This window comes from Oncorhynchus tshawytscha, linkage group LG03, assembly GCF_018296145.1.
Source record: "Oncorhynchus tshawytscha isolate Ot180627B linkage group LG03, Otsh_v2.0, whole genome shotgun sequence".
NCBI classification, from domain to species: Eukaryota; Metazoa; Chordata; class Actinopteri; order Salmoniformes; family Salmonidae; genus Oncorhynchus; species Oncorhynchus tshawytscha.
This window is the reverse complement of record NC_056431.1, coordinates 53,611,873-53,683,961: the sequence shown is the minus strand read 5'-3', so window position 1 is coordinate 53,683,961 and position 72,089 is coordinate 53,611,873. Positions and strand designations below refer to the sequence as shown.

Here is a 72,089-nt window from a genome sequence, read left to right as displayed (position 1 = left end):
AAGCCATGGATTACAGGCAACATCCACACCGAGCTAAAGGCTAGAGCTACCGCTTTCAAGACGCTTATAAGAAATCCTGCTATGCCCTCAGACAAACCATCAATCAAGCAAAGTGTCAATACAGGACTTAGATTGAATCCTGCTACACCGGCTCTGACGCTCGTCGAGCGTGGCAGGGCTTGAAAAATGTTACGGACTACAAAGGGAAACCCAGCCACGAGCTGCCCAGTGACGTGAGCCTACAGACAAGCAAAATGCCTTTTGTGCTCGCTTCGAGGCAAGCAACACTGAAGCATGCATAAGAGTACCAGCTGTTCTGGACGGCTGTGTGATCATGCTCTCGGTAGCCGATGTGAGCAAGACCTTTAAACAGGTCAACATTCACAAAGCCGCAGGTCCAAACGGATTACCAGAACGTGTACTCAAAGCATGCGTGGACCAACTGGCAAGTGTTTTCACTGACATTTTCAACCTCTCCCTGACTGAGTCTGTAACACCTACAAACAACCATAGTCCCTGTGCCCAAGAGAGCGAAGGTAACCTGTCTAAATGATTACCACCCCGTAGCACTCACGTTGGTAGCCATGAAGTGCTTTGAAATGCTGGTCATGGCTCACCTCAACACCATCATGCCTGGATCCCTAGACACAATCCAATTCGCATACCGGCCCAACAGATCCACAGATGACGTCATCTTAATTGCGCTCCACACTGCCCTTTCCCACCTGGACAAAAGGAACACCCATGTTAGAATGCTGTTCATTGACTACAGCTCAACACCATAGTGCCAACAAAGCTCATCACTAAGCTAAGGACCATGGGACTAAACACCTCTCTCTGCAACTGGATCCTGGACATCCTGACGGGCCGCCCCCAGGTGGTAAGGGTAGGCAACAACACATCTGCCATAGCAATGTGAGCAAGACAAAGGAGCTGATCGTGGACTATAGGAAAAGGAGGGCCGAACAGGCCCCCATTAACATCGACAGGGCTGAAGTAGAGAGTGTCGAGAGTTTCAAATTCCTTGGTGTCTACATCCCCAACACATTATCATGGTCCAAACACACCAAGACAGTTGTGAAGAGGGCATAACAACACCTTTTCCCCCTCAGGAGACAAATTACATCGACTAACCTGTACCCCCTGCACACTGACTCGATACCATGTATATAGCCTCGTTATTGTTATGTAATTTTCTTGTGTTACTTTGAGATTTGTTTTATACATTTTTTGGCTTTAGTTTGGTTAGTAAATATTCTCTTAACTCTATTTCTTGAAGTGCATTGTTGGTTAAGAGCTTGTAAGTAAGCATTTCTGTAATTTACATGCTGGGAGTCAGGAAGCATGTTCAGGGAGTGTATTAATAACAAAATGAACATAGAACAAAACAAGAAACACAGATAGCATATAGACATGAACATGAACAGAAATAATAACACCTAGGGAAGAACCAAAGGGACTGACATATATAGGGAAGGTAATCAGGCAGGTCATGGAGTCCAGGTGAGTCTGATGAGGCGCTGGTGCATGTAACGATGGTGACAGGTATGCCTAATAATGAGCAGCCTGGTGACCTCGAGCACCGGAGAAAGAGTATACGTGACAGTACCTGCTCCAGTCACAAGACGCAGAGCGGCGAGAAGGTCCTGGAGACCAGGAGCGGGCCGGTCACTTCTGCTGAGCCTGTCGAGCTAGTTGAAGCATCCTCGGTAGACTCGACCACGGACACTTGACGTGCCAACCGGGTCTTGTAAACCTAATGTGCCGGCTGAGGCATGGAAGCCTGATGAGCCAGCTGAGGCCCTTCCGGTTGCTCCAGTAGCGACACCCGCACCCGACGTCACCTACACTAAAAATATATATTTAAAAACCACTTCCTGATGCCTCCCTTTGGTGAGGCGTTATTCTGTAACGTGTAGGCTGGGAGTCAGGGAGCAAGTACAGGGAGTGTGTTAATAATGAAATGAACATAGAACAAAACAAGAAACACGGATAGCATTTAGACATGAACACTGGAGCAGAAACAATAACGCCTAGGGAAGAACCAAAGGGACTGACATATATAGGGAAAGTAATCAGGCAGGTGATGGAGTCCAGGTGAGTCTGATGAGGCGCTGGTGTGCGTATCGATTGTGACAGGTGTGCGTAATAATGAGAAGCCTGGTGACCTCGAGCGCCCTAAAGGGATTATTATACGTGACAATTTCACGGTTGTAATACCTGTTGTATTCGGTGCACATGACAAATACAATTTGATTTGATTTAAAAAGTAGTCTAATATCATATTTTGCCCCTCTCCCATCCCTGGAATGATTTATCAGAAGCCCTGGTGTTTGTTGATAAGCCAGAATTGAGTGATATCAGAGCTGGGAAGAGGGAAAGAGGATTTGAATGGCATTTATACTCTTCTGATGGGCATTCCTTAGGGAGCATAGATATAAACTGTTGTTGATTTCAAGGCAACATTTAAAACACATTTGAATCTGCAGTCGAATGCAGTTTACTCCGTAATTCATGGATGTGGTCCTACTTTAGAGAGTTGGACTAGACTTGCAAGGAGCACTGATTATATCCTTTTACAATCTTACGAGAGTTAGAAGTCAAGCATATCTAAATCACTTAGTTAGAAAGCTGTCCAGCTCCTTTGAAGTAGGCAACATCCCCATAATGTAAACTACTGGATGTACTGCACAAATAAAAATACAAATAAAATACAAAAACTTTTCTGTGTTTGGTTTTTACACTTGTTTTTGAATAGTCCAAATTACAATTTTATTTGTCTTTGTTAGTTTCACTGGTTTCAAACTTATTAAGGATCGGACCCTTTTTCAATTTTCGCCTAAAATGACATACCCAAATCAAACTGCTTGTAGCTCAGGACCTGAAGCAAGGATATGCATATTCTTGATACCATTTGAAAGGAAACACTTTGACGTTTGTGGAAATGTAAAAGTAATGTAGGAGAATATGGCACATTAGATCTGATAAAAGATAATACAAATAATTATCTGTTCCATCATCTTCAAAATGCAATTGAAAGGTCAGAATGTATTATTGCAGTTTAGGAGCATAGCAGCAGTGTATGTGCAAAATTTTAGACTGATCCAATGAACCATTTCATATCTGTCCAAAATGTAGTATCAAGTCTAGTGTTGTAAATGTAGTATCAAGTCAATAGCATGGTATTATTTTACTGTATAGCTACTCTAAATTGGACAGTGCAGCTAACTTAAATTCTTGTTAATCTTTCTGCCCATATCAGATATGTATATGGGCGATCCCAAATATGGGTGATCCCATAGAGGTCCTGTGGCAGTTTGTTTCATTGTCAAGAATAGGTTGCCATGCATTTCCCTGTGACTTTATGAGACTTCATTGCACAAGGTTAGTGTACCTTTTCATATCCAGGAAAAAAGCGTGCAGTAAATTGTGACTATTGAAAAAAAATAGTTCAATAGCTTTTGGTGGCAGGGCACAATTAACTTTTATTCAATCTGTTTAATCAACCTTTTAAATCTAAGACAGGGCATTCTGCTCTCCTGTAAGCAGATGATAGTTCAGATGCAACTGCAAAGAATAACGCAGAAGGAAAAACTGGTTAATATTCTAATGGTGACTAATCCAAAAACATCTGCCTTTTCTTCTATCATAAATCAACAAGCAAACGAGTGCTACCACACCTGTTGTGTATCTAGACTTGAGCTATGTGATTATGGCAAAAATAATTATGAAATCCGGCAATCTGGACATTTAAATATCAATATTTGCACAATGTTTAACTCTCCGTTGGTCTCAGTAAACGGCCCATGATGCTAACAGTATGCTGCAGATGATATTACCCAGAGGCTTGTATCAGTCCCCACTCTGTTGTTCATAAATCCCAGCTTTAGTGTGATTTATAAAACATCCCCATGGTGTTAGCGGTGCTTATCTCTATGGGAATACAGATGGTAATTAAGCAACAGTGTGCAGATGGCTGCAAATGGCCACAGCCATGGGGGAGACGGATCAGAATGACATTAAGCAAAACAGCTACACAAAATGTGCTTTTATGAGTGGGTGGGAGGATGTCTTAGGCTTGAGTCCCATTGCTGTCTCTAGTAACCCAAAGTCTCAATCAACTGAGCATTGGATCTGGCCGTATAGATCTACCAAGTAAGCCAATCACAATCTACAATGGATCTGTAGAGACAGCCTCCTAACCTTCTCAGTGGTTTCTCTAGTTGACTGTATCTAGTAGTTGGCAATACACAAGTACGGCTTTTCACTTTGGTTCTTTTGATTTTGTGTCAAATCCGATATAGACTAAGTTGTTTATGAGATAGATATCTTGAACACTTAACTAAATTATTAAGTCACACATTTAGAGGACTATTTAGGGACACAAAAGCTGGGTTAAGTGAAAAAGAAATCTAACATTTCACTCTGAGATTAAAATATTTGTGATGAAAAGGCATGATTAATCATGGTTTATAAATTCTGTGTCAGAAAAAATGTATAACGTAACTTTCCCTCAATTATGTTCTGGAACTTTCATGTTCTGGAACTTTCATCTTCTTCTTCAAAGCTGTTCCATGCCTTACAGCAAGTATTGTACTGTATTTCCCCATCCTTTTTTGCTTGTATTTTTCAACAACATAAAATAACTTTCCCTGAATGGACAACACTGGAGAAAATGAATATGTTTGAGGCCATGTCAGAATAGTCTTTCATAATTCTGACACTTAGGGGATAACAATTAGTTTTCTTTTACGGGTCCAGAGTGAATTTAAAGAGTTTAGCATAAATGGGAACAACCTTAAATTATTTAAATGAAAGGAGATAAATTCAAGGAGAGATTCAAAATGATGTTTTTTTTATGAATCCTTATCCATTCATTAGCCAAAGGGGGTTGTTGAATTATTTCCAATTGCTGACAGTTAAGTAGTTGATTTTTACGGTTGAGAAAGCATCTCTTTTCATGTTGCACTTCCAAAGAAGAGGAGCCCTTGGCTTCGAAAGTCCAGTTCAGATAAAACAGCCTAGACGAGATGGTTTTATGCAGTTTTCGAACAGAGTTTTCTTGATCTAAACGTTCCAATTCCCTCTCGGTACAACACATCACTATGGTAAGTCACACTCTTGAAACTTCAACTATAGAACTACAATCATGCCTGACAAGGCCAATGAAAATCATGCCTCGCTGGAAGTCCCGCCTTCCACAAGGAATAACATTGAGGCTCTGATTAATTCCTTCAATTTTTCTGCTCTTTTGTTTTCGTAGTTTCCTACCTACAAGCCAATTAGTTATTCATCGGGTTGCTTAGCCTGGCTGTAGCAATGTGTAAAATGGCTAACATGACCAAAACAATGAAGGCTAACAATCTAACAAATGTGCTGTCTTGAATGTTTTGGCTTGGTGCATGCTCAAGCTGCCCTTACTCAAACTAGTTTGTGTGTGTTTTGTCAATGGCTGCTTGGCGTTTCCAATAGTGACTATTTTCTCCCGAAGGCCTATGTCTCCGCTGAGTCTGAGTTGCAGGACGCGGGATGGATTTGGTCAGATCAAATGTCTAATTTAACCTGGGCTTGGTGCATGCGGAAGCTTCCCTCACCCAACCCAGGTCCTGTGCGTATTGTCGCCGGTCGCGGGGGGCTATTCTCGGAGGGAGAGGTCGGCCAGGTTTGACGGAGACTCCCTGCCTAATGTGTCTGACTCAGTAAAGCGTTGCTTGCCTCTCTTCCCAGATGTGGTCAACGAAGGGTCCGGCCTGCCTCGGTGATCTGGTCCTACGAGAGTGTCAAGACCAGGCCAACTAAACACTGCAAAGTATGCTAACCAGGTTAGCTGACTCTCCAAGGTGGGCTAGCTACTGTTACTGGCAACCCCACCCATGTTTCCAACTCCTGGAGTTATAGGAAGTGGATGAAACAAGGTGTGTGTGTGCACCTCCAATAAGGAAACAGCCCCCGGCCATCTAGCTCAAGTAACCCCTGGAGTGAGTGGCTTCTGCCACGGGTCTAGCTCACTGAGTTGCTTGTGTTCCCCTCCACCAAAACATTAATGTGACAACAGTGCTCCGTGTTGGTTATGGCCAAATGGAGTACTTCAGCCGTTGCGTTAGCCCCCTGTACCCAAAAAGGGGCTGGTTTCAGGAAAGCACAACTTATGTTTGAAGCTTATCCAAGCTATTAATGCCCCCTCTGTTCCCCTCTATTCACAGGTTTCTAGTGGTATTTCTTCTGAGGGGGAATGATAAGACGAGCAATTCTGTCACTGTACACAAGAGGGCTCATTATGGGATTCATTGCTTATGCTGTCTCTGTGGTTCATAAGGAACCCCAAAATTAGCTGTCTGTTTCCAGAAAATGTATTTCTTTCCTGGGAATAAGATTCAATTGCGTATCGCCAGTCTGTTTTTTTGTCAGGGATTTCATAGCCAAGCCTGGCCTGTGGCATGCATGTGCACTAGTCCCTACTGGGTCTGATGATACAAGTTATGGTCTTTTAAAGGCAATCGAATTTTGGTAGCAGAGTTAATCTAACTGCACTGTCCATTTTGCAGTAGCTATTACAGTGACAGAATACAATGCTATTGTTTGAGGAGAGTGCACAATTTTGAACATGAAAAGTTATTAATAAACAAATTAGGCACATTTGGGCAGTCTTGATACAACATTTTGAACAGAAATGTAATGGTTTATTGGATCAGTCTAAAACTTTGCAAATGTAAATTGCGCCTGGGCTGGAATAATACATTTTGGCCTTTCTCTTGCATTTCAAAGATGATGGTAAAGAAAAATACAAAAGAATGGTTGGTTTCTTCTTTGTATTATCTTTTACCAGATCTATTGTGTTATATTATCCTACATTCCTTTCACATTTCCACAAACTTCAAAGTGATTCCTTTCAAATGGTACCAAGAATATGTATATCCTTTCTTCAGTGCATGAGCTAAAGGCAGTTAGATTTGGGTATGTCATTTTAGGCGAAAATTGAAAAATAGGGGCAGATCCTTAAGAGGTTTTAACAGAACAAGCAGTTCTGGAGCAACCTTGCTGTTTTCCGCACACAGTCTCAGAGGTATGAATTTCCAGATGACACTGCTTCAGTGTCAAAGCATTCCCCTCCAGTGGGGTGCGTTGTACGAGGGCAGTTCAGTAGCGGGGTGCGCAGTGCTCACTCCATATCTAATACATGGAACGACGGGTGGTGTACATGGAAATCAGACGACAAGGAGGGACTATTGGAGGGCAGGGCGCGCTCAACAGCCTTGTACTCTATTTTACTCTGACTCAGCCTGCACTGGGGAGGGTATGTCTGGAGAGTTTGTCTTTGTGTCTTGTGGCCCCCCGATGGCTCAAGAAAACGGGACTCACAGTTGCCATTCCCCTGTTGGGCTAAGATCTGTGGCCACTCCCTGGGCACAGGGACTTGTTGTCTCGAGCACAGGGAGTGTGGTAAATGGTGGTTGCAGATCAAGGAAGCAAGCAGTGTTGAACACATGCTGGTGTCCCACACACAGTCCCCTAGGTTGTCTAAACACATTTCATTTCTGGGTGGAATTGTATTCAATGATGAATCACACCTGTCTGTTAGCACAGAGGGTTTCCGTATTACAAAACTGTCTGTACCTTTACCAGCTACGTTACAAAGTACATTTTCACCTGTAGCTATGTCTGTTCGGTATGATAATCTCCATGCTAAAAGTGTGCATTCCAGCGCTGGTGGCTAGTCAGTCACCTGGACGTGGCTTACCACCTAAACCAAATTCTTTCACCTTCATGTCCATGGGCCCTGACTCCATGGTGAGACTATTTGCTTTGGAGCAGGTTGCTCCCAGGGGCCGGATTCATCCCGCGGTATGGGTAAGATGGGGGATGTGCACAGTGACGCAGAACACACTCCATATCTAACAACTGGAAATGCCTGAGGGTGTTTCTGGCACACACAAGACAAGGCTCTCCCTCCTATTGTGGCTCACTCCCTCTTGTTGTGGAGTATGAATCTTTTGGTTGGAGTACAGATCGTTTGGCTAGGGAGGGCCCTCTCCTTCAGGAGTAGTGTCTACATTGTTGTCTGTTCTTCTCAATGGGGGACTTGAGTGCTCCGTTGGGAACGGAGGTGCTGGCCTACAAGTGGCCACAACATTTTCTTTATGCATTTCCTCCAGTGGGGCTGATTCAGCCCACTCTGGAGGGAGTGCATCTGGAGGGCTTGTCATTGACTCTTGTGGCTGCCTGATGACTGAAGAAACCATGGTTTGCCATTTCTGTTGCTCAGGGATTTACTGTCTCAGGCAAAGGAGTTATTCCTTTTCAAAGTTTTATTGTAAAGAATTCTGATATTTCTACAGGAGCTTTTGAGCAGGGTCGTTCATTCTCCATTCTGAAAGTGGGCATGGCTGCTATATCTGCATATGGTGTTGACGGAGTCACGCCGGGAACTCACACCCGCCTCTCGCTTCCTAAAGGGTGTCCTATGGCTTAGATCGGTTTTTGAGTTGGAGTTGGAGTTGGTGGATTCGTAAATCCTCTCCAATAAATCTTTCCTGCTCCTGGCTTTAGCTTTGGCTAAGCACGTGGGTGATCTCCGCGCATTATCTTTGCACCCTTCCTGTACTCAGTTCTCCCCTAGCAAATCTAAGATGACGTTACGTCCTAATGAGTCCTATTTCCTGCAAATCTTTAGCTTTTGAGCTATTCCCCTTTTCGCCTCCTCTGTTTGTATCTAAGGAGCAACGGCGGTTACGTGCCTTGTGTCCAGTACGAGCTTTATGCATGAACATTGAGCGGACCCAAGATTTCCGTGTGGGTAACTAGGTTTTGTCTGTTTTGCTAATCTGGCTCAAGGTAGGTCCCTAAGTGCCTCCCACACTGGATTGTGGAGGCTATCTCCCTGGCATGTAGCAGCAAAGGGGCAGGGGTTACCTAATGGTGTACGCAGCCACACCACCAGGGATCTGTTGGTGTCTTGGGCAATATTTAAAGGGGAGTAGGGGAGTTGGTTGTCACAACACATGTTTGTGAGGTTTTAATGCTTGGATGTCACTGCTCCAAGTGTGGCCCACAGTGTGCTTACAGATGGGACAGGAGAGGGTCATTAGGCAGTGTGCAGTTTGTACGATACCCAGACTACAACTTTTTGAGGGCTGGAGGTCTGGGTGGTCTGCCATGGGCCATTTCAATTGGTATCTGTTGGGGGTGGCTTAGGGCTGCATTGCAGTTCCCATAGTGATGTGTTGTACTGAGCGTACAGACTGAATGGGAACGTAAAGTTATGACTATAACTACTGTTCCCTGACAGAGGGAAATGAGGGACAACACCTGTTTGGCCCCAGTCCACCAGGTTCTGGGCTCGGTGAAGAGCGTTACTGAATTGAAGGAATGAATCCGAGCGTTAGCATTATCACCTGTGGAATGCAAGGCCTCCAGAGAGGCACGATTTTAATTGGCCTTGTCAGGCGTGATTGTAGTTCTTCAGTTAATGTGGTAAGAATGCAACTCCCCATAGTGATGTGTTGTACCTGGTTTTCCTCCTTCAGGGAGCAGTAGTTATAGTCATAATGTTACGTCACTCTGCTAAACACCACTTTTCCCAGCGTATGCTTAAGCATTTTCAACACCTCAAATCCTTATGGGCTATACTCTGCCTTGTCTCAGGATGGTAAGTTGGTGGTTGAAGATATCCCTCTAGTGGTGTGGGGGCTGTGCTTTGTCAAAGTGGGTGGGGTTATATCCTTCCTGTTTGGCCCTGTCCGGGGGTATCATCGGATGGGGCCACAGTGTCTCCTGACCCCTCCTGTCTCAGCCTCCAGGATTTTTGCTGCAGTAGTTTATGTGTCGGGGGGGTTGAGGTCAGTTTGTTATATCTAGAGTACTTCTCCTGTCTTATCCGGTGTCCTGTGTGAATTTAAGTATGCTCTCTCTAATTCTCTCTTTCTCTCTTTCTTTCTGAGCCGTTGGACCATACCTCAGGACTACCTGGCATGATGACTCCTTGCTGTCCCCAGTTCACCTGGCCGTGCTGCTGCTCCAGTTTCAACTGTTCTGCCTGCGGCTATGGAATACTGACCTGTCCCAGACCTATTATTTGACCATGCTGGTCATTTATGAACATTTTAACATCTTGGCCATATTCTGTTATAATCTCCACCCGGCACAGCCAGAAGAGGACTGGCCACTCCTCATAGCCTGGTTCCTCTCTAGGTTTCAGCCTTTCTAGGGAGTTTTTCCTAGCCAACGTGCTTCAACACCTGCATTGCTTGCTATTTGGGGTTTTAGGCTGGGTTTCTGTACAGCACTTTGAGATATCAGCTGATGTACGAAGGGCTATATAAATACATTTGATTTGATTTGATTCAACATAAAAACAAATCGTTATCTGACATACAGGCATCCTCCACTCCATTTTTAGACAATTTAATTTTTGTTCCATTCTTTGACAATACTGTTGTCCATTCATCTCCACCAATTTTGCTTGACGCCCTGCTTGATTAAAATTCGGCATCTTCCGCCATCTCTTGCTGATTGGCTAGTTGTATTTGGAGAGGTAATTTAGCATCACATTGACATATATATTTACTGTTGCTTAAAACAAATGTACAGCTCATATTCTGCTTTCCTGATGACTGGAACAGCCTAACCCCTTCATTTTCGCTATGCTTCTTACAGTACTGGGAGTCACTGGTCATTTATTTTGCTGTAACGGCTTTCTTCCTGGGAAGGAGAGGACCAAAGCGCAGCGTGGTGAGTGTTTAATAAAGAGGAATACCGAGAACACTACAAATATACAAAACAATGAATGTGAAAACCGAAACAGTCCTGTGTGGTGAAACAAACACAGACAATGATATAATCACCCACAAACCCCAACACAAAACAAGCTACCTAAATATGGTTCCCAATCAGAGACAATGACTAACACCTGCCTCTGATTGAGAACCATATCAGGCCAAACACAGAAACAGACAAACACACAACATAGAATGCCCACCCAGCTCACGTCCTGACCAACACTAAAACAAGGAAAACACACAAGAACTATGGTCAGAACGTGACATTTGCCTCAGACCTCCTTTGTATTATCGCCGCTGATTCCAGTTATGATGTGATGACTTGAGTCTGTGAGGAATCCTTTCACACATTGGAACTGTGTTAAATGTCCTTCTTCATTATGGATGAAAATGACCTTCTTATTGCCAGTGAATAGGAGAGCCACAGAGTTATAACCCTACTCGGCACCACTACGCTATCATGGTTTGACATGGGGAAAACGTATCACCCATCATCCTATTGCTTTTAATATTTTGACACATAATTATTGAGATTGAGTGAACCATGATGAATTAATTTTTACATGTTGCACTCGGTCGGGAATGCAAAATTCAATAACAATGCACACCTCAAAATCACAATATATTGAATTTAAACATGTAAAGACAATGTTGATTATAATGTCATTATCAAAAGTACAGGTGTGCTGCATATGCATTTACATGAATTGGTGAGAAGGCAGAGCAATAAATGGAATATCGGCTGAAAGGAACTAGTTGTGTTCTTTGACGAAGATGTAAGTGAAGAATGCTAAATTAAAACATATGTTGAGATGTTGACCATGCATATTTGTCAGGGATTTCTAAAGTGAGTAGAAATGGATTAACATCACATCATTACTTTATGTATAAATTACCCACGCCATGCAGCATTTGCTCTTTGCTAAACTGTACAATCTGCATCCCAACTGTCACCCTGTTCCCTACATAGTGCACTACTTTTTAAATTAATTAGGCATTCATTCTGAGGGGTTACGTTAAGGGTTAAGGTTTGAGAAAGGCTTGGGGTTTGAAAACGTGACCCCTGGAGCCGGACTCGGTGGCTTAAACAAGATCCCGGAAATGTTCTATTTGCACAAAAAGCTTATTCCTCTCTGTTTACATCCCTGTTAGTGAGCATTTCTCCTTTGCCAAGATTATCCATTCACCGGACAGTTGTGGCATATCAAGAAGCTGATTTAAACCTCTTAGGGATCCCTTAACGCTCCAATCCCGTTAGGGGGATAGATCTGACAACTTCCGGTAAAATTGCAGAGCGCCAAATTCAAACTACAGAAATATACAATTTTCTAGCTCTGAGTCTCTAATTTTATCCAATGTAAAAAACACAAATTCAAATTTTGCTACATAAGACCGAATCGAGTCGGTCGGTCACATTCAATCTCATAACCTATTACAAGGAAGGACATAGAAATCCAATAATCTATTAACTATAATCTATACACTATTGTTTGTCACCATAAAAAGCAAATGGGGGCGTTTTCCAGTGGAGAATTAATGCTTGTTCATGCGCACAGATTTACGACAGGTCGGATTTATAACGGGAAACATGCGTATGTACTGTGTGACGTGTGCCAAGGTTATAAATCTCTATATAATCTCTATAATCTCTGTATCCTGAGCAGACTTTTCAGAAATGGCGCTTTAAGAAATGTATACAATGATAATAAATGAGGCCCCTGCTGGGCTATAACTTTTCACATTTCGACACTATGAATTATTAATATATATCATCCCAAGGCTATTCCATCAGTCTTCTGGTTGTATACAAATGATTACATCTGCCTTCCTGCCAGTAAATTGAACTTTTGAGACTGACAAAAGTTGCCCTGTTGGACATAGTCAAGTTATTTGCTTTCAACCATGCAAGTACTGTTGACACCTCTGACTAATTTCAACAATCACTGTAGAGTAAATCATACTGTACATTCTGGTCAGGTCTGGTCCTACCCAAAAAGCAACACAAGCGAACCAAAACCTGCTAAGGGCCCCCAAAAGGACGGTGTTAACCCTGATTCTGAATGTATATATAAAATGTCAAATACAAAATAGAAATGTGTAACTTGCAGGTGTAAAAAACAAATGTTCCAGGGTTATGGATATGTTATTGAATTTGATGTTAAAAACTCTATAGAAAGAGAAAGTTGGCAGTGGATGTCAGTTCTCTGAATCCCAATGACTAGTTTATCAATGGCTAAATTAGCAGTAGGGTGAAAAAAGGCCAAAATTGTGCTAAAACTGAGGTTAAAACTTCTTAGTGATCCCTTCGCGCGGCAATCCCGTTCACGGGATTGATTTGACAACACCCAGTGAAATAGCATCGTGCCAAATTCAAAAACAGAAATACTAATAATAATAATTCATAAATCATAGAAGTGTTATACTTCGGTTTAAAGATGAACTTCTTGTTAATCCAGCCACAGTGTCAGATTTCAAAAAGGCTTTACAGTGAAAGCAAACCATGCTATCATCTGAGGATAGCACCTCATCAAACAAACACATGAAAATCATATTTCAAACCGCCAGGCGCAACACAAAAGTCAGAAATAACGATATAATTCATGTCTTACCATTGAAGATCTTCTTCTGTTGGCACTCCAATATGTCCATTAAACATCCCAAATGGTCCTTTTGTTCGGCAAATTCCGTCGTTATATCCCCAAAATGTCAATTTATTTGGCGCTTTTGATTCAGAAAATACACCGGTTCCAACTCATGCAACATGACTACAAAGTATCTAATAAGTTACCTGTAAACTTGATCCAAACATTTCAACCAACTTTCGTAAACCACCTTTAGGTATTTTTAAACATAAATAATCGATCAAATTTAAGACGGAATAAACTGTGTTCAATACCGTACGAAAACAAAGTGGAGCGAGCTTTCAGGTCGTGCACCCCAACCACAACAGTACTCTTGGCTATCCACCGAGATAGGAAATGGCTACTTCTTCATTTCTCAAAGCAAAAACATCAACCAATTTCTAAAGACTGTTGACATCTAGTGGGAGCGATAGGAACTGTAATCAAGCGCCTTAGAAATCTACATCCACATAGAAACCTCATTGAAAAGAGAGTGACATAAAAAACACTGGATGGTTTGTCCTCTGGGTTTCCCCTGCCAAATAAGTTCTGTTATACTCACAGACATAATTTAAACAGTTTTAGAAACTTTAGAGTGTGTTCTATCCAAATGTATATGCATAATCTATATTATATGCATATCCTAGCTTCTGGGCCTGAGTAGCAGGCAGTCTTTGGGCACACTTTTCATCCGGATGTGAAAATAGTGCCCCCTAGCCTTAAGAAGTTAATTAAGGTTGCCACTTAATAGGCTGAAGGCCCCTGGCCCCACAAAAAAACTAATTATTTTGGTAAACAGGCTGACTTTGCATGTCTAATACCAGTGCATGCCTTAGCTTATTTTCCTGGAGGATAGCAGCCACTCCAGGGCATCAGCAAACCTCTGCATATTGTTATGATTGCACTCAGAAGTAAAGTCCATCTCCATCCAACACTAGGGCTACGTCCCAAATGGCACCCAATTACCTACATCTCCTATACTCAACTGGCGGGCCGCAGTCCGGATCCAGACCCAAAACCAGGTCAATGCGAACCACGGACCTCTGGTGTCATATAAACACACATAAGACATTATTTAATTTTTTTTTTTGTAAGAAATTAGCTTTAAAACTGTAAAATAATTCTCTGCCCCATACGAAATATGTACAATTGCGGGAAAAGAGCTTTAAAAATGCCACACAAACAAAATGCCAAAAAGGGGTGTGAACATGCAAAGGCTATCAAACTGACGTTGATGAATGTAGTCTTAGCTGAGAGATTTGGCACGCAAGGTTTAAGCTATGCATGAATTAATGAATAAAGGGTTATTTTTACATTTGCTAGATATACGGAAACTACTGTAACAGAGGCCCTCACTACTCTCTTCTGGTGCCAACATGTCATTCCAAAGTGGCTACCATTAGCATAATATTGCGTAATTCACCCTTGCTTGGGAAAATTTCAATTACAGAGGAAAATACACTGCTCAAAAAAATAAAGGGAACACTAAAATAACACATCCTAGATCTGAATGAATGAAATATTCTTATTAAATACTCTTTTCTTTACATAGTTGAATGTGCTGACAACAAAATCACACAAAAATGATCAATGGAAATCAAATTTATCAACCCATGGAGGTCTGGATTTGGAGTCACACTCAAAATTAAAGTGGAAAACCACACTACAGGCTGATCCAACTTTGATGTAATGTCAGGCTCAGTAGTGAGGCTCAGTAGTGTGTGTGGCCTCCACGTGCCTGTATGACCTCCCTACAATGCCTGGGCATGCTCCTGATGAGGTGGTGCTCCTGATGCTCCTGGACAGTCTGTGGTGCAACATGGCGTTGGTGGATGGAGCGAGACATGATGTCCCAGATGTGCTCAATTGGATTCAGGTCTGGGGTACGGGCGGGCCAGTCCATAGCATCAATTCCTTCCTCTTGCAGGAACTGCTGACACACTCCAGCCACATGAGGTCTAGCATTGTCTTGCATTAGGAGGAACCCAGGGCCAACCGCACCAGCATATGGTCTCACAAGGGGTCTGAGGATCTCATCTCGGTACCTAATGGCAGTCAGGCTACCTCTGGCGAGCACATGGAGGGCTGTGCGGCCCCCCAAAGATATGTTTCCCCACACCATGACTGACCCACCGCCAAAACGGTCATGCTGGAGGATGTTGCAGGCAGCAGAACGTTCTCCACGGCGTCTCCAGACTCTGTCACGTCTGTCACATGTGCTCAGTGTGAACCTGCTTTCATCTGTGAAGAGCACAGGGCGCCAGTGGCGAATTTGCCAATCTTGGTGTTCTCTGGCAAATGCCAAACGTCCTGCACGGTGTTGGGCTGTAAGCACAACCCCCACCTGTGGACGTCGGGCCCTCATACCACCCTCATGGAGTCTGTTTCTGACCGTTTGAGCAGACACATTCACATTTGTGGCCTGCTGGAGGTCATTTTGCAGGGCTCTGGCAGTGCTCCTCCTGCTCCTCCTTGCACAAAGGTGGAGGTAGTGGTCCTGCTGTTGGGTTGTTGCCCTCCTACGGCCTCCTCCATGTCTCCTGATGTACTGGCCTGTCTCCTGGTAGCGCCTCCATGCTCTGGACACTACGCTGACAGACACAAACCTTCTTGCCACAGCTCGCATTGATGTGCCATCCTGGATGAGCTGCACTACCTGAGCCACTTGTGTGGGTTGTAGACTCCGTCTCATGCTACCACTAGAGTGAAAGCACCGCCAGCATTGAAAAGTGACGAAAACATCGGCCAGGAAGCATAGGAACTGAGAAGTGGTCTGTGGTCACCACCTGCAGAACCACTCCTTTATTCGGGGTGTCTTTCTAATTGCCTATAATTTCCACCTGTTGTCTATTCCATTTGCACAACAGCATGTGAAATGTATTGTCAATCAGTGTTGCTCCTTAAGTGGACAGTTTGATTTCACAGAAGTGTGATTGACTTGGAGTTACATTGTGTTGTTTAAGTGTTCCCTTTATTTTTTTGAGCAGTGTATATCAGCCTGGAGCATCCCAGCCCTTGACTTCCCAGTTGTGCAGGAAGTTGTGCCAAAAGCTTTTCTGTGGATAAACAGGAGGAATTATTTAACTTTTTAGAGTGTGATAAAGCTTTGAAAACCCTCTACAGATCTTTTTCTTTCCTTTGCTTGATCCCTCCCTCTCGTTCACTCTCTCGCTCTCTCTTTCTAATGTCTGATGTCAGGGTAAGGTATGGAAGTACATTATAATCAGTATAATTTTGCCTTCTTCTTGATTTTCTAGGGCTAGTGTTTCAACATTCACAATGCAGCTCTAAAATTGGTATTATGACTGACGTGACTATGACTTGCCTTGCTGTATCCATAGAATATTGCAGCTAATCTGAGTATTACCACGGTTCCATGCTATTTGCTACTTATTAATACTTTGTATTTTAAGCCATTGGGCTTCCATCCACAAGCCCTGCAGTGACAGTATAAGGGAACCTGCTTTTTGATCAAGCCTAAAAGCTAATGACAAACTGAGCCACTGCGTAACTTTGTAGACATGTTTTGGGTTCTGTATTTATTCATGGTACTGTATTATTATGCAGTACAGCTTTCGCAGTGAGATTCCTATTTGTTGGTTTGGTTCAAGCTGTGAAGCTGAATAGGCGCTGTGCCGAATTGCAGCGAGCGACAGAGGCAGAATGGCAGTTGAGTGGTATAAAAAGGATTGTTTTTCCTACATTGCTGATTCTCAAAGACACCGCCTAGAGTCCAACAGCCCCCATGGCTTCCAATTCTCATCACTTCATCATCCAGGGGATAGAGGGGGGAGATGGAGGGATGAAAGGCCTCAGGAGAGAGAGAGAGAGGTTTGGTTTGATTTGGTTTTCCTTTGTATAAACAGTCCCTGAAGGCGATCTCTCTCTATCCTTTCTCTCGCTCACTCTCTCTCTTTGTCAGAGTGCAGCATGGGGAGGCCATGTGCACCACTAACACACTGTAATTGATTATCAGCCAAACCAGGAACAACCAGATGTTCAGCATCCAGTCCACATCATTAGCCTAATATCAAGCATTAGCATGAAGAATGATAACCTGCCACTTACAAACAGAATAACATTAATTACTACTGCTGGGTGATTCTGCTAAACAGATTTTTAATTTTGACAAAGTTTGGTCATTTTCATTTTGACGTAATATATTCCAAGAAAGATGAAACTACACTGGCAATTCCCATCTTAAATTCAGAGTAATGACGATGTACAGTTGTAGATTTAAATTCAGTTTGATAGCAGAGTATGGGTTATTAAATTAACCTACAGGTTATCTTTTTAACCTTAAGTTATCCTAAAGGGTTCTACAGGAACCTTAAGGTTCCTTTCGCAACTCTACATGATCCTGATGGATCTTCAAGGACCATTTATTTTTGGAGTGTGTTGTATGCTAAATGCAAATACAGACTTTAATTAGTGGCTCTAGAAAAAAATGTTAAAATTGGACCAGTGTCATTAAATGGGGCAGCACAAACGAGAGAAGGGGTAGGTAGGGGCTAATGTATTGATTAATAAAGTTTTTAATTACATGGAAGCCCAGCCTTCCTGCCAGGGAATCATGTAAACAATTTTCGTTCAATAGACCTAAATAGGATTTACCTGCAGCTGCAGTGACACAATTACATCTTTCTCACTTACACTTTCATAGGAACTCTTTAAGAGTAACTAATATACATTTTTGAACATTATTTCATTCCATATTTTCATTTTATCCCATTCGCCATTCTGGCATTAATGACAGTGGGAAGAGAAGTCCACTATGTGTCACGCCATAATAATCATTCATTCATATTATACTACCGGTCTGACTGCAGCATCCCCATCGTTAGCACAGTAGCATCGTTACAACAGTGGCCATCTCTTCCTGCTGTCTGATATTTTGTCTATGTCCCAAATAGCACCCTATTCCTTATATAGTGACCCAATTTTTTTATACCAGAGCCCTAGTCACAAATAGTGCACTATATAGGGCATAGGGTGCCTGCCATTTGGGCCTTTTCCTCAGTGACATGTTTTAATGAGGTCGTCAGGTCCACCACAGTTTGCTAAACACCATTTCCCTTCAATCCTCCTGCTCACCCATTAATTCCAGCACCAAATCAAATCCCCACTCAGAGCCACATAGATGAACACCCAGCAAACCCATTAGGGAGCTAGGAGGAGGGATGGAGACGATGGACAGGAGGAGGGAGGGAGAGGGAGATGGGGGAAGGTGGAAAGGGAGGGGGTGGAAAGGGAGGGGGTGGAAAGGGAGGGGGCAGAGAGAGAGAGAGAGAGTTAATGGGGGTCGATGATTACCATGATCATCGACATCCTGATGTATTATGGGAGCCTATGGTTAGATTTGGAATTTTAAGTTGTTGACTTCTGACAGACAGCAACACATTGAGGCTAAATCTGTGTCTCAAAAGGCACCCTATTCCCTATATACTGTAGCCACACTATTCCTTATATATTCCCTATAAGGCTATGACCAAAAGTTGTGCACTAAATAGGGAATAATGTGCCATTTGGGATGTAGGCTAAAGCTTAGGATGCATACCCATAAACGGAACTAGTTTTTCCCCTGAATGTTCCCTCAGGGTAGTATGCACAGTGGTGAGAGACAGACAGAGATATTTTGAATAACACAAAATATGCTTTAATAAAACAGCTGATTTAGTGACAAATGTCTTGCAATCAAGCACCAGCATCATCTACTTTTCATGGATTTATTGGAGTTATTTGCATGGCCCTTGTCGTAGCTCTCATTAGAGTGAATGGGAGCACAGTAATTGCATTGATTTAACCCACAGCAAGCGGAAACCATGCAGCTGATAGGAAGTCGAAGCCACCATTTCTATTCATTTTGCAAATGTAACAGAAGTTGTTTTGGACCACGCTCATCTGATGAGTAACCATGCCTGAGAGCTGAACAATCGTGTTGCCTCCCCAAGTTAATGACTAATCTAACAGTCTAATGACGTGGGATCTAACCCCAGTCTGACACACAATCCATTTTTGTTCAATGATAAACCCACCATTGAAATCCACCATTATGCTATGCAACACTTCCTTGTTTATAACCATAATGACGGGAGCTTTATTTCCCTCTAACCCCCCTCATTATATCCAGTTAGCTTGTTGTGGAAACATCAGGAGCTTGCTGGAGCCTGCTATATCGAAGGCAGGCAAAGAGATGAGCTCTCTGTCCCTATTCTCAGGGGATGGCATGGTTACATAGAATACATTACACCCATATCCAACACCCTTTGACCCTGCATGTGGTGATAATCAATCTGATTGGCCCCTGGCTGCTTGTGCAGAGCAGTAGCACACAGCACACTCCCCCCTCCCACGTGTTGCGACGCTGTTAAGCTGAGCCTTTGAGATCTTCCTTCATTCTTTCCTTCGCTTTCTCTTCGCTTCTTTCTCCCTGCTTTCTGCCTTATCAAGCAGCTAAAGACATGAAGCAAATGTCTATGGCGAATCAATCCAAGTCTATGAGATAAGTCGATATCAGATGTTTGAGTCTATACAGTATTGTATTTGCAAGACACCAGGATGAGTTCTTTATTGTGTACGACAATACTATATAGTCCAGGGCCTGTATTCACAAAGTATCTCAGAGCAGGAGTGTTGATCAAGGATCAGGTCCCTCCTGTCAATGTCATCTTATTCATTATCATCTGAAAGGCAAAACTAGATCAGTAGTCCTAGATCAACAGTCCTAGATCAGCAGTCCTGCTCTGGGACGTTTTGAATACAGGCTCAGGCCTTTTCTGCAACTTCACCTCTACTGCGGTATTAAACACAGAGGCTTCATTAAAATCAATGAACGGTGACATGAACTCAACAGCCTTTCTCTGTCTCCTAGCAGCAGTGTGTGGGGTGCTGAATCAGTCTTTGGAGACAGAGCAGCAGACCTGGGTTCAAATACTATTTGAAATCTTTTAGCGTTTGCTTTAACCTAACTGGAGTTTCAGATGGCCGTGGTTGGCACTCCTACGACTATTATATTGGTTCCATTATGGCAGGCAAGCTCAATCAAGTATTAGAAATTATTTCAAGCAGTACCGGTATTTAAACCCAGGTCTGATGGAGCACTGCATCAGTCTTCAGAGACCGAGCAGAGCAAAAGGAATACCAGCTCTGCAAAAAAGAGGGATTATGGGGAACAAACAGAACAGAACAGAGGACTACCACAGCTCTTTGGGATAGGAGGCAGAAGGAATAAAAGCTCTTAGCCTAACTCAGTGGAAAATGCCATCACCCACAGGGGAACCGCTACACATAGTCTAGTCGGACTAATAACTATCAGCGAGAGAGACTCTGATCCACCACAGCTGAACACACCCGCACACACACATACAGATGCATGCATGCACACGCACACATACACACTCTCTGATCCACTACAGCTGAGCTGATACCAGAACATGGATTTCTCCCCAGTCTCTCATTTCTACACTGATGCTGAGTCATCCCAAATCATGTTTACTCTCTGACTGTGTCTGAATTGGCACCATATTCTCTATGTGGGGCCTGCTCAAAAGCAGTGCACTATGTAGCAAATAAGTTGGGAAGCAGCCATGCCATGCTGCTTCCCCTCATGCTAGAGAGGAGCTCTTTAAATTCCTGAATCAGTCTCCCATGTAATATGTTAGTAGGGCCATAGGGAAATGGAGAGGGGGAGAGGGGATAAGAGGAGTCAATGTAGCAGGCTATGGGAGACAGGGGCAATGTTGAATTATACAACAGTTAGGTCTAATCCTGAATGCTGATTGGTTAAAACCACATTCCAACTGGTGTCTATTCCACACGTTACCACCGGCTAAATCTATGACATGAAAATGCCTATTTACTCTATTCCATCTGACTGCGCAATCCAATGTCTCATCAGCCCAGCCAGACAATTTATAAACTTGATCTCCACTATAAAAAGCATCTAGACATTATCTCACATTTCTTTTAGACTAACATTTTAACATTTAGACTAACATTTTAAAGAGCAGAGATTTGTATTAACTTTGCTGTCTGTTTCTTCAACATTTGCGAAATTGTTTCAATATTGAAATTTGATCTCCAGCTGTCCCATAGTAATGATTGTGTTGGGAGTCGGAACGAGACAGACAGGCAGGGAGCTTTTCTCAGCAAGTCGAAATCATGAATCAGCTGACGTCATTTTTATGGATATATACAAAGAAATGTCAATAGAAAAAAGGTCAAACTAAATTAAGTGCAGCTAGTTTGCTGTATTTCCAGCTTCAGTTTGAAGTGATTGTGTTAGCTGTGTTGTTGGCTAGCTCTTCTGAACAACAGTGTCTTGATGAGAGAGCACATTTTCTATGCCAGGCGAAGTTGCGCCTCATTAGCTCATTGTTATGGATGCATCCAAATAAATGTAATAAGAAAACAGCTTAAACAAATGCAAATGCAGCTAATGTTGTTATTCTGGCTGCACTGTTTGACGTGACTGTAAGTTAGCTGTAGTTGGCTAGCTAGCAAGCAAAGGATAAGAAGGTTGCTAGCCAGTATGCCAATGGAACATTTAGAACGAACGACAGGGTCGTGTCCATAGATACAGAGCAAAAAGACTGAACGACTGGGTAGTGTCTCTGGCAACCAAACCGATAGAACAAATGACCAGCCGGGTAGCAACCCTAGATTTGAGTCGGACTATATATTGTGGAAGGATGAAATAGTATGAATAAATTCATCAAAATAATGTTTTTTATGAAAATATGTAAATCATTATTTGAATATGTTGGTAACCCGTTGTATAAAAGTGATAATGCCCTCGAAGCCGGTGTTTGGAGGATATATTGGCACAGTTTGCCGGCTATCGACTTTGTCTCAGGCCTAACAACACCCGTGCCAATATATCCTCCAAACACTGGCTTCTTGGGCATTATCACTTGACTAATACACTCATTCACAAACATGGCTATTGTTAAATAATATTTGAGACGTTTATTAAAATGTAACATAATAACATATTTTATATGTGATCATTAATATCCAGGTCTATGTGTAACGGATGTGAAACGCTAGCCTAGTTAGCGGTGGTGCACGCTAAATAGTGTTTCAATTGGTGACGTCACTTGCCCTGAGACCTTAAAGTAGTAGTTCCGTGGCTTTTGTGGAGCGATGGGTAACGATGCTTTGTGGGTGACTGTTGTTGATGTGTGCAGAGGGTCCTTGGTTCACGCCCGGGTATGGGCGAGGGGACGGTCTAAAGTTATACTGTTGCATATGCTTGCGGTTATATTGAAATGAAAGACACTGATCACAAAGTGCACTTGTTATTCACTGAATACAGTATTAATAATATCCATAATAAATGTCCAGGTCTATACACTTTCCGTAATATTGAGATGAAAGACACTGATCACAAAGTACACTTGTCGTTCATTGAATACAATAATGATAATATCCATTTCATTACTATGCAGTATAAAGACATGATAAGATATTGTATGCTCAAGCATTGAATGGTTGAGTATAGAATATCTAATTGTTGTTCCGGGATTCTTAACAGCAAGGGGATTCCAGAAGCTCTGCCAAGGATTAGATTTGTCACAGTGAAATTATGCTAGAATTAATTTAGGGACAGGGGAAGAATATGACATCGTCAAGAATGATAACCTAGTGGATGGCAAGAATATGACAGGGTCTACTGTACTGGAAAGGAAGAATATAACAGCAAGAAATCTATGTCCCAAATAACACCCTATTCCCTATGTAGTAAAATACTTTTGACCAGGGCCCTTAAGAAATAGGGTCCCATTTTGCACACAACCAGTGTCTACTGGGATGATCATGTCAGCAAGAAGAACAGTCTATTCTACTGGAACTCTACTCTCATGTGAAACTCCCTCCTACAGTACACATCTTTGCAAGAAATACATACTTACAGCCCTATGACTGTCATGCACGAGAACAGCTTTTTTCAGTGACTGACATAATAGATACCTCAAGGCTATAGAGCCAGGCCTCACCTAGGTCTTCTGTTGCCACTCTTACTCTGGCATTCAGTTTATTAAGCCAGCGTGAACAACCGTGACTGAATATAAAACTGAGAAAACCTGCTAGCAGTCTATAAATGTAACCCTAATGGCTAAACCATTCTAACATTGTTACAGGCCCTGCCTGGCTGCAGTGTGTGAATGCAGTGCTGGGGAAAAGGAGGAGGAGGAAGCATGCTGCTTCTTCCATTAGCTAATTGAATTGGAATCGTTCCTATTCTGTAGCCTGTGATTTTCTTCCCTTTCGCTTTTTACAGTACGCCAAGCAAGTGCACATATAGGAGCTGCAAATAATTACACTTGTTTTGGAAGTAGCCAGAGAAAGAAAATCTGAGAAATTAGAAAATAAATAAATGTCCACCCAGCAAATGCTAACCTGTGAGATGGAGCTATTTACATGACCTCCTATTTTACTTCTTTCTCCTCGTGTGTACACAACAGTATTATCCGTTGCATGTTTTCCACAAGCCATAGTGAAGGGCTAATAGACCAGTCTTGCTGTAGTGGCGGCAAGTTGTCAAAGGCAACACCCTATATAGCCTACCTTACAATCCAATATGGACCAGTGTGCAGTAGTGTCACTACATCTATAATCCAGTATTCTGGCTTGATGCCCTAATGTCTTCCCAGTTCTCAGACATCTGGAGTCCTGCCTTAAAGGTGGAATCTGGGATCTGGGAATCTATTTATTGGTCATTTAAAAGGGAAAGTAGCGGGACTACAATTGTACTGAAAAAAAAATCCCAGATTGTAGCCTTGAAAACATGGAGACGGTGAAGAGCAATACAAAACATCAGTGTTTCTAGGTTTCATACAATCATACAACCAGGTCACAGAGAAATGTATAGCGTTAGAGATGGGAGAGAAGGTAGATGTCGTGATCCAGAACTAAGATGGCACAGCCTGTGACTGTGGCTGCACGCCTGGTGCCATGCCCCGTTGTCATGAAGAGCGGGATCTCATTCAGAACCCACACCAGCCTGTTGGGTCTTGTTAACATCTATAGAGGCTAACACAGAGGGCGATCATGACTCGAAGAGGCAGAAGGAAGGAGGAAGGATTGTGAGGGTGTCTCCCCGCCACATTCCCTGAGAAATACAAGACCAGAGGGAGAAGAAGATCTCATCTTGTCACGCCAATTGGTAACTGCCACATTTAGGGCTTGGTTTCCCAGAAGACTACCCAGCAAACCAAAATTGGCTCTGTGAAAGTTCCCAGAACATTCGTTAGGTCGTGGCAAATGTCTTCCTAACACAACAACTGTCCAGTCATGGTGATATAATTTTTGTTTAAAACATTTGCCTGATGTTGCAATGATGTTCCTCAAACACATTTAGTCTGTTTCTTTAAAAGGTTCCGAGAATGTTTCATTAGCTTGTGGGAACAGTCTGGTGAGAACATTGTGGGGACAAAAGATATGTTTGCAAAATAACTTCCTGTTGAATGCGGAACGAGGCAGCTCTTGGTTTGTTGTTTTGGAATATTAGCCTGGACTCGAACCAGGATCTCTAGTGGCACAGCTAGCAATGTGATGCAGTGTCATCGACCACTGCGCCACTCCGGAGGCCCCTAGCTACCTACCTTTTGTTTGGATCCTGCGATGCTATTGCCATCAGTTCCTGGGACCGCTGCTATCTGTCCAGGGATCCTGCTGACCAATGAGCTGCTAGCTGGCTATCAAGCTAGCATGGTTTCCTTGAGGGATTGAACACACCCGTGACACGGTTAGCCCCTGTGGCTGGGACCGCAAATTGGCCCAGGCTTGTGGCTGTCTGGATCCCTGCTGTTTGTATCTTCCCTGCTACCTGCCCTGTCTGGAACTGTGAGGAGTTACAGCATAGCCTACGTTGCTACCATGACAAAGACCAAAGCTGGTGGGAGTACCATTGAGGACAGTGGTGTCTATCACAGGTGAAGGATCTTTTAAACAAATAAAATAGTTATACCAGCAGTTGTTACAACGACAAGGAAAGTGTTGTGTCCAAATACCAGTGGAGTTACCTAATAAAAGAATGGACAACCTTACCAAAGAGGTCCAGGAATTGAACAGTTTGCAGTTCTTCCAGGGTCATTGAGAGATGACATCAGTTATGTATGTGAATCCATGATAACAATGACAGAGAAATCCGATTATGTCAAGGGACAATCAAGGTGGAGCAACATTATTACAGAAGGAATTTCAGAATCTCCACGAGACCTGGACGGAGTCAAAGTGAGGGAAATGATCACAGAGATACTCAAAATGGACCACGGGAAGATTGAGGTGGAGCGTGCCCACAGGACTGGAAAACCCAACATCTGCACAGGACGATAGTGGTCAAGTTCCTGAGTTTCAAAGACAAGGTTCAGTTGAAGTCAGAAATTTACATACACCTTAGCCAAATACATGTTTTAACCTTTATTTAACTACACAAGTCAGTTAAGAACAAATTCTTATTTTCAATGACATCCTAGGAACAGTGGGTTAACTGTCTGTTCAGGTGCAGAACAACAGATTTGTAACTTGTCAGCTCAGGGATTTGAACTTGCAACCTTCCGATTACTAGTCCAACGCTCTAACCACTAGGCTACCCTACTGTAAACTCTGTTTCACAATTCCTCACATTTAATCCTAGTAAAAATTCACTGTCTTAGGTCAGTTAGGATCACCACTTTACGTTAAGAAGGTGAAATGTCAGAATAATAGTAGAGAGAATGATTCATTTCAGCTTTTATTTCTTTCATCACATTCCCAGTGGGTCAGATGTTTACATACACTCAATTAGTATTTGGTAGCATTGCCTTTAAATTGTTTATCTTGGGTCAAACGGTTTGAGTAGCCTTCCACAAGCTTCCCACAATAAGTTAGGTGAATTTTGGCCCATTCCTCCTGACAGAGCTGGTGTAACAGAGTCAGGTTTGTTGGCCTCCTTGCTCGCACATGCTTTTTCAGTTCTGCCCAAAAATTATGGGACTGAGGTCAGGGCTTTTTGATGGCCACTCCAATACCTTGACTTTGTTGACCTTAAGCCATTTTGCCACAACTTTGGAAGTATGCTTGGGTCATTGTCCACTTGGAAGACCCATTTGCGACCAAGCTTTAACTTCCTGACTGATGCCTCGAGATGTTGCTTCAATATATCCACATAATTCTCCTACCTCATGATGCCATCTATTTTGTGAAGTGCACCAGTTCCTCCTGCAGCAAAGCACCCCCACAACATGATGCTGCCACCTCCATGCTTCACGTTTGAGATTGTGTTCTTCAGCTTGCAAGCCTCCCCCTCACTCGTTTTACTGTCGATATAGATACTTTTGTACTTCCTCCAGTATCTTCACAAGGTCCTTTACTGTTGTTCTGGGATTGATTTGTACTTTTCACACTGAGGTACGTTCATCTGTAGGAGACGCGTCTCCTTCCTGAGTGGTATGACGGCTGCGTGGTCCCATGGGGTTTATACTTGCGTACTATTGTTTGCACAGATGAATGTGGTTCCTTCAGGCGTTTGGAAATTGCTCAAGGATGAACCACACTTGTGGATATCTACAATTTTTTTCTGAGGTCTTGGCTGATTTATTTTGATGTTCCCATGATGTCAAGCAAAGTCGCACTGAGTTTGAAGGTAGGCCTTGATATACATCCACAGGTACACCTCCAATTGACTCAAATGATGTCAATTAGCCTATCAGAAGCTTCTAATGCCATGATATAATTTTCTGTAATTTTCCAAGTCAATTTAGTGTATGTAAACTTCTGACCCACTGGAATTGTGATAAAGTGAGTAAAATTGAAATAATCTGTCTGTAAACTATTGTTGGAAAAAGTATTTGTGTCATGCACAAAGTAGATGTCCTAACTGACTTGACAAAACTATAGTTTGTGGTTGAAAAATGAGTTTTTATGACTCCAACCTCAGTGTTTGTAAACTTCTGACTTCAAGTGTAGCTGTTCTGGAAAGAGTCAAGAACTTGGGAGGAACGTACATCTTCCTCAACGAGGACTATCTTGAAGCTGTGTGCCAGAGGAGGAAAGAACTTATCCCAGCCATGAAAGCTTCCAAAGTGCAATTACAGCTGCAAGTATCTTGGGGTATGTCTCTATAAGCTTGAATCATCTAGCCACTGGGATTTTTGCCCATTCTTCAAGGCAAAACTGCTCCATCTCCTTCAAGTTGGATGGGTTCCACTGGTGTGAGGCAAAAATAGGTCTTTAGGTCATACCACAGATTCTCAATTGGATTGATGTCTGGACTTTGACTAGGCCATTCCAAGACATTTAAATGTTTCCCCCTAAACCACTCAAGTGTTGCTTTAGCAGTATGCTTAGGGTCATTGTTCTGTTGGAAGGTGAACCTCAGTCCCAGTCTCAAATCTCTGGAAAACTGAAACAGGTTTCCCTCAAGAGTTTCCCTGTATTAAGCGCCATCCATCATTCCTTCAATTCTGACCAGTTTCAAAGTCCCTACCAATGAAAAACATCCCCACAGCATGATGCTGCCACCACCATGCTTCACTGTGGGGATGAAGTTCTCGGGGTGATGAGAGGTGTTGGGTTTGAGACAGACATAGCATTTTCCTTGATGGCCAAAATATAAATTTTAGTGTGATCTGACCAGAGTACCTTCTTCCATATGTTTGGGGAGTCTCCCACGTGCCTTTTGGTGAACACCAAATGTGTTTGCTAATTTTTGCTTTAAGCAATGGCTTTTTTCTTTACACTCTTCCGTAAGGCCCAGCTCTGTGGAGTGTACGGTTAAAATTCGTCCTATGGACAGATACTCCAATCTCCGCTGTGGAGTTTTGCAGCTCCTTCAGGGTTATCTTTGGTATCTTTCTTGCCTCTCTGTAAAATGCCCTCCTTGCCTGGTCTGTGAGTTTTGGTAGGTTTATTGCGTTGCCATATTCTTTCCATTTTTTAAATAATGGATTTAATGGTGCTCCCTGGGATGTTCAAAGTTTCTGATATTTTTTTAATAATCCAACCCTGATCTGTACTTCTCCACAACTTTGTCCCTGACCTGTTTGGAGAGCTCCTTGGTCTTCATGGTGTCGCTTACTTGGTGGTCGCCCCTTGCTTAGTAGTGCAGACTCTGGGGCTTTGTCACGGATCCCCCCAGTACTGCTGCTCATTCGGTTCACCAGTTACGGAGGTCAACATCACTGGCCTTCTAGGCTGTACTGAACTGTGTCATTATGCACACCTGGTTCCAATTCCTCACTTATTGTAATTGTTTAAATGTGCCCTTTGCTTCCCCATTGGGCTGTTGATTATTGTTCCCACGTACGTTGGTCGTGTGAGTACTTATGCGTTGTCTCAGCCTGTGCTGCGTGTTTTGTGTTTTGTGTATTACGGGTCTCGTCACGTGTCGTTCTTTTGTTTGGGTACATCCCAGTGTTTTGTATACATTTCTAAGTAACCCCAAACTTTTGAACGGTAGTGTATGTGCAGTGTCTTTTCAACCTCTCCCATATTGTGGATTCAGAGCTCTCTATCTAATGGAACTCAGAGGGTTTTGTTTAACCTCTTTGGGCTAGGGGGCAATATTTTGACGTCCGGATGAAAAGCGTGCCCAAAGTAAACTGCCTGTTACTCAGGCCCAGAAGCTAGGATATGCATATAATCGGTAGATTTTGAAAGAGAACCCCTCTAAAGTTTCTAAAACTGTTAAAATAATGTCTGTGAGTATAACAGAACTGATATGGCAGGCAAAACCCAGAGGACAAAGCTTTCTGGACCGAGGGGTTGTTAAGCAGTTGGGCCTGGACACTGTTTTGCTCGATTCACCTCTGGATGCCAACACTCTCAATGGAAAGCTACTCTTCCGTGTTTTGGAGAGTACTGTTCCTGTCACCCCGGATCCTAGAATACCATCCTCTCTCTGGTAATCACCAGGAAAATATCCGTTTCCACATAATCGACTGTTCCCACTCACCTCTGGTTCTGGGCCATCCATGGTTAAAGCTACACAACCCACAGATTGACTGGTCTACCGGAAGGGTCACTACTTGGAGAACATTTTGTCATTCTAATTGTCTACATTCTGCCCTTCCTCCTGCCTTGTCTGAACCCCAGTCCATTCCAGAACCCCCAGACCTGTCTTCTGTTCCTCCAGAATATCACGGTCTAGCTCCTGTATTCAGTAAGCACTACACCCCATCCCTGCCACCTCATCGGCCATATGACTGTTCTATCGAGCTTCAGCCTGGAGCTCCTCTCCCTAGTAACAGGTTGTATAACCTCTCTCGCCACGAGCAAGAAGCCATAGAAGAATACATCCAGGACTCCCTGGCTGTCGGAGATATCAGGCTTTCTTCCTCTCCGGTGGGAACTGGATTTTTCTTTGTCAAGAAGAAGGACAGGTCACTGAGGCCATGCATAGTCTTCTGTGGGTTGAATAGTGTCACTGTCAGGAACAAGTATCCCTTGCCACTTATCAGTTCTGCTTTAGCCCCCCTCCATGGTGCCACAGTTTTTACTAAACTGGACCTCCGCTATGTCTACCACCTTGTCCGCATCAGAGATTAGGACGAGTGGAAAACGGCGTTCAACACACCACTTGGACATTTCGAGTACCTTCTTATGCCGTTTGACCTCACTTCACGGCTGTTTGTCAGAGCCTGGTTAATGATGTACTGAGGGATGTCATTGGGTGTTTTGTTTTTGTTTATGTGGATGACTTTCTTATTTTTTCGAAGGACCTTGAGGCTCACAAGCAACACGTCTACCAAGTTCTCCAAAGGCTATTGGAGAATAAGCTATTTGTCAAGGCTGAGAATGTGAGTTTCATGTTTCCTCTGTGTCCTTCTTGGGTTACATTATTGCTCGAGGTTAGCTAAGAATGGACCCTGCCAAGGTTAGGGCAGTCACAGATTGGCCTGTGCCCGCAAATCTGAAGTAGTTACCTGGGGTTTGCCAATTTTTATAGACGATTAATCTGTGACTACAGTCGTTTGGCAGCTCCTCTCACCTCCAACTCCATTGCACTGGTCCTCTGAAGCAGAGGCAGCGTTCCAGGAACTCAAGCACCGCTCCACTTCTGCTCCTATCCTTACCCAGCCAGACCCACAACTCCAGTTCGTCCTCGAGGTGGACGCTTCCGACACCGGGTTAGGTGCAGTCCGGCTCAACGTTCTCCCTCGGAACAGAAGCTCCATCCTTGTGCCTTCTTGTCACGCAAGCTCTCGCCTGCAGAGAGAAATTGACGCAGGCAACCGGGAACGCTTGGCTGTTAAGCTGGCTCTTGAGGAGTGGCGTCACTGGTTAGAGGGTTCAGTCTTTCCCTTTGTTGTGTGGCAGGATCACAAAAATCTAGCCTACATCCAGAACGCCAAATGTCTCAACTCTCGGCAGGCCAGGTGGGCACTGTTTTTTGAAAGATTCAACTTCACACTCACCTATCACCCCGGATCTAAGAATACCAAGCCTGATGCCCTCTCTCGTCAGTTCACCGTAGACAACACAAGTAGCAAAGCCTGAGACCATTATGCCATCCTCCTGCATCGTTGCTGCTGTCTCCTGGGAGATGGAGTCCTGTGTTCATCACGCTCAGCTGAACCACCTGATCCTAGAAACGGTCCTTGTAAGGCTTTGTTGGTGCCAGATTCAGTTCGTTCTTATGTTCTTCAATGGGCCCATTCTACTCACCTCACCTGTCACCCTGGCATGAACCGGACAATCGCCTTCCTACATCATCACCCGTCAGGGGGCGCAGTTGGCAGTATCTGGTGGACTCAGAGGGATACGGGCCTGAGGAGCGCTGCTGGGTGCCCCGTCGTCACTTTCTGGATCTGCTGTGCTTGTTTCCCTGCCTTACACCGTTTTGTCCTCTCTTGCAGTCACTGCTCTGTCTCTGGCTCCTGTCCCCTGTTCCACATCTCACCACCTTGCCCTGGATATCACTCACCACCACTACCTTCTCCTCAGGACCTGTTTCCCTTTTCATCTCAGCCAACTCCAACCTCAATCTACACTACTGTTTTTTCTGCAACTCATCTGAGCAACCGTGGTTTTGCACTCCATATTTCTCTGTGTACAATAAACATTTTGGTTAATTCATCCCGGATTCCTCTTCTGAGTCCACTCTTGGATTCCCCCGTTTCACTCCGCGTAACATGCTTTGCTTCTTTGACACCACATTCCACAAAAGGTCCTGCCATTTCTAGTTTTATCTTATCTTGATTATTGTCCAGTCATAATTATGGTCAAGTGATGCAAAGAAGGACCAAGGTAGCCCTTTCCTGCATTCAAATTATCTAGCGGACTCATGGGTGGAATGTTTTCAATATGTTTCTGAATTTCATAATTAATCAACTTTTATTTTTATGCCGGATATCCAGTGTTTCTATGTCACACAGTTTTGTTACACTTCAGTCTTCTGTGATGTAAAGTACCAGTCAAAAGTTTGGACACACCTACTCACTCAAGGTTTTTCATTATTTTTACTATTTTCTTCATTGTAGAATAATAGTGAAGCCCTCTAAACTATGAAATTAAATCATAGTCAAATAATGTTTTTCATGTTTGAGATTCTTCAAAGTAGCCACCCTTTGCCTTGATGAGAGCTGTGCACACTTTTGGCATTCTCTCAGCCAGCTTCATGAGGTAGTCACCTGGAATGCATTTCAATTGACAGGTGTGCCATAAGTTTTGTGGAATTTCTTTCCTTCCTAATGAGTTTGAACCAATAAGTTGTGTTGTGACAAGTTAGGGGTAGTATACAGAAGATAGCCCTATTTGGTAAAAGACTAAGCCTACATTATGGCAAGAACAGCTCAAATAAGCAAAGAGAAATGACAGTCCATCATTAATTTAAGACATGAAGGTCAGTCAATATGGAGCATTTCAAGAACTTTGAAAGTTTCTTTAAGTGCAGTCGCAAAAACCATCAAACAGGAAAGGAAGACCCAGAGTTACCTCTGCTGCAGAGGACAAGTTCATTAGAGTTTACTGCACATCCGATTGCAGCCCAAATTAATGCTTCACAGAGTTCAGGTAACAGACACATCTCAACATCAACTGTTCAGAGGAGACTATGGGAATCAGGGCTTCATGGTCGAATTGCCAAGAAACACGCGCTATGGACATTAGACCAGTGGAAATCTGTCCTTTGGTCTGATGAGTCCAAATTTGAGATTTTTGGTTCCAACTGCCATGTCTATGTGAGACACGGAGTAGGTGAACGGATGATCTCTGCATGTGTGGTTCCCATCGTGAAGCATGGAGGAGGAGGTATGATGGTGTGGGGTTTGCTTTGCTGGGGAAACTATCAGTGATTTATTTAGAATTCAAGGCACACTAACCAGCATGGCTACCACAGCATTCTGAAGCAACATGCCATCCCATCTGATTTGCGCTTAGTGGGACTGTAATTTGTTTTTCAACAGGACAATGACCAAAAACACACCTCCAGGCTGTGTAAGGGCTATTTGACCAAGAAGGAGAGTGATGGAGTGCTGCATCAGATGACCTGGCCTCCACAATCACCCGACTTCAACCCAGTTGAGATGGTTTAGGATGAGTTGGATGTCAGAGTGAAGGAAAAGGAGTCAACAGCATATGTGGGAATCCCTTCAAGACTGTTGGAAAAGCATTCCAGGTGACTACCTCTTGAAGTTGTTTGAGAGAACGCCAAGAGTGTGCAAAGCTGTCATTAAGGCAAAGGGTGGCTACTTTGAAGAATCTAAAATCTAAAATATATTTTGATTGGTTTAACACTTTTTCAGTTACTACAATATTCTATGTGGCGCAGCGGTCTAAGGCACTGCGTCTCAGCGCTAGAAGCATCACTACAGACACCCTGGTTCAAATCCATGCTGTATCACAACTGGCTGGTATTGGGAGTCCCATAGGGCAGTGCACAATTGGCCCAGCATTGTCCCGGTTTGGCTGGTGTAGGCCATATTTGTAAATAACAATGTGTTCTTAACTGACTTGCCTTGTTTTGGGAACATATATTTTGTGATCTCCACACAATGTTCACATTAGACTGTTCCCACAACTTAAAGAAACATTCTGGGAACCTTTAAAGAACAGACTAAATGTTTTCTGAGAACGTTTTTGCAACATCAGGCAAATGTTTTCTACAAACATTGTATACTCATCAGCACACTGGACAGTTTTTGTGTTATGAGAACATTTGCCGCAACCTAACGAACGTTCTTGGACCTTTCACAGAAACAATTTTGGTTTGCTGGAGCAAAAAAATTATGTCTCAGTTGGTAGAGCGTGGCGCTTTGAAAGGTATGAGTGTGGGTTTGATTCCCGGGACCACTCATACGAAACATTTATGCACGCATGACAGTAAGTCACTTTCGATAAAAGCCTCTGCTAAAATGGCATATATTACCTGGAATCCTAATGAGAACTTTTGGGGAATGTTCTGTGGTGGTTGTTACAGATGTTTTGGGGATGTTATTATCCTAATGTTAGATAAAACCCTAACTTGAACGTAATGGGAATCTTAGCTAATGTTCTGGGAACGTTCCCAGTTTGCTGGCTCAAAAGCAATTTCAGTAGAGATTATCCATTGAGCATGCTTTTTTACCCAGGACTCGGCTTAGTAAACTGTGTCCGGGACCATAGGCTTTGAGGGTGTAGAATAATATTAAAAGATGAGGGATAATGTCAATATACATAACAAAAAATATATATAAATATATTGCCAGTTATCAATGACTGATATCAATGTCTTTTAAACCCTGCTTTTACATGCCGCTAAAATGCGTCCTTCGTCCTGATCTTGTCTGTTTACACTTATAAAATCTGCTCACAATCGGATCACAATGTGTCTTTTAGTCGCCTACACCTGTCTAAAAATGTGGCCAAAATCAGGACAAAGGAGGCATGTTAGAACCAGGTATAAACAGGGCTTCTGTGAGAGACAGGGTCAGCACTGGTTCACCATGACAAGGCGCCATCTTGCCAAGGCATCAATGTACTGTACATCTACAGAGAAGGTGAACAAATGCACAATTTATACTGTACATTCAGAAGAAAAATGTTTTATTTTCATCAGTGCAAGTGCAACCTTGTCCTAACTTGTTAACATTTCAGCTGACACTTTAATTTGTGCCATATAGATGTGTCACATCATGCACAAAGACGTTGAAAGCACACTTAACTAAGCGCCTACTACTTACCATGTTGTGATTGCAAGCCGTGTCTGCATCCGCATCTCACTTATCTGCCACCTAGAGAAATTACCCATCTAGCATTTTAGCTGCAGCGACAGTGCCTCAACTTGGAGTGTGTGTGTGTACTTGTGTGTGCGTGTGTCTGAGGCTGATTGGCTTAAAGAACATGCTGTGCGGATGCTGTTCCTGAAATGAGAAGGGTGACCCATATTTCTATCCAGCCCTATAGTGAAATCGTTCAAAGTGTGTGTGTGCGTTTGCATGCATGCCTGTGTGTGCGTGTGTGCATTTGTGCCTGCATACAGTACGTGCATGTGCATATTTGTGTGTGTGACGGGTGAGGGGGTGGGTCAGGAGCCAATTAGAGTGTACATTGCTTTGGGGAGCTAACAGGGAGGGAGCTAACACGTTGCTATTAAAAAAGTGAGAAAACATGCCTGAATTACAGAAGAGCAGGGATATGACATCAACCCAGGGCTCTGTCACGACTGATCCAGATGAGCCCTGATAGGGGTTGGGAGAGCCTGTGTTGTCGTTTATACTCCATTTAAAGGAGCATAGAACTGACACTGACAGAGAGGACAGAAGCAAGGCTAGACACTCACAGAGACAGTATATACACATGCAGGCAAGCACTCACACGGGGACACACACACAGATGCACATACTCACGTACACACACACACAGCATCCTACAATACAGCACACTATATGCCTCTGCATGGCTGCTTTGTCCAGTGAGGTATTATGAGGTTTTTTTCACTCAAAGACTAATCCGCCCTTGACATTTTACAACATGTTAGCATGAGAGCCCCAGGGACAGCCTGAGAAGAGAACTCTAGTTACTGTACAGGATATCCCTTAATGACAAGGGCCATACCGCTGTACTGTACAGGCAAAGTCCTAGAGAGCTGAGCTGTGTATTTTCTATTCTCTCTTTTTTCTCTCCCCACCACTCGAAACCATGCAGCACCTCTTTAGGTGTTCAAAACCTTGAATCCCTGATATCTAATATTAATATCAGAATCTTGTATGGCGCAGACATGTCTATTATTGTTAGACCGACAAGTTATTTCATGGTCGTGTCCAGTATGGCACCCTATTCCGTATGGGCCCTGGTCAAAAGTAGTGCACTATATGGATAATAGGGTGCGATTTGGGATGCACATCATACTGTATTGATATTTAAAAACATGTATTCTGGTTATAATGTATTGTCCATTCAATTGGGTTACATGTGGTTGGTTCTACTGTACTATTGATCTGGTCAATGAATGACTCTTAGTTTTTTTTAAACTAGCATATTTATATTTCAAAAGCTATGGACTTTCTACTCGTGCAGGAAATTGGGCTATTAAATAGTCTCAAAGATATTTCTGGAACACAAGTCTTAAGAGAAGCATTGTGGTAACTGGCTTTTAAATGGGTTTCCGCAGGGACCGGGATGAAGTGGGATCAGGTAACCTAGCTACATTGGTCAAATTGATCATGACATCAGCTAGGTTATATTGATGATATAACCTAAGGTGTTCGAGAATACATCTTAACTTCATGGTTTCGTTTTAAAATGTGTTGAATATTCTACGACTCAATAGGGTCTAAAACGTTAAATGATTTCAGCGCTTTCAATGTCAGACTCAGACAGCATAAGGTGAATTGGCGTTACACCGCGACATATGCACAAGATGCATGCAAGACCCACAGCCTTAACTATCTCGTTCCCCATCGCATGTCTAATAATAGCCAAGCCCCGGTAGGCTACAGCATACTCTGCTCCGTTAGTCAAATGCAGGTCAGTGGGGTTCTTTGGATGGATCGCATCTGTTTAATTCAATTCCAGAATATCTATAATGTATTATCTTTGGTTCTGCCTCAAACATCTTTATTTTGACTTTGAATGCAGACTGGCAGTGGCCCCTACGGGCAATCATACGGAGAGCAGATATTATGTGGAATTGTGCAGATCTTAAATACTGTGAAATTACTGTGTAGTCTATTCTGAAAGAAACAGAATGTCACATTATGCAACATCCGTTCTCTACAAGTTATACAATTGTGAAGTCTATGTTTCGGTTATTTGCTGTACGAATGGCAATGTGTGTGTGATCACCCAGCTAACATAGAGATCACAGGCTACCGTAGCAGAAATAACCTCTGCACATGGAGAAACTGTGCTCTCTGGTTTTAATGAAATCCGCTCCATGTGATATTTGAGAGTGCAAACCCCATCCAGCTATTTCGTTTGATTCAGTTTTATTGGGAGCATATCGGTAGAATAAAATGCCACTTCAAGATCCCTGATGAGTTCTCATTTTGCCTTTTCCTTCCTGGTCTGGGGAGCAAGATGGGAAAACTCTCGAATCTCTGCGTGCTCAGTGGGACCCTCGACTGAACAGCGACAGTGCTGAAGACACCGCTGTCTGCCGCTGTTCCGCTCTGCCGCTGTCCGTGGTCCTGAAGTAGAGTGCGTCGTCTTGCTCACAAGGGTCATGAGAAGCGCCGCTGTTCCTGTATGCTCCTCTAAACAACATTGGCCGTATAGGCGGAGGACTTGATTCGGTGCTTTTTCGCCTCAACTTATTCAACTAACGAGCATCAAGCTGTGATTGTTACTATGTTCTCAACTTCTTCCCGGTGAGTGCGCACGGAAAAGTGTGGAAGATAAAACGTATATTTTGGCTAACATTTAACTTTCCCTCGCGAAAAGGAGATGTTAGGTGTAAATGTCGTATCTTTTAGATATTTGTTCTCCTCTTAAAGTTATATCTTCCGGATCTCTGGTCTATTATATTTCCCATTGCCATGCACGCGCTGCTGGATGTATGCAACAAGACCGAATGGTGTTTTTGATCTGCAGCAATTGGAAGTTGATTGAAATGAACCTCACTGCCGTGGACGTCTAGGATCAGCCTATTGACAACAATAGAGGGAATTATAATTTTTCGAGTCTTATTTTTCACACGTGAACTGCCTATTGTGGTGTTGTTATCTTAATCTCTGGGAAATAAGGGATAATCATGTATCAGACCGATTTGTGTGTGCATATCACATCGCTTGCGCTGCTCCAAAGGCATCGGTACCGACAATGGTCTAGTATCTAACTGCTTTTACGCACAACAATAGCAACTGAAGGGGGATTATCTTTTTATCTGGAGCCTGGTGGTTTCATCGAATTGTTCATCTGGAAGTTGTTGTGTCCTGTGTTTAATCCGTTCTACCGGTTTGGATCTCTGTTGATCCCGACTCCTACCAGTGGAACCAGGCATTTCAACGCGGTGAGTCAGTCTGTAATGGCCAGTTTATCCACCTTCCCATTTATTGTCAAATCCATTGTAAAACCTCGTCTCCTTTTTCCATTGTCAACACATCTTATTTCTCTTGGAGCTTTCTCTTACTTTAAATACTGACATTCTGCAGTTTATATCATAAATGTAATGATAGGAAATAGGCCTACTTTAGATTGGTATTTGAGGACAACAATATTGTCAAGAAATGTTTCTGTCAATTAAGATTCAGTGAGTCTCTCCCTTGGCAGGAAGGAATATAATGAACAGAGCTCAGTTTAGTCTCGAGGCAAATATAGAATTCCGTTCTTCTAGCTACCATCGCGAGGGGCGAAGCGTTTGGACTAAAGCCTATTGCGCATTAAGCACTGACTGGGGGAATATGTCATTCTTTTGGTAAAGGCTGTTGAAGTAAAATAAAAACAAATAAAATCAACACTAAGCATGGGCGGGGTGATCAAATCCCCACTGACAAGGGTGTTCAAATGATTAACATGGAGAAACCTGTTGGTCATGTAATTCACATTGAAGATCCAAATCTGTTTTTATTTTTTATAAAAGCAAAGCACATGAGACCTATAAGGTTAGGTTATATTTTCACTCTGAACTGCACTGGGTTCAATGTGCCATAGCCTTTAATCTATAAGAAAACACAGGTGTTTGCAATGTAGCCTACGAGCCTGTACCAATACTTTACCGGTAGGTTTCCGCTACCGATGCAATGGGCGACCTCCTTTTTGGGAATCCAACAATAGCCTAAGACATTTTTTCTACTAATTGCTGTTTATTGGTCTTATTTATTCTAATACACATATTGTCCCTCTTAATTTCTTTATTTCTCTCTCTCGCTCTCTCTCTGTCTGTATGTCTGTCTCTCACGCACACACACAAAGACGACTTAGATTGTAAACCTTTACTGTGATTGTGTCCGTGGTTGTGAATAAGTCTAATTGAAAATATCCCACACCATTTGTATGATATCATCAGGATGTTTATTTGGCACCTGTCCCAAACAGCCTTGTCTTGCTTCATGCAAGAACAGACAGTGAATGGAAAGTTAAGGGTAAAGTAAATGCAACTTCGACCCTCTCCTTGAATGCAATAGGAATACCGCGGCGAAGGATGGGCCCTCTCTTTCCAATGACCTGCGTTGTCCTCCTCGCCCTCCACGCCACTGTGTCACCAGCTTCCTTCAGTCCCGAGGATTACGCCGCGGACGAGGCGGAGTTAACTGCCAACAGCGACACCATAATTTTCGACGACTACCGGGGGAAAGTTTGCGTGGACGACAGTGGCTTCGTTTACAAACTGGGGGAACGTTTCTTCCCGGGACACTCGAACTGCCCGTGCGTTTGCACCGAGGACGGGCCGGTGTGCGACCAGCCAGAGTGCCCCAAGATACACCCGAAGTGCACAAAAGTGGAGCACAATGGATGTTGTCCAGAATGCAAGGAGGTTAAAAACTTTTGTGAATACCGGGGAAAAACATACAAGATCCTGGAGGAATTTAAGGTAGGGATGTTTTGTGTTTATTGTCTAATTTGCATGGTCTATTGATCAATCGTTTGTAATCATTTAAAATGTTAATTTCAACATTTGGATGCAATTACATTTGTACCACAATACACATCATAATCAGGCATATAATTCGTTTTGCTTAATTAGGTAATGACCTGAGAGAGAACAATTGAATGTGATCAAAACAATGCAGCAGTGTTGACTGCATAATTGTTGCAACCCCAACAACCATTCCACTCAAAACATGATTGTAATGTTTGCCCTCTCATAATATAGTAAGTTTAAAGATTTGCATGGCCATGCCAGATGGAGAGGGTCAACTATAACTGGTATTTTGTTTTCCCTCAATGGTCTCTGCTGGTAGGAGAATCCATGTAATCTATTCTGTTTGTAGAGTCACGGTGCAACATGAACTCATTAACTCACTGCATTATTTGACGTCTGTCCTATTTAACGGATATGGCTGATTTACAATGGCACTATGTGCTGCACAATAACTACAGGCACCTCACACTGTGTCAATGGGCTTGGAGATTTCCCAAGCAAGCAAATTCATCAATGGCAAACTGGAGATGCTTTGAGCCATGGTTGGAGTATTATTGTATCATGCTTGAAGTAGGCTTGTCTACCATACTGAATGAAACCCATACCCAGGTTGGAGTGGGACGTTACATGGTGGAAGAGGCTGTAGCACAGCGTAGGAGGGGTATGCGTCAGTCGGGTGAGAGCAGGAGAAGAGGTCATTTAGTGTTGGCGTGGACAGTCCTAGTCTATACTGACCAATGATGAACACCATTAGCATTGCTTAATACTGGCTTATAAACAGGGCCTATACTATAGTGCTGCTCATTTCATTCTGCTGTGAGTGAGTCAGTTGACCCTACAGATTTAAAAAAGTAAGGACCAGGAATAAGTACATTTTCAGACAAATTTTTCAGTCATATACTGTTGCCTATACCCAACAGTGTTTACTACAACTATGCTGGATAATGCAGCATTCGTTCTAAACATGAGAAGGAATTGTGCCAACTTTTCCCTCAGAAGATGCATTTCTTAGACCCGTCACAGTGACAGGAGGAACCACCTGGCGAATACAGATGAGCTGAATACTGTAACAGCAGCACTGACATGACAAACATAAACAAAACCAGAGATATGCCCTGAATAGTAATGGGTAGTTGTTAGTTGTTCTGCAATGTGAAATGTTTAGCGATGTGAAATACGAGATTTTCTAGTAACTAGCTACAAGATCAGGGTAATCGCATGATACCTCCCTAATCCTCTTCATACCAAATAAACATGATGAAATGACTCGACTGAATGTCAGTTGTTTCAGTGAAACTAAACAATCTAAGGACATTTTATAGAAGAGAGCAAAGATGATCTCATTCGAAATCTTTTGTTTGACTTACATTAACAGAAAATGTGTTGTAATATAAAGACCAACCTAAAGTACTTCTGCTAAAACCCTGTAACACAATTGCACATGATTGAGCTCTACTGGTGGTTGTATTTTATTGTATAGTTTGAGTAGTTTCCAAGATGATTTAGCATTTTAGTGCATGAGGTGACCAATGACATTGTTTACATTTACGCTTTTGTGATATCATACTGTGTTCCCAAACATCCACTTGTGTGATGGTTAGCATTACATCAAATTATGCTAATGTTCCATTTCCATTCCCCAGAAAATCATGGTCCCTAAAGTATTGTTGTGAAGTTTGGTATACAAGTTGGTCTAGGTTGGTGGTAAATGCAACACAGAGACCAAGGGTATTCAACTGTTACCCTACGAGGTCCAGAGCCTGCTGGTTTTCTGTTCTACCTGACAATGAATTGCACCCACCTGGTGTCCCAGGACTAAATCAGTCCATGATTAGAGAGTAACAATGAGAAAAAAAAGCAGTGGAACTGGCTTCAAGGTCCAGAGTTGAGTTTGAGGGGCATAGACCATAGTTGTCTTGTTTCTGTTACGTTATTATTTGTCATTTTGTTTCCAAGAAATCTAATCCCTCAAAAAGGCCAGGTAGTTGATTTGATTAGCCTAATGTCCTTGATCATATTCTCCAACTCAATTCAATTCAATCAAACTGTGACTGCTCATCCCAAGTAATACACCTGCCACTAATTCTAGACAGCTCTATATCACTTACAATGCTCTTACATCTCTAGCAAGAGTCCTGGCATTAGCTAATTAGTATGGGGGACTTCAGTGAAGCAGTGTGTTGCTAATAAGGTTGTGAGAGATCAGGCATTTACACCTGTGTACTTAATCCATTGTGATCGGTGACTGGGCCTGCGTCCCAAATGGCACCCTATTCACTTTCTAGTGCACTAGTTTTGATCAGGGCCCATGGGACTCTGGTCAAAAGTAGGGCACTGTAAAGGAAATAGGGTGTCATTTGGGACTTAGCCTGGGTGGATCGGTGTTGAGCGGACGAGTGGCACGTCAATGAAGCCTCTTAGCCCTGTATTGGGATGCACAGCCATGCTCCCCTCAGGGAGGGAGAGAGAGGCCTGTGAGCGTGTCTAAAGCCTGCTGGTTTGATGTGAGATCAAGTCCATCAATAGTGCATCTCAACCTCCAATCCCCACTAACCTTGAGTGGCGGGGCCCAGCGAGAGGGAAGGACATTTCCCGCCTCTTGAAAAACCATTAATTTGTTCCTATCGATTTTCTCAACAGAGAAATTACACATGGAGGCAGAACAGAGAGGGGAAACTGTGACTGGAACAATAAAAATGGCCACTCTTCAGTTAGTTTAGATAAATAATTGATATAGGCAAGGATGGCCATTGACCACAGCTTCGAAGCTTCGATCAGATCACTGTTGTGGGACTGTTGATTCGTGACAGGAATCTGATGACTTGAGGGAGCTAAAGTCATAAAACCATGGTTGTGTTCAGCATGAAAGTGCCTGTTTATGAAAGCATGAAAGACATATGAAATTATTATATCTCTTTGAATTACTGTATAAAACGAGGACTGCATGGTGTCTAGCGGAGTTAACAGAAATCAAAGGGAGCCAGTCATTTCTAAAGAAAGACCCAATTAAGAGGATACCAACAGGACTGGTTTGCATTTCCTTTGCCCTCGTCCTGGCGCTTTATGCAGAGCTCTATGTTTACTGAACACAGCAGGCGAGGAAGGAGTCCAACAGATATCAGCATCTTTAAGACCCACAAGGCAGATTAGATCTTTATAAGGTTGGAAATCTCTCTAATATCTCTTCTAAACAAGCAGGCATGCAGCCATACAGAGTATGATAGAAACACTGGGTTTATGACCAGTATGTCTAACACCCAAAAGGCAGAATTTAATTTCATAGACTAGACTATATCACCACCTTGTCCAACATCTTATGTTTCTCTGATGGAAGAGGGAATGTCAATAATTTGTGCATTACCCATAGCAAGTGTCTCCGAGTTACATTCTATAGATGCCATGTCAGTAATAAAACCCATTGATAAAGAATGACTTGATTGACCATTGATTGATCATGGATGTTGCCCTGTAATCTGTTAAGAAATGTGCTCCAGCCTTAAAGACCTCATTCGTCAGAAAGGGAATCTTTCCATCCGCAGAATGCTGAGTCAGTCTCTGTTGGGCAGTAGTCCATTATTTATGTAGATGTAATGTAGTTGGAGGGAAGCTACTTTATTAGGTCTGGTGGACAGTTGGGTGACGGGGAGCTGCTGTGCTGTATACTATATCCCACTCTCAGTAGAGATGTGCCACTCACCGCTGATGGTAAATATACTTTCATTTTAGATGTATGTTTTGTAGTATATAAGATAAGATAGAAAGAGTATAAGTATATCAAAAATAGAGTACATTAGAGTATATGAGAGAGTTATGCCACTCACCCTCGGTAGGTGTTTCACCTACAGGGTTCCCCGTCCGACGAGGAAGGGACCAGTCTGCCCATCGTGGCTCCCGCCTTCGCGCCTGTACTACCCCCGGCCCTTCCCCCAGCCTCAGCCCCAGAGTCTGCAGCGCAGCTCCAATCAAGAACCAGGAGATATAGGGTGAGTTCAGATCCCAGGCAATAGAGATAAAACAATTGTTCTATATCTATGTCCCAGGCTGGCAGGACGTGACAGCACAGGACAGAACAGAACAGGACAGAACAGGCTATAGGGCTGGGATGTGAACTCAGATCAATCCCCATCCCATCTGTGCTCCTGCCTGACTGAGTTCCTTAGGGGAGAGGGTTACAGAGAGGGGGTTGTGAAGGACCTCAAGGACATTTGTTGTTGAGTCCCCATCGATTCAAAAATAGACACAAAAAGCAACCTAAGTCCGACAAGCCACACTGATTTGATTTGTTGGTGCATAATGTTGAGGCTCTTGAGTATAGTTTCTTACTTCTATTGCAAATACTGTGTAGAAATTCTGTAGCTCTCTGCTCTTAGGCATTACTACACATATTGTTATGAGAGAGATGGATTAGACACAGTCTACTGACATGGGAACCCAAGAGAGACAGATTAGACACAGTCTAATGACAACAGAACCCAAGAGAGACTGATTAGAGACAGTCTAATGACATGGGAACCCAAGAGAGACAGATTAGAGACAGTCCAATGACAACGTAACCCAAGAGAGACAGATTAGAGACAGTCGAATGACAACGGAACCCAAGAAAGATGTATTAGACACAGTCTAATGACATGGGAACACAAGAGAGACAGATCAGACAATGTCTAATGACATGAGAACCCAAGAGACACAGATTAGACAAAGTCTAAAATATGGGAACCCAAGAAAGAAGGATTAGACACAGTCTCCTGACATGGGAACCCAAGAGAGACAGATTAGACACAGTCTAATGACATGAGAACCCAAGAGAGACAGATTAGACACAGTCTAATGACATGAGAACCCAAGAGACACAGATTATACACAATCTACTGACATGGAAAACAAAGAAAGACAGATAAGAGACAGTCTAATGACATGGGAACCCAAGAGAGACAGATTGGAGACAGTCTAATGACATGGGAACCCAAGAGAGACAGATTGGAGACAGTCTAATGACATGGGAACCCAAGAGAGACAGATTAGACACCGTCTAATGACATGGGAACCCAAGAGAGACAGATTAGAGACAGTCTAATGACATGGGAACCCAAGAGAGACAGATTGGAGACAGTCCAATGACAACGGAACCCAAGAGAGACAGATTAAACAATGTCTAATGACATGAGAACCCAAGAGACACAGATTAGACAAAGTCTAAAATATGGGAACCCAAGAGAGACAAATTAGACACAGTCTACTGACATGGAAACCCAAATGAGACAGATTAGAGACAGTCTACTGACATGGGAACCCAAATGAGACAGATTAGAGACAGTCTACTGACATGGGAACCCAAGAAAGAAGGATTAGACACAATCTACTGACATGGAAAAAAAAGAACGACGGATAAGAGACAGTCTAATGACATGGGAACCCAAGAGAGACAGATTAGAGACAGTCTAATGACATGGGAACCCAAGAGAGACAGATTAGAGACAGTCTAATGACATGGGAACCCAAGAGAGACACATTAGAGACAGTCTAATGACATGGGAACCCAAGAGAGACAGATTGGAGACAGTCCAATGACAACGGAACCCAAGAGAGACAGATTAGAGACAGTCTAATGACATGGGAACCCAAGAGAGACAGATTAGAGACAGTCTAATGACATGGGAACCCAAGAGAGACAGATTAGACAATGTCTAATGACATGGGAACCCAAGAGAGACACATTAGACAATGTCCAATGACAACGGAACCCAAGAGAGACAGATTAGAGACAGTCTAATGACATGGGAACCCAAGAGAGACAGATTAGAGACAGTCTAATGACATGGGAACCCAAGAGAGACAGATTAGACAATGTCTAATGACATGGGAACCCAAGAGAGACACATTAGACAATGTCTAATGACATGGGAACCCAAGAGAGACAGATTAGACACCGTCTAATGACATGGGAACCCAGGAGAGACAGATTAGAGACAGTCTACTGACATGGGAACCCAAGAGAGACAGATTGGAGACAGTCTACTGACATGGGAACCCAAACAAGACAGATTAGAGACAGTATACTGGCATGGGAACCCAAGAGAGACACCTCTGAATCTATTGAATAAGAATGCACTCATCAGACTCACAACAGAAGTGACTGCAGCGGTTCTACAAAAAATGCTTTGATTTACTAAAGATACATTTTGACAGAATGGCACATTTTAGGTTCTACTCTGTTGGTTGAAGATCTTTCAACTCTCTTTCAACTGCTCACATGTGTATAAGGGCATTGCAACAGCTTTTTAAAACACAGATCAGACTCAGAGGTGATTGACTGCGGTAGAAGTTCCACAACAAAATACATTACCTTTCACAATCACAAATATTACAGGAATACCAGACCATACATCAGCATCTGAAAATTGCTTGTTTTACAAAGTACTGAACTAATATATCACCCTTTGCACAGAAAAAGAGATAGAATAGGGGAAAGAACATCCACCCACACACGTGCGTGCAGGCGCACACACACACACAAACCCCCTCCATTGCCCACACAGTGTACATCCTACAGTAATTAGCAACTGTGCTCTTCAGCACTGACACCTATGAGAGGTAACTTGTTTTAAAACGCATCTAAAATGAGTTGCTCAAATAGATTTTCCTTTCCAATTTGCCTGAGGAAAAAAACATTGTTTTAATTTGAAATGCTGATAAAGCCACAAACGAGACACAAACCTAGGCCAAAGAGAACTGGAGCTTTGAACTAGTTTGAGCAACTTCCTTTCATAACTAACTTTATAAATTAGTTATTGACTAAGGTGGCCCAGCACGATTCCAACACCATCATTACATTTTCTGACGACACAACAGTGGTAGGCCTGATCACCGGCAACAATGAGACAGCCTATAGGGAGGAGGTCAGAGACCTGGCAGTGTGGTGCCAGGACAACAACATCTCCCTCAACGTGAGCAAGACAAAGGAGATGATCATGAACTACAGAAGAAGGGGGGCCGAACATGCCCCCATTCACATCGACGGGGCTGTAGTGGAGCGGGTCGATAGTTTCAAGTTCCTTGGTGTCCACATCACCTACAAACTATCATGGTCCAAACACACCAAAGCAGTCGTGAAGAGGGCATGACAACAACGTTTCCCCCTAAGGAGACTGAAAGGATTTGGCATGGGTCCTCAGATCCTCAAAAAGGTCTACAGCTGCACCATCGAGAGCATCCTGACCGGTTGCATCACTGCCCGGTATGGCAACTGCTCGGCATCGACCGTAAGGTGCTACAGAGGGTAGTGCGTACAGCCCAGTAATTCACTGGGGCCAAGCTTCCTGCCATCCAGGACCTACAGTACCAGTCAAAAGTTTGGACACTCCTACTCATTCCAGGGTTTTTCATTATTTTTACTATTTCTACATTGTAGAATAATAGTGAAGACATCAAAACTATGAAATAACACACATGGAATCATGTGGTAACCAAAAAAGTGTTAAACATATCAAATGATATTTTATATTTGAGATTCTTCAAAGTAGCCACCCTTAGCCTTGATGACAGCTTTGCACACTCTTGACATTCTCTCAACCAGCTTCGTGAGGTAGTCACCTGGAATAAATTTGTGGAATTTCTTTCTTTCTTAATGTGTTTGAGCCAATCAGGTAGGGTGGTGTACCTCTCCTCTCTCATCCCTTCATCTCCCATCTCCACTCCACCTCTTCTCTCTCATCCCTTCATCTTCCATCTCCACTCCACCTCTCCTCTCTCATCCCTTCATCTCCCATCTCCACCTCACCTCTCCTCTCTCCTCCCTTCATCTCCCGTCTCCACTCTACCTCTCCTCTCTCCTCCCTTCATCTCCCATCTCCACTCCACCTCTCCTCCCTTTCTTTCCCATCTCCACTCCACCACTCCTCTCTCATCTCCTCATCTCCCATCTCAACCTCTCCTCCCTTCTTCTCCCATCTCCACCTCCCCTCTCTTATCCCTTCATCTCCCATCTCCAATCCACCTTTCCTCTCTGGTCTCCATCACCCTGCTAAGATAAGATGTTTTGACGTGGGCGTCACTAGCATGTATTTTGGCTTTCCATAGCCCTCATCACTTTTGCCAGCACCCTGCAACTGCATGACTTTCCCCATCCCTCTCCCTCACCCCAAACTGCATCCTTATCTACGCCCCAGGGAGTTTGTCTGTGTCTTCCTCATTTCCCTCCTCCCAACAGTCTCAGAGTTCAACTACTACAGTCTTGATTGCTGTGTTGATGGTCAGTTCACTTTAATATGAATGTGGATTGGCTCACAAATCACCATATAGTTTGATTCAGAAACATACTAACACACCCCTCGGCACGGCTAAATATAGTCTTGGTGTTCTACTTTATTTTGTGAGTTACTGTAGTACTTACAGACCAGGGCATGAATTCACTTCACAGTACAATAAATCTCACACAGGGTTTTCATTGAAAGCACTCTATCCCTGTTACAGTAAATTCATTGATGGACGTGTGCACTTGCCTGCAATGTATTATTGAGATAAAATAAGTACGGAAAGGGTCATTCCGTTAAGGCTAAATATACTGTTATTTCAGATGTACAGTGCCTTGCGAAAGTATTCGGCCCCCTTGAACTTTGCGACCTTTTGCCACATTTCAGGCTTCAAACATAAAGATATAAAACTGTATTTTTTTGTGAAGAATCAACAACAAGTGGGACACAATCATGAAGTGGAACGACATTTATTGGATATTTCAAATCAAAAACTGAAAAATTGGGCGTGCAAAATTATTCAGCCCCTTTACTTTCAGTGCAGCAAACTCTCTCCAGAAGTTCAGTGAGGATCTCTGAATGATCCAATGTTGACCTAAATGACTAATGATGATAAATACAATCCACCTGTGTGTAATCAAGTCTCCGTATAAATGCACCTGCACTGTGATAGTCTCAGAGGTCCGTTAAAAGCGCAGAGAGCATCATGAAGAACAAGGAACACACCAGGCAGGTCCGAGATACTGTTGTGAAGAAGTTTAAAGCCGGATTTGGATACAAAAAGATTTCCCAAGCTTTAAACATCCCAAGGAGCACTGTGCAAGCGATAATATTGAAATGGAAGGAGTATCAGACCACTGCAAATCTACCAAGACCTGGCCGTCCCTCTAAACTTTCAGCTCATACAAGGAGAAGACTGATCAGAGATGCAGCCAAGAGGCCCATGATCACTCTGGATGAACTGCAGAGATCTACAGCTGAGGTGGGAGACTCTGTCCATAGGACAACAATCAGTCGTATATTGCACAAATCTGGCCTTTATGGAAGAGTGGCAAGAAGAAAGCCATTTCTTAAAGATATCCATAAAAAGTGTCGTTTAAAGTTTGCCACAAGCCACCTGGGAGACACACCAAACATGTGGAAGAAGGTGCTCTGGTCAGATGAAACCAAAATTGAACTTTTTGGCAACAATGCAAAACGTTATGTTTGGCGTAAAAGCAACACAGCTCATCACCCTGAACACAACATCCCCACTGTCAAACATGGTGGTGGCAGCATCATGGTTTGGGCCTGCTTTTCTTCAGCAGGGACAGGGAAGATGGTTAAAATTGATGGGAAGATGGATGGAGCCAAATACAGGACCATTCTGGAAGAAAACCTGATGGAGTCTGCAAAAGACCTGAGACTGGGACGGAGATTTGTCTTCCAACAAGACAATGATCCAAAACATAAAGCAAAATCTACAATGGAATGGTTCAAAAATAAACATATCCAGGTGTTAGAATGGCCAAGTCAAAGTCCAGACCTGATTCCAATCGAGAACCTGTGGAAAGAACTGAAAACTGCTGTTCACAAATGCTCTCCATCCAACCTCACTGAGCTCGAGCTGTTTTGCAAGGAGGAATGGGAAAAAATTTCAGTCTCTCGATGTGTAAAACTGATAGAGACATACCCCAAGCGACTTACAGCTGTAATCGCAGCAAAAGGTGGCGCTACAAAGTATTAAATTAAGGGGGCTGAATAAATTTGCACGCCCAATTTTTCAGTTTTTGATTTGTTAAAAAAGTTTGAAATATCCAATAAATGTCGTTCCACTTCATGATTGTGTCCCACTTGTTGTTGATTCTTCACAAAAAAATACAGTTTTATATCTTTATGTTTGAAGCCTGAAATGTGGCAAAAGGTCGCAAAGTTCAAGGGGGCCGAATACTTTCGCAAGGCACTGTATCTAATGTATGACAATGCAACCAGTCAACAAATTGTATTTATTGTGTTTGTCTTGTCATGATTACAGAGAAATATGAAATTGTTCTGGTTGATTCCGTTGAATAAATGAATCTTACAGTCTTCGTAAGAGACCCCCTGACAGCACATGAACAAATACAGTAGGGAAGAAACACAATTTAGAAAAATAAAATAAATAATAGATAGAGTTGAATTCAACCATCCATATCTAATGTGTCCCTCCAGGAGTAGTGTGCAATTTCACATTTTCTATCTGTGCCATAAAGATGATTTTTAAATGTTGAGTATATGATGCTAAATAGAGTTCAGTGAAGGCTTGTTGTCAGTGTTTTAACCTTTAGCATGTTTCGGATTCATAACCTCCCCCATAAATGTGGCACCAGATCAAGCAAATTCACCCCTAGGACAGTCAGCTATATAAATCCATACATTTACATACAGAACACTTAAGGCATTTTACTGTGCGTCTAGTGCTGAGAGACATGTTTTCATATTTTTCAAAGGGACAAAGTTATAGGTATGTGAAAAGATCAATTGCATGAAAATGTTTATTATTCAAATGTCAATCATAGGTATCACAGGTTGAAGAGGCTGGTAGTGTTTGAAAAATGGACGAAACCTGTGAATATGGCAGGTTTCATTAAAGTCTGTATCATGAAATGACGTTTTACTAGTTACAAGCAGAGGATGCTTGAGTTGTCTGACAGCTCACATCCTCCAAAGGTTCTGTAAGATCATCATTTCAACGCTACAGTTGTATAACAATTTCATAGCCCTTTAAATGTCTCTCATGTGTTGGAAATGTTGCAATCAGACTGGTCTGCGGATAAAGATTGCATTTTAAGATGGAATTGTAATTGAGAATGGTTTATGTGTGCTGACCAGCATTTAGCTAATAAAATACTGCAAGCAGACATCTGTTCAATCCCCGGGATGTAACTGAGATTGTTGTTGTTTGTTCAACTTTGAGCGAATTCTGTATGAATTTTTGACTTGGTTTGGTTAAATCAGGGGACCACAGACTAGTGCACTGAAAAAAACAAGATTTAATCTCACCAGATTACATTTGGTTCAATATCTACGTTGATAAAAAGTGATTTCTCAAATTAAATCGTCATTGAGAATGCATGATGTATGCTAACCAGCACCCATCCAATAAAGTAGTCAGTTCAATCCCACGGATGCTAATGTTATTCTAGTTGTTTGTTCAACTTAGAACAGATTCTTTATGAATTGTGTCTTTGATTTGTATTAAAGTAAACAGGTTTGCCTGTCAGGTGACCCAATAGGCCAGCACACTCTAAACCAATGTTTAATCTCACCAAAGATTTGGTTCAATAGGAATATGGTTAGCACTTTACACTACAGTGCATGATAAAGTGGTAATTGCATGGATATAGTATGGTATTAGAAACAGTGAGGTTTTTCTCAGTAAAAGTAATTCAGTTTCAGTTGACAATTAAAGACTGCCATTTCACCCCCAGACACAAACTTGTTTGTTTGTTCTTGTTTAACATTGAGCTCAGCACAATTAGGGAGCATGTCCATGGATAAGTTCACAAGCCCTTGGCTCTGAGGCCAAACAGTGTTATTAATTCAATTTGAAGGAATAGACAGGGGATCATTAGTGTGTGGAACAGTCTCAGTTTGGCAATTACACTATGTACAAAGTTTAAACACCCTGGCTACTGAGAGGGCTCAGGGCTCGCCTCTCTCTCATCACTCTACCCTATTGACCCTGACTCACACATGCACCAGCCAGCCAGCCAGGCACATCTCTCTGTCTGCATCTCAAATGGCTCCCTACTCCCTTTATAGTTGCACCACTTTTGATCGGGGCCCATAGACATCTGGTCAAAAGTAGTACACTATATAGGGAATAGGGAGCCATTTGAGATGCAGGCAGAGAGATGTTGACTCATACATATGGAAGTGTGTTTAATTGGCACACTTTGGGCGTTGGGACAGAGAAAAGGCCATTGGGGCCGCAGGGACTTTAAATATTGCTAAAAGGAAACCATTTGCTGTGGGTGAATGTGCAAATGAAAGATAGTTTTGTCATTCTCTAGAGCCAGTGAATTGCTTTCACTGTACCTTACAACATTACAGCATAAATTCTACACAACAAATGGCCTGTAGCACAAACTATGTTTGAAATGTGGTCAGTGGGTAAACTAACTGTTTTCAGCTTATGTAGACATGGCTTGACAACAACTGTTGGAGTTCATTCTGTTTCAAGTGGGCTAAGTTTTCTCTTAGTCCAATGTAGATACGGTTGATTTGGCTTGCTTGATATGTTCCAATTCAATATCTGTTTTTAGAATGCCCCCCAAGGTTGACTAGACGAAGCATTGTGGCTTAGGCATGGTGATTGGTCATATAATATTTTTCAAGAGGAGTTCAAATGGATTTACAAATTAGTTTTAATGAGTAACCTTACAGACATCTATCTCACTGTGTCCCCTGGGTTGACCTTTTTAATGTTCAGTCGAATAAACCTTGAATTTTTTCAAGGCTTTTTATTGTCAGGGAAACCAACTTGATATTAATAGTAATCTTGCCAGCATGTTGTTACAATGGTAAGATGATTGGTTTTCTAATGCAATTCAAATATATATTTTTCTCTTTTCTCTCCATTTTCTCCCTCCCCCTCTCTCCCTCCAGCCTTCGCCTTGTGAGTGGTGTCGCTGTGAACCAAATAACGAGGTGCACTGTGTGGTCTCTGACTGTGCCGTCCCAGAGTGTGTCAACCCAGTCTACGAGCCAGAACAGTGCTGTCCCATCTGTAAAAACGGTAAGGGCTCTTCCAGTTGTGTCTTTCGGACACACACACACACACATGCGTGCACACACGCACACGCACACACACAAACACACACCGGTTTCACTCACAAACTTTCTGTACATTAACCTTACGATTGCATTGCTGATTGTTGTGTATATGTAGCCTGGTAAACCAGACTGACGCTGTGCTCACCATTGTTTCACAAAACAGAATGATGAACGAGGCTAGTGTATTTCTATATTTCTTGCTGATCTTATCGTTTTTTTTTTGTGAGAGTAACATTTCCATTGTATTCATTACACATTCATTACGCAAATAAACGTGAAACCTGTAACTGTTATACACAAACTCAACCCATACACACACACACACACACACACACACACACACACACACACATACACACACACACACACACACACACACACACACACACACACACACACACACACACACACACACACACACACACACATACACACACACACACACACACACATACACACACACACACACACACACACACACACACACACACACACACAATACAAAATTATTAAACTTTTATGACATCGAAACCAATGAAAAGATGATCTATTTCTCTATGTCTGTCTTTTGATGATCAGTCTTCAGTCTCTTTCAGTGTTTTATGTTTTATATAAATCGTTACCTTGGGGAGCTGCCTGACTGCTAATGAGGACAATACTAACTGCTTTAATTAAATACGACACACTAAGCAGAAAAAACACAGGCTCAGATTGACCCATTGATTATGGGGCATCCAGAGAGAGCATAACTGTGTGTGTGTGTGTGTGTGTTGCTCATAATGGGCCCCTGGAGGGCCCTTTATCTCCATGTTGCCCTGATGCCCTTGTCAGTCGCAACCAATCCCCAAATTATAATTATAGAATTCCGATGGCTCATTGGCTAGTTATAGGAGTCAGGGCAGGAGATATGGCTGAGCCAGCCCAATCCAAGAGGTTGAGAGAGGGAGAGAGAGAGAGAGTAGCTGGCTGGTCTGGTTGTGGCTCATTTGGTTTCATTAGCCTCAGGGGCTGGATTGATCAATAGACAACTGGGACAATCAAGGATCATGAACGTTATATGCTGGAATGGCATAATGATTTAATTATCATCTGATTATGTATATTTTGTTACCTGAGCCAAATACCCACTATGAGGATATAGTCTTGCTGGTCAGAATTCATGATGATAATTTTGCCCTAGTATAGGCTAACTCTATCAAAGGAAAAGCCAATCGAGGGACTGAACTGATGGTTGATCAAGGAAATCCACAATAGAGTATCCACTCAGGATATTGCTCATTGAAGAATATATAGATAGATGAATAAATACATTTCCCAATTTAGACTTCAGAGGAAATCAAAATATTATCTACCTTAAAATGACTGCGTATTTTCCTTTGTCGCGTAGTTTGACCTATATAGGCCAAGCTCTCTGACAGAGGGTAACGAAGGTGTACAAGGAAGATGCCTGTACACACACACACACACCCACAAGCGTGCGCGCTACACACACACACTGGGCCTGCAGCTGGAGGAAGCACTAATCCACACAGACAGGATACGGTGACGCCCTTGTGGCGGTGGCATTTAAGCGAGCCTGCCATCTCCACCCCCCTAAGAAACCACTGCCAGCTCTGGCAAGATTATTCTCTTGAGCCTGGAGTGTGTGTGCATGTGCGTGTGCGTGTGCGTGTGTGTGTGTGTGTGTGTGTGTGTGTGTGTGTGTGTGTGTGTGTGTGTGTGTGTGTGTGTGTGTGTGTGTGTGTGTGTGTGTGTGTGTGTGTGTGTGTGTGTGTTTCGTGTAATGCTCATTCCTGGTGTACTGTGGGAGGATAGAGGACAGATCCATTCTTGTAGCCTATTCCAGTTGGACGTCTTTAGGAGCTTGCAGGAGACAGAGAGACATATGCCTTCTCACTTCGCCTGTTCTTGAGATGATGGCTCGCTTCAAGACTACAAAGCCTCCCTCAGATTGGATAGGTAGTATGCATATCAAATGGCAACCTATTTCCTATATTTACCTTAACATTTTAGCCGTTTAGCACACGTCCTTATCCAGAGCAACTTACAGTTAGGATACACAAATCTCTGAAGTCCATGCGGACATGACCACACGCACACGCACACACACTTTCTGATCCCACTGTTTTGCATGCTCACAGAGCTATGCCAAAGTCTGGAAAACCAAACAAAACATTTCCATATGACCCCTTAGATATGGCGACCAGGCGTCCCTGATTTCCAGGGGCAGTACCCTATTTTGGTGGCTTGTACCTGTCTAGATCTGTCCCCGAAAATGTTCCCGATTAGCCATCAGAAAGTAAAAAGCAACTCTGATGTTAAATTGTCACTGATATTTCAATAATCAAACAGTGTATACAATCACATTTGCATGACCTGTTAATGATCGTTTTACCAAGTGATACTGTACATTATAACTACCGCATGAACAACCATGCCCATGGCCAGGGAGTGAATCCAACAACATAGGCTAAACCGAATTTGTGTGAATAAAAAATGACTAGATTAAGAAAATTGTGGAGGGGTAATCCATTTCTGTGTTATAATTAAGACAATTCATTGAAAGGACTATAGAGAAAATGTATTCTTAAACGTAGTTCCATGCCATTGTTTTTATCGCGCTGCTACCGTCCCCCCAAAAAAACATTTTCCAAAAATCTGGTCACCTTACCCTCAGAGGACTGCACCTGACACAAAGTAGTGCACTATATAGAGGGTAGCATGCTGTTTGGGATGCAGACATAACCATGGAGAATGAACTGTTCCATGCATCAGCAGACACGTGTTGACTAAAGTACCCTAACATGTATAGGGCTTCATCAGGCTTTCTTCAAGGTTTCCTCTTAGGCAACTGAGCTGAGGAAACCCTCAGCATTATGCAACTGTCTGTTAGGTTTTGCTTTGAACAACCTAGCTATATCATAAAGGGATAGAATATGAATTTACATGCAGAATAATGTAAATGTAGCCTACATAAAGTTGTTTTTCACTTTTACAGGGGAAATACACATGGAAATGAGCTAGTCTTATAAGCTTTTGTCTTTTACTGTTAATCTGAACCGTCTGTCACTCTAACTTCCAGGTGGACAGTCATGTGACAACACACAGAGACAGCTGTGGACAGGTTACATGCATCCCTGTTGACAGCCCTGACAGACAAGCATTGGCTTTGAATGGAGCAACGTCCCAAAGTCTCAGAGCCTTGTCTTGTCAATCTTCTGCAGTGATAGGCAGTGGAGACTGTGTCCTTGCTTGTGGATATGTCCCAAATGCCAACATATTCTCTTTATAGTGCACTACTTCTGAACAGGGCTCTGGTCAAAAGTAGTGCACTATAAAGGGAATAGGGTGTCATTTGGGAAGTATCTTGTGCCTTCCTCCTGCTGTGACTCTCCAGTCGTAAACAACCACACTTGGCAGGGCTGCTCGATGCTCACTTCTCTCATCAACCTCTGCCCTGTTTGTCTGTAAACCATGCCAGCTATACTAAGGGTGAATGGTGGATCAATGGGAGTTAGGGCTAGGCAATAGTTCACTCATGATGTGTCCATTGAGGTACAGGTCAATCGATGGGCTTTTATCATGTCTGAGTAGACCAGGAGAGTGTTCCTGGGCATAGATGAGGGTGAGGTGGGTAAGGAGTTGGAAGCAGGTGGTGGTAGAATATGATTGTTGAATTGTTGTAATGTGCGTAATGTTTTTATGCAGACATCATTTCAGCAGAGGAGATTAGTTCTGTACATAGATGAGGGTGAGTGGGTAAGGTGTTGGAAGCAGGTAGTAGACTAGAAGGTTTTTGGTGTGTTATATATTGGATCATGCCATTAGGTTTGTTTAGTCCAGCAGATACAGTAGTCACAAAACTTTTAAAAAGTACTTTTCAGTTTATTGAAGAGTCATTGAAAATAAATGTCATTTTTTCGATTATCAAATTGACTGCCTTCGCATTGAGCCCAACCCAGGCCTAGAGACAAGATATTTGAATGCAATAAATATTAGACCTTCGAGAAACACTGAAATTTGTCATTGCATATTTAGAATTCTGCTGGTTCATGTCCCTCAGGTGGGGCTTGTATCCTATTATAATGTGTAGAAGTCTATTATTATTATTGTTTTTACATATGATCACACCTAATATTATCCTATGTGGTTTGAACAGACAGTTAAGTGTGCATTTGAAACGGGACCCATTCCTTAAATAGTGCACTACTTTTGACCTGATCGTTTTGGACAAAGACAATGTCATTGTGAACTTGCTGGTCACACAAATCAATCAGTAAAGCCATTTCCCTGAGAGTAGGTGGAAGTGTTCTGCTGCTAGAAACGATCCTCGGAATAGGTTTAGACTGAAAGGCCCGCCCTTCAGAGAATCTAGAAGGTTTTATAGATCTCTGTTGGACTGTTTAAAAGAGCGGCTCCAAAGTCACCGTCACACCAATTGAGCCACTGATTGCTTCGTTTCAATGATTAAAACTGGAGACAGAAAATTCCTGCCACCACCTGCATGCTCTCCTGTAGCAGGATAATAAAAAGGTGCTGTTTCCTGAAGATTGTGAGCACAAAACCTGAATACTAAAATCTATCACTGTGGTTGTTGTGTAGAATAGCTATTTATGAGATTACAAAAGGAGTGGAAAACTATGAATCCTCGGCTACGTCCCGGTTTATATATCTCCATGCTCCCAAAGTGTGCACTTGTTCTCCTTCCGCCCAAAGTGTGCACTTGTTCTCCTTCCGCCCAGTGTGCACTTGTTCTCCTTCCGCCCAAAGTGTGCACTTGTTCTCCTTCCGCCCAAAGTGTGCACTTGTTCTCCTTCTGCCCAAAGTGTGCACTTGTTCACTTCCCTGCACTGATTTGAAGGGAAATTACTTGTATTCGAAATATGGTGGAAACTCCCACTAACCCATGCCTCCACCCATCCAATGCCTTTTTTTGAAGTCGTGAATGAGTGCACACTTCAGAAGAAAGGAGATCTTATTTGAATGCACCCATAGAAGGCAGCAGGGTAAGTCATTCACAAGCCAACTGATTATCAAAAACACAATCTGGAGATAATTAGCTTTTCCATAGATATTAAATAAATCTTGGGATAAAAGGAACACAAATCTTATCTGAAGAAAAAGGGAACCGCAAAACTAATGTAATCTCAAGAAAAAACAGATTCCGCCTTAATCATTCATCAGGATTATTTGCTGGTGTAATAAGATGTTGGTGTGGTGTATGGTAGGCTATGGTGTGCTGGGAAGTTCTGTTCGAGGAAGACTTTCTAGAGAGGCTGCAAGGCTTTCCTAATCTCAGCACCCAGAACCAAATCTCATGTGCGCACTGAAAAACATGAATTGTTAAGTCTGTCACAAGTAGGATTGCAAAGCTACGGGTAATTACCAACAGTTGAAGTCGGAAGTTTACATACTTGGAGGTTGGAGTCATTAAAACTAGTTTTTCAACCTCTCCAAAAATGTCTTGTTAACAAACTATAGTTTTGGCAAGTCGGTTAGGACATCTACTGCATGACACAATACCTTTTTCCAACAATTGTTTACAGACAGATTATTTCACTTATCACAATTCCAGTGGGTCAGAAGTTTACATACACTAAATGGACTGTGCCTTTAAACAACTTGGAAAATTCCAGAAAATGATGTCATGGCTTTAGAAGCTTCTGATAGGCTAATTGACATGTATTTCAAGGCCTACCATCAAACTCAGTGCCTTTTTGCTTGACATCATAGGAAAATCTAAAGAAACCAGCCAAGACCTCAGAAAAAAATTGCAGACCTCCACAAGTCTTGTTCATCCTTGGGAGCAATTTCCAAACACCTGAAGATACCGCGTTCATCTGTACAAACAGTAGTACGCAAGAATAAACAGCATGGGACCACGCAGCCGTCATACCGCTCAGAAGGGAGACGTGTTCTGTCTCATAGAGATGAACGTACTTTGGTGCGAAAAGTGCAAATCAATTCCAGAACAACAGCAAAGCACATGGGGACAAAGAGCGTACTTTTTGGAGAAATGTCCTCTGGTCTGATGAAACAAAAATAAAACTGTTTGGCCATAATGACCATCGTTATGGATGGAGGAAAAAGGGGGAGGCTTGCAAGCTGAAGAACACCATCCCAACCGTGAAGCACGGGGGTGGCAGCATCATGTTGTGGGGGTGCTTTGCTGCAGGAGGGACTGGTGCACTTCACAAAATCGATGACATCATGAGGTAGGGAAATGATGTGGATATATTGAAGCAACATCTCAAGACATCAGTTAAAGTTCAAGTTAAAGCTTGTTCACAAATGGGTCTTCCAAATGGACAATGACCCCAAGCATACTTCCAAAGTTGTGGCAAAATGGCTTGAGGACAACAAAGTCAAGCTATTGGAGTGGCCATCACAAAGCCCTGACCTCAGTCCTATAGAAAACTTGTGGGCAGAACTGAAAAAGCGTGTGCGAGTAAGGAGGCCTACAAACCTGACTCAGTTACACCAACTCTGTTAGGAGGAATGGGCCAAAATGCACCCAACTGATTGTGGGAAGCCTGTAGAAGGCTACCCGAAATGTTTGACCCAAGTTAAACAATTGAAAGGCAATGCTACCAAATACTAATTGAGTGTATGTAAACTTCTGCCCCACTCGGAATGTGAATGTGATGAATGTGAAGAAATAATGTGAATGTGAAGAAATAAAAGCTGAAATAAATCATTCTCTCTACTACTATTCTGACATTTCACATTCTTAAAATAAAGTGGTGATCCTAACTGACCTAAGACAGGGAATTTTTACTAGGATTAAATGTTAGGAATTGTGAAAAACTGAGTTTAACTTCAATTGTATGTGAACTTTCGACTTCGACTGTATGTAAACTTCCGACTTCAACTGTAAGTTACCAGAATCTTCAGTAATTTTGGTAATTAACAGAAAATCTATGGTAATCTATTGTAAATTTGGTAACTTATAAAAATAAAATTGTATTCATATATATTAAGAATGTTGTTATATCTGTGTCTATATTGTCGATTAGCTTCTAGTAAATGGTTCAACAAAACTAGCCTAATTAAAGTAAAAAGCATCTAATCAACAATGGCATTTTTAGTTAATTCTTTCAGTTAACTCTTCCAACTATTGACTTTTCTTCACAACTGCCACCAGTTTGACACCAAAACATTGGCAACAAATATATTTTGACATAATAAAATAAATAAAAGTGTGTAAAAATATATATATATATTTCATGCCGACACCAATGGTATTCACTAAGATGATGGTTTATATTTAGGATCATGTTTTACAGCTGTGTCATAAAAAAAATGTAATCATCTTATCTAATTTTCAAAGATTTTACATGTGATAAGTCCACACAGAGGGTCAGAGATAATTACAGAAGCCTGTGACACCACTAGATGTCTTGTGATGGATTGCATAAAATCCTTGAAAGATACCAAAATTCTGGTAGATGACTGGTAAACTTCTTAAGTTTCCAATAATATACCCTCCCTTTGCAACTCTAGTTAAAAGATACCAGTAAGAATATGATGTAGGGGAGCTTTGTGTTTGAAGAAGACTTTGTAGAAAGACTGAGGAGGCCTTTCCATGCAAACTATAGCTCTGTGTTAGCTTTTTATTTGAGAAAGGATAGCGGAGGCCATAAAATGCAGACTGTAGCTCTGTGTTCAAGAGGGACTTTCCACAGAGGCTGAGGCGGCCTTTCCATGCAGACTAGGAGTGATTAATCTCCCTCCTGCCCCTCAAAGCATCTTTCTCTCTCTCTGTGTGTGTGTGTGTGTGTGTGTGTGTGTGTGTGTGTGTGTGTGTGTGTGTGTGTGTGTGTGTGTGTGTGTGTGTGTGTGTGTGTGTGTGTGTGTGTGTGTGTGTGTGTGTGTACTCCAGCCCTCTCTGTGCTGCCAAGCCGCTGCCTGCCCTATCTGCCAGCCTCCTCTGCTCGCGGTGCATTAGGATGCAACGCGTTCTACGTCAAGGGAGAGCCAGGCTAACAAAAGCGCTTTAGTGTTGCAAAAACAAGCCCATCGGTGCATGCCCGTGAAAGGATCTGTGCATCGGTTCTGACTTCAAAACTCCCCAGGCAGGGTTCTCCACATCACTCTGCCATCCTCTTCTAACAGAACCCCCCCGAGAGAACCACCACCACACTCATTTCTCCTTTTCTCTACCCTCCCTCCCTCTTTGTCTTTCTTCCATCTCTCTCCCTCCCTCTCTTCTCGCTCTCGTCCTTTCCTCCCATGAGGCAGGTCCAAATTGCTTTGCCGGAACGACGATCATCCCAGCCGGTATTGAAGTGAAGGTGGACGACTGCACCATCTGCCGCTGTCACAATGGGGACTGGTGGAAGCCAGCACAGTGCCTGCGCCGGGAGTGCCTCAACGGCCAGACGTTGTCATAGAAACCCCTCCCGGGACAGTGTCGGTGATGTGCGGTCAGGGAGCGCTCCTGCCTGCTGCCGTGGCAAACCAACAATGCCCTCATCTTGTGTTATTGATATGATATGATGGACAGGACAGGAGCCCAATTCCTTGGCAACTTTGGCTAGGAGACTGCATAACTAGCTGAAATGAAAAGCTCTTGTACACAGTACCTACACACCACCACAACTTTAAACACAGAGGAGAGGAGAGAGCAGGAACTTTTATTGAGACTGTTTTTTCCCTGTTTTGACTGTCTGACTATATATATTTTCTGATAATTACTTCTTGCTTGTGCTGCTTATAAACACAATATATTTAATGAACTAATTTCCTCCTAACCGTTGGCACTGTTAAAATGCTCAGTTGTTTTCTGTAAGTCTGTAAGCTTGTTGTAGCTCTCACTCACTCACTTACAGGTGTTTTGAAAATGAGATCAAGGAGGGTTGAACAGGACACAATGACCAGACAACCAGTAAACACACAATTCATGGCGCTTTTAGAAAAAATGGGTCTGGTGTTTAAATGGAATAAGTGAGATGTCTTCATCATGCCACTCCAGTGTGATTTACAATGGTCACCCAAGGATATCACTCACAGCTCTTGGCTTCTCACTTCTTGTATGATCTCTGTTTGAGTCAATAACAAAAGTTCACTCTTGGGGATGGGGTCACTGAAATGAATGACATACAATGTCAGCATCCCGATGTGTCATCTGGGCTGGCAAAAGCTGCATAACCACAAACAGATCCCCTCAGTTACAGTATTTACAACACAGAATATTATTGATGAGACTGTCTTTGAGGTGTTCTTCTCTGCATGGGGAAAATGGAGGTCAGTTTTATCCAATTTGTCCAACCAATACATTAGTAAGTGATAAATCACTGGAAAAAGTAGAAAAGGGAACCAACTTTACTTACTACAGGAGTTGAAATAAGGTCTTTAGTTAGAAGCCATGCAACCCATAACAGAGGAGGTAAAAACTGCTCCAGCATCAATACACTACCGGGGCCATTCCTCTTGGCTTAATTGCCTTTATTGTTTTCCCTGATGGCTCAAACCAACAAAAAATATTCCTCAGAGTGAACAGCTTGAACTTGTTATCTAAGCAATTAGCGAGCCAAGCAGCGGCCTGCTTTAATTTCCCTTAATCAAGGAGTATTCAGGCCGGGCCTCTATGCTCTCAGCAGTACGTCGCCCGCCTTTTGTCTGTAGGCAGAAGCCAAGCACCAAGCACACTCGGCAAGAACTCTGAGAGAGACAAAGGGGAAATCTGCATATGTCTTCTTGATGCTTCAAAGCAAAGGAGCACTCAGACACTCACACATATGCACACACACACACACACACACACACACATACTTGTACGCAAACCCTCTCGTCCTCCAGAGGCCCATACACACAGCTTGCACAGTACTGGTAATTCCTTTTCACCTTAAAACATGTTGATACATTGTACCCCAAGAAGAAGCACTGAAGCCAATAAGGCTCTCGCTGAGATAAAAAAAAAAGCTCCTATCCTCCCGTTTTTAGATTACACAATAGATTGTTTGAGCTAATGCATTGCTTTGCCTATAAATTCCTATTGGTTTCAGCATCACACTCCAACCAACTCCACCCAACCTGTGTAGCGTGCACAACACACGCTCTCTTTCTTTTTAAAATGATGAATACTAGTCATTAATTCGAAGGCGAATTTCCCACTAAGCACATACAATTCATCACTGATACTTTTTGTATGTGTTTCAGTGAGAATCCATTCCTGTTAACCTTTTAGAAGCTATTCCTCCTGTTTGATGGATGAACTACTTAATAACGCCTTCCAGCTCCTGGTAATGAGACAGAAATGAACACAGGAGACCCCTGACTAGAGGTGTCGGAATAGAATATCAAATAGTCTACATCCCAAATGGCATCCCATTTCCTTTGGGCCCTGGTCAAAAGTAGTGCACTATAGAGGGAATAGGGTCCCATTTGGGACACAAACAACATATACCTTACCTAACGAGCCGACCCTCCCAAACATATCTCTGTCTGCACTGCAGCCACAGTATTGTAGACTACATTCTGTTCTACTCAGCTGCCTGCAGTCTTATTATTATTGAATGATGGGGAATTCAAAAGATGAACGAATGAGGGAAGGGGACTTAAATTTAGATTGCATCATTATGGTTAGAGTTGCTCAAGTCATTTTTATCATGACCTTGTCTTGTGATGAATGAGTCAGTCATAATGAGAAGAGAGACTCCATTTCTCAAGCCAGAATACCTACACAGGCAATACACATCACTCTACAGGTCCATACATTGTATGAGACTCCATGACACCTTTATCAGTCATCTCTTTTAATTAGGTCTATCATAGGCCTGATATCTGGGTCATTCATTTTTATGACTGGATATAGATTGTTTCGTCCTCCTTTATTATTTTGTGTATCTTGTGTAGAACGAGGCTGCTAGCTATCTTTTAATTTCTCACCGTTTTTTTAGCCCTTTTGTCTTTTAATGGTTGCTCTCAATGTAAAGAGCTTCATGATTTAGTAGTAGTGTGGGTTGTAGGGTCAGCTAACCTGTGATCCCTTAGTACCTCCCTCAAGCTCATGCAGAGCAGACCCTCCGGTCTTAGATCATGTTGAAATTACCCCTCTCACATTGATAACTCATTATGATACTTTCTCTCTATTAGCGTTGGCATTGTTGTTTGTCTCGTGAACATTTATGCAATGATGGAAGGAATGTCTTCTTAGAGTAATGCAGAAGGACACATTCAAGAATGAAGGCAGTAGTCTCGTAATTGTTTTTAACACCAGTTACCACACAACTTCTTAAACGGGTTACAACAGGGAGCTTTCAGAGTGGTCCAACTGTACAGTGACCTTCCAGTTTGGTAGGAAAGTATTCTGAAGTGTGCAGTAGATTTTGAATCCATCTCTGAGACCCCAGCTGGAGTGAAGAATGAGCCTTATTGAGCAATAGTTAAACAAATGTATCAAAAGATAGTCTGAGGGAGCAGTCAATATCCCTGTTCATTTTCTGTTCATAAAAGAGTCTGGTCTTTTGTGTGTGTCCGGCCTTGAAAGTCTAGCCTACTGCTCATGCACTCACTAGCCTGACAACCCACTCCAAACACTGCTCATTCACCGCCTGTCACCATGCTGTAAAGGTGTACCATACCATTGCTCTTTTCATGAGACACCGACTTATTGTAGCTGGACGCTATGAAAGATTGTTCTATTGTTTTTTTTTTTTTTTTTACAGAAACTCTTATATAAAGTGTGCCTGAAAACCAACAAGAGTACTATCTAATATGGAGAGAAACACTTAAACAATCAAACTGTATTATTACATGGGCACTGTGGGTTAGTCCTAAAGATTATACAAATATTAACTCCTACTGTTATAATTTAATGTTATATTGAATTCGAGCCAGAAATTATAATAATAAAATAAAGACAGAATTTGTTTGGAAGTACCAAGACACACAAACACCTCTACACCATAGATTAGAAGAAGACATAGTGGGTAAATCTAATCAAACACTCCAGATGTTTATTCCAAATGAAATTGAACAACCCTTGGTGCCCTTCATGGTGTATAATAACTTGTAAATACCTTCGAAATGTATAATGTGTGTTCTGGAAATCAGAGGTGGAGAAAAGAAAATGTGTATTATTTATGAAGACAAAAACTATTTTGTTAAAGACTGAAAAATAAGTGTTATTATACAGCAAAGGTGTGTGTGTCGATTTCTTTACTTCTTTTATTCTTCCTTCGCACTTCTATCGCCCAGGCGGAAACACACTCCTCAGGTTGAGAGTGCACAGATTGCAGATACTGAACAAGTGCAATTCTTCACCACTTTATTGTAGGAAAGGTAACTTCTTGTTCAAAATTTGACCTCTGAATGAAACGTAGGGTCTGTAATTCCCTGCACCACAACTGAGACAAACATAGTGGGGGGTTAACATTTTACTTCCAATTCTTCACCTCTGACATGGACAATATTTCATATGACTTACAACTGAAGCATCATGCTCTTTCACATCCCCATGTTTTTGGGAGCAAGAGAACAGGATGTATTTCGCTAGCTCTCCACAACCTACTAACACCAGTCATACAAACCATGCAGAGGTCAGAAAATAACTCTTTGGAGGATAGGGCCTGGCTCATAGCCTAAACCAGGAAAAAGAGGATACTGGTTTGGGTGTAGGTCAATTTTATTGATGTATGGATAGAGGACATCATTTCAGAGAAATCACATTTCTGAGGTCTACTAAAGGAAGTGAGTCAGGGTTTTCCTCTGTCTTTGTCCCAAATGGCACCCTCTTCCCTAAACAGTATAGTGCCCTTTCCCCTACTTTTGACCAGGGCCAATAGGGTTCTAGTCAAAAGTAGTGCACTATGTAGGAAATAGGGTTGTCATTTTGGATACACACTTTATATCTGCTTAAACTCTTTGGTTCTATGTCGCTTTCCTATTCATTACCAGGCTGAGCTGAGGTTCTGTCTGTCCGCACCACTAATTTCCCCCTTCCACCTCCCGCATGCACAGGAAGGGGGAAGCAATTTAATGCGACACACAGCAATCAATAGCAATTAGGCCTATCCCTGACTAATCCTATTGAGAAGGAGAGGGGCATCCTGGGAGATAGCCAAGTGAGGATGGCTATGTCCCAAATAGCACCATATTCCCTATATAGTCCACTACTTTTAGACCAGATCCCTATGTGAATGGGCCCTGGTGAAAAGTAGTGCACTATATAGAGAATAGGGTGCCATTTGGCACATACCCAGGACCTCAGGGCTCAGAGACAGAAAGCTGCAGCAGCACACCTGGGTACAAATACTATTTGAAATCTTTCAACAACTTTTGCATCTAAAGCTTTAGCCTGCCTGGATTGCCAGATACGCAGGGTTTGCCGTTTCGTCACTGTTTTATTGCTTCCATTATGCCAGTCAAGCTCCATCAAACACAGATGAAGTATTCAACACAGATGAAGTAAATGCTTTCAAATACTATTGAAACCCAGGTCTGTAAAGCAGTTGACTGTGCTCTGTCTGGTGGGTAACACTGGTTGGTGTTTTTTTCTCTCATCTTCTTGCTGCCAGAGACAAAAGGAAAATAAAACGTGTATGTTTTCAGTTTCCACAGGAAGTGCCAACTTGGTGACTAGACGATTAATTGCTCTCCTGTTTTCTGCTCTACTCTTCGTCTCGCTTTAGAATCGATTTTTTTGGAGACACACCCCCTATCCCCCACCCACCCACCTCTTAGTTTTAAAGGGCTGACACTCCCAATTAGATGTGAATGAGCCCATTCCTACCAGGGATAGGAGAGTTTGTATTGGATATATATAATTAAGATGAATTACAGTCGGGACATAGAATGCATTCCCTTGCAACTATGTAATTTTGTTACTGCAACAATGGTGTTTATTTTGAAGCATACCATTCATTCTGACCAGTCCAGAGGGAAGAGGTGACTTCAGTGTTGAAAATGTCTGCTTTCAAAGACAGTTTGATTATTTATCTTTAAAGAAAATTGCAAGTTATAGAAAACAGAATACGCAGTCACAAACACAATTCAATCTAAAATACATTCAAAGAAAAGGGTCTTCTCAAAAGCACTGACGTTATGAAAAGATCCCCAGGAGAAGAAAATTGACAGATTTTCTACTCCTTCTTTCAAAACACTGAAAAGTGCTGAAATGTTTATAATCTTTGATCATCATCGAGCAGGGAGGTATAAAAACATCAACACAAAGAAAAACTTAATTAACTTATGTTTGAGCTACAGACCAAAACTTTCCAAACAACAAGTCATGGCTTGTGGTGGTGGGTGGCTATATTTGAGGCCACAAGCATGGTGGCATGACGGCACCAGAGATTTCCCAACCAGTCAGTGAATCCCCTTACTTCTAGGTTACAGTTGACATAGAATCACAACTGTCTGTTTATTCTGAATAGACCCTGATGTCAGGTTGCAAGCAGACAGAACCAGTCCAGTGTAATGTTCATTAGGCCACAGAATAGAAAAAGTTACAAAATGTCAAACAAAAACGTTAGCAAATTGATATTTCTTATTGGACAATTTAAGTCCCTCAACATTTCAGTACATTGTTCTCAGTTTGGTGTTTATCTGGTGTGTCTATGGCTCAGGCACTGACAGTAGCTGGAAGTCCGATATACATTTACAACCCATGTAGACAGAGTTGACCACACCTTTCCTAACTTCACCCAGGGGGGCCGTAGGGGCTCTGGGGATCATAGATCATGTACTGTGTACACAGGGCCTAGTCCAAGCCCATCAGGGCGTGGTAGGCTGCAGTAGACCGGGTCTGGGTCACGTCAATGTCTGGTTTAGGCTGTCGGGCCAGGATCTGGCCCCCTGCCTCTCTCACCACCTGGAGGAGCTCGTCCCTGGGGGCTTCCTGAAGGAGCCCATGAGGTAGAAGAAAAATCCATCGAACAGTGGGGGTAGCTGGGGTAGAGAAGAGGAGACTGGAGTATAGTAGAAAAGAATGAAATAGTCAAAAAGAGCAGAGAACAGTCACATAGAACGGAGTAGTAGAATCAAATACAGTAGAGTAGAATAGGAAGATGGGGGAGAAACGAGAGGAGGCTTTAACGTCAAAAGTCAAATAAAACATGGGTTATTAAAACAAAAAGGCATTTCTGTGGACTAAGGAAAATTAAACTAAATAGTCTTCTAACAAGAAGAAGTGAGGCGGTTTCATTTGTTTCATCACCCTTGTAAATTACGGTAGGCAAGCCCTTACAAATTCATCAAAGCCCTGCACATACAGAGGGAGAATAAAGAGAATAGAGATCTGTATCTTTTTCCTGGATCCTAAATGATACGAACCATTCTAGTGCCTCGGGATTAAATCAGTCCCACTAAGAATAGCCTAGTGTCTGAACAAAGTGTCTGGACAACAGAGAGAATTTCTTCTTGTTCTGTAATGATTTTAAATGACGCTGAATCACTGCAAAAATCAGAGCCAGAACCTTTCAATTCTTACATAACCACAACAATGGGGCAGCTTTCATTCTATTCTACTCTATTATACCACAGAATTGTTGCATACTCACTTCTGATTGGCTAGAACGGCATTCTAGAGTGGACATTAAAACCAGATATCGGGACAGTTGGAAAAGATATAACCATGCAATCATGATGCAAGCATGATGCAATATGTGCCTACACATGCAGACCGTACTACAGCTAAACCAACAACCACACAAACTGAAATTGGATACATTGTAAACGCAGGTCCAATGAGGGGAAAAAAACGTAGCTATCATTAATTTGTTTTAACGGAAACATTTTTTCTTGGAGCATCTGTCATGGTGAGTGATGAACATGAACTTCTCTGCTCCCCTCCACTGCTAAAGCTGTCAAATCCTCCCACGTTTTTAGTTTGACCAGCTGTTTTCAGCGACTGATATTTTTGAACGCTGTTGTCATATTGGCAGGTTTGCTAACAAACTATCTTGCGGTAAATGTGTACTTTCATATTGTTTTCTTTGGCAACTGTGGTATAAGCGGCATACACGCTGACATTCTGTACATCATCTTGGAAAAAAGGACTCCGCTGCATCGTCCATTATATCCAAGTTAATGTACAGAATGTCGGCATTTATCCTTTACTTATATTCTACTACATTCAATTCAATTCTATTATGTTCAATTCTACAATATTCAATTCTACTCTATTATATTCAATTCTACTATATTGGGGCAGCATTGTAATGACAATGCTTTTCAAGCCAAGAGCCATCACTGCAGCTTTTTTACCATCTCGTCAGTTTAGTGGCGGTGTATTCAGATGCCAGAAGGCCCCTCTACGGAGTGCACCAATCCACTCAATTGTTTTCTGCTGGAAATTGGTACTCTCCAGAGTTTTAGATTTAGCAGGTTCATTGCCTCCATTTTGTTTTGTTCCTTGCTTGCAGGGGTGTGGGTATGTGCACATTTGTGTGTGTTACCTACCAGGCTGTGTCTGTTAATGCAGCTATGTTAAGGTCCTTCTGCTTCATGGTTATTCTTGGCCATCCAGCCATCTGTCTAAAGGCACACCTCTACCCCTTTGAGAGGAGAGAGAGACAGGGGGACAGCAGTAGCTTAGAGGAGTGCAGAGAACTTCAACTCATCTAATAGCTACTTAGCAGAAGCTTTTATCCAAAGCAACTTACAGTACAGTGAAGGTATAAGCCTAGATTTTTTGTTTGTGTATGAGATCCCTGAAGTGAAATGAACCCATGGCCTTGGCTACCACAAACTTCTACAGATCAGGTGTAACCATGGTCAAGTCCTACATACAGTTGAAGTTAGAAGTTTACATACACCTGAGCCAAATACATTTAAACTCAGTTTCACAATTCCTAACATTTAATCCTAGTAAAAAATCCCTGTTTTAGGTCAGTTAGGATCACCACTTTATTTTAAGAATGTGAAATGTCAGAATAATAGAGAATTATTTATTACAGCTTTAATTTCTTTCATCACATCCCCAGTGGGTCAGAAGTTTACATACACTCAATTCGTATTTGGTAGCAATTGCCTTCAAATTGTTTAACTTGGGTCAAACGTTTCAGGTAGCCTTTTACAAGCTTCCCACAATAAATTGGGTGCATTTTGGCCCATTCCTCCTAACAGAGCTGGTGTAACTGAGTCAGGTTTGTATGCCTTCTTGCTCACACATGCTTTTTCAGTTCTGCCCACACATTTTCTATAGGATTGAGGTCAGGGCTTTGTGATGGCCACTCCAATAGCTTAACTGTTGTCCATAAGCCATTTTACCACAACTTTGGAAGTATGCTTGGGGTCATTGTCCATTTGGAAGACCCATTCGCGACCAAGATTGAACTTCCTGACTGATGTCTTGAGATGTTGCTTCAATATATCCACATTATTTGCGGTCTTCATGATGCAAAGCACCCCCACAACATCATGCTGTCACCCCCGTGCTTCACGGTTGGGATGGTGTTCTTCGGCTTGCAAGCCTCCCCCTTTTTCCTCCAAACATAACGATGGTCATTATGGCCAAACAGTTCTATTTTTGTTTTATCAGACCAGAGGACATTTCTCCAAAAAGTACGATATTTATCCCCATCTTCTGTTGCAAACCGTAGTCTGGCTTTTTTTAATGACGGTTTTGGAGCAGTGGCTTCTTCCTTGCTGTTCTTCCTTGCTGAGCGGCCTTTCAGGTTATGTCGATATTGGACTCGTTTTACTGTGGATATAGATACTTTTGTACCTGTTTCCTCCAGCATCTTCACAAGGTCCTTTGCTGTTGTTCTGGGATTGATATCCACTTTTCGCACCAAATTACGTTCATTTCTAGGAGACAGAACGTGTCTCCTTCCTGAGCGGTATGACGGCTGCGTGGTCCCATGGGGTTTATACTTGCATACTATTGTTTGTACAGATGAACGTGGTACCTTCAGGCATTTGGAAATTGCTCCCAAGGATGAACAAGACTTGTGGAGGTCTACAATTTTATTTTCAGAGGTCTTGGCTGATTTATTTTGATTTTCCCATGATGTCAAGCAAAGAGGCACTGAGTTTGAAGGTAGGCCTTGAAATACATCCACAGGTACACCTCCAATTGACTCAAATGATGTAAATTAGTCTATCAGAAGCTTCTAAAGCCATGACATAATTTTCTGGAATTTTCCAAGCTGTTTAAAGGCACAGCCAACTTAGTGAATGTAAACTTCTGACCCACTAGAATTGTGATACAGTGAAATAATCTGTCTGTAAACAATTGCTGGAAAAATGACTTGTGTCATGCACAAAGTAGATGTCCTAACCGACTTGCCAAAACTATAGTTTGTTAACAAGAAATTTATGGAGAGGTTGAAAAACGAGTTTTAATGACTCCAACCTGTGTATGTAAACTTCCAACTTAAACTGTATCTGAAGAAACCATTTGAGAAATTAAAGAACTGTGTGATGACTAAAAGTAGAACCCGCTTAACACACTTTCGGCCGTTGGCTAATGACGCAACACAGATTAAAATAAAGCAAGCTTTAGTGTAGTATCTCTCCACTCTTCAAAGTCCCAATTGAAAGAGAAGAACTGACAGGAGTGGTTTTCCCACATAAGAGCAAGGAGGCACTTTTTAAAACCTGGAGCATCGTTTCTAGCGTTCCACTCTACAGGTCCCAAGTGTATGAAATGAATATTGTACAAAAGCAGTGTTTTTCCCACATAAACTAATTTAGTACCAGGACCTGGTCTAGTGATAGTGCTTTCTAACCACTGACTAGGCTATATATGGCCCCCAGTGGCATGGTTTTGATCCCACATCTGCCTTATTCCTCTTTACTTCACTAATCGATCTCTCTCTTCCAATTCTTACTGTAATGTCACAAACATAACAAGTCTGGAGTGGGGGATTATGTTTTTCCAAAACGGGACTGAGCAGAAGTTGCATACAGGGAGATACTGAAAAGGCTATAGATGCATCCCAAACAACTCTTCCTCCACTAAAATAAGAAGCATTAAGGGGATGGAGAGTTGCTTTAATTGCTCATGCAAATAACACGCCCTAAAGCTTAACGACGAGCCAGGTAACCATGCGTTTCTGAACACCTCCACAATCTCTTAGATTCATAGCAACATCAATTTCAATTTTAATGACTCATGATGCTGTTGTGCCTGACATGATGATATGGAGACATTAACATATTACAATGTGTGCAAACTCCCAGTCAACACACAACAGTGTTATCTTGATCACTGCCCAACTGCAGCAGAGGCAGCTACAATGTCTTTCCTCATGAGGACAGTTCCCATATGAACACACACAGTCACACACACTCACGGATACATGCAGTGTCTGACACACAAACACACACACTCGCTCTATAGCAGTCATCAGGCGTAATTACATTTACTCGTGCCCCTTAATTACAGCTTTCATTTGGAGGGACCCTGCGAGGCCTCAGCGGGGGGAAGAGATACCGGGGTTAATCCCGGCTCTGCTCCACTACAGACTATTGGGCCAGCTAGTTAGCCCTGCCACCACTGGTAGCAGAGGGGCCATTAGCATATCAGCTAATTAGATTCACGGAGATGGAGGAGAGGGAGGGCAGGGGGGGCTCTAAAGCCCCGGCTCAGACAGAGGAACTTTAGCCTGCCTGGCTTGACTGGCAGGATCCTGGGCACTGAAGCATGGGACACTGAAGGTGTACACTATAGACAGGGCACAGAGAGCAGAGGGACAGACAAAGTTGTGGAATGGGG

The 72,089-nt window shown here is 42.5% G+C and overlaps 1 protein-coding gene across 2 annotated transcripts; it reads left to right on the top strand.

The window, feature by feature from the left end:
• Positions 1-36,341: 36,341 nt before the first annotated feature.
• vwc2l (von Willebrand factor C domain containing 2 like) lies at positions 36,342-64,558 on the top strand. 2 transcript variants are annotated; one of them, XM_024407389.2, is made up of 5 exons: positions 36,342-37,805; positions 38,920-39,326; positions 43,223-43,360; positions 52,256-52,385; positions 60,665-64,558. In XM_024407389.2, the coding sequence occupies exons 2-5, from the start codon at positions 38,937-38,939 to the stop codon at positions 60,814-60,816; spliced, it is 810 nt and encodes a 269-aa protein (XP_024263157.1). In that variant the 5' UTR covers positions 36,342-37,805; positions 38,920-38,936; the 3' UTR covers positions 60,817-64,558. The 2 variants fall into 2 exon arrangements, with proteins under 2 accessions (XP_024263157.1, XP_024263163.1); XM_024407395.2 differs by lacking the exon at positions 43,223-43,360.
• Positions 64,559-72,089: the final 7,531 nt, after the last annotated feature.

Coding starts and splice junctions, on each gene's coding strand:
- vwc2l (XM_024407389.2), top strand. CDS start 38,937: ATGGGCCCTCTCTTTCCAATGACCTGCGTTGTCCTCCTCGCCCTCCAC. Junction 39,327..43,222: donor AGATCCTGGAGGAATTTAAG/GTAGGGATGTTT, acceptor TTTCACCTACAG/GGTTCCCCGTCCGACGAGGA. Junction 52,386..60,664: donor CTGTCCCATCTGTAAAAACG/GTAAGGGCTCTT, acceptor CCCATGAGGCAG/GTCCAAATTGCTTTGCCGGA.